At 43.0% G+C, this 72,089-nt stretch overlaps 1 protein-coding gene across 3 annotated transcripts; it reads right to left on the bottom strand.

Moving 5' to 3' along the window:
* Window positions 1-16,086: 16,086 nt before the first annotated feature.
* LOC139373180 (E3 ubiquitin-protein ligase Midline-1-like) lies at window positions 16,087-66,384 on the bottom strand. Of its 3 annotated transcripts, none has more exons than XM_071113353.1 (10): window positions 66,218-66,384; window positions 42,131-42,902; window positions 26,355-26,450; window positions 23,683-23,790; window positions 22,455-22,603; window positions 22,157-22,284; window positions 21,177-21,320; window positions 18,643-18,804; window positions 18,184-18,391; window positions 16,087-17,916 (listed from the first exon to the last, which is right to left on the bottom strand). In XM_071113353.1, exons 2-10 carry the CDS (start codon window positions 42,842-42,844, stop codon window positions 17,568-17,570), a joined length of 2,058 nt encoding a protein of 685 aa, XP_070969454.1. In that variant the 5' UTR covers window positions 42,845-42,902; window positions 66,218-66,384; the 3' UTR covers window positions 16,087-17,567. The 3 variants fall into 3 exon arrangements, with proteins under 3 accessions (XP_070969454.1, XP_070969453.1, XP_070969455.1); XM_071113352.1 differs by lacking the exon at window positions 66,218-66,384 and adding an exon at window positions 54,164-54,480; XM_071113354.1 differs by lacking the exons at window positions 26,355-26,450; window positions 66,218-66,384 and adding an exon at window positions 54,164-54,411.
* Between the last annotated feature and the right edge of the window lie 5,705 nt (window positions 66,385-72,089).

The following is a 72,089-nucleotide window of genomic DNA, read 5'->3' as shown; positions in this document are numbered from 1 at the left end:
CGGGCCATAGATTATCACTGGAGGCTTCGTACGTGGACCCGGAACAGGTCTCACCGGACTGAGGAGACGTACTGGAAGCCTTGTGCGGAGGGCTGCCACAACATGTCCTGGCTGGATACCCACTCCAGCTTGGTGAGTGCGGGGAGCTGGAACAGGCCTCACCGGGCTGTGCTGGCGAACTGGGGATACCGTACGTAGAGCTGGCGCAGGATATCCTGGACCGAAGAGACGCACCGGAGGCCAGGAGCGCTGAGCCGGCACAATCTGTCCTGGCTGAATGACCACTCTAGCACGGCAAGTGCGGGGAGCTGGAACAGAGCGCACCGGGCTATGAATGCGTACTGGAGACACCGTGCGCATCACTGCATGTGACCAGTCACACGCTCCCCACGGTAAGCACGGGGAGATGGCTCAGGTCTAAACCCTACCTCCGCCAATCTCCCCGTGTGCCCCGTCCCCCCAAAAAATGTCTGGGGCTGCCTCTAGTTTTTCCGTCGTTGCCTTGACTCCTCGTATCGTCGCCGTTCCTCTTTCGCTGCCTCCGCCTGCTTCCATGGCAGGGTCTTGTCCCCTGCCATTACCTCCTCCCAGGTCCAGGATGTCCTCCACTCCCTTTTCTCCCGGGCCCAGGATCCCTGCTCCTCCTGGCCATGCTGCTTGGTCCTTTTTTGGTGGGGTGTTCTGTAATGCTCGTCGTTATAAGGAAGAGTGGACCAAAGCACAGCGTGGAAAGTGTTCATGATCTTTACTGTCAAGAATCACTCAAACAATAATTACGAATACAAAAACGAAGGCAAACAGTTCCGTCAATCACAGATACTAAACGGAAAACAACACCCCGCAAAACCCAAACGGAAAATGACAACTTATATATGATCCCAAATCAGAGACAATGATAGACAGCTGCCTCTGATTGGGAACCACACTCGGCAAAAACAACAAAGAAATAGAAAACATAGATTCTCCCATCCGAGTCACACCCTGACCTAACCAAACATAGAGAATAAATAAGGATCTCTAAGGTCAGGGCGTGACAGTCAGCTAAACATCTCCACCCACCCTGCCCAAAAAAACAGCATACACGTAGTGAGGCTTACTTTGAAATAAAATACATTGTCTGTAGGAAATGGGTTGACCATGTCAAATACCAGTGGTGTAAAGTACTTAAATACTAAAAATACTTTAAAGCACTACTTAAGTAGTTTTTTTGGGTATCTGTACTAAACTATATATATTTTTGACAACTTTTACTTTTACTTCACTACATTCATAAAGAAAAGAATGTACTTTTTACTCCATACATTTTTCCCTGACACCCAATAGTACTCGTTACATTTTGAATGCTTAGCAGGACAGGAAAAAGGTCCTAGTCACACATAAAGAGAACATCCCTGGTCATCCCTACTGCCTCTGATCTGGCAGAGTCACTAAACACAAATACTTAGTTTGTAAATTAGTTTTGGAGTGTGCCCCTGGCTATCCTTATATTACAAAAACAAAACAATTGTGCCATCTGGTGTGCTTAATATAAGGAATGTTTAATGATTTTATACTTTTACTTTTGATACTTAAGTATATTTTAGCAATTTATATTTACTTTTGATACCTAAGTATATTTAAAACAAAATGCTTTTAGACTTTTACTCAAGTAGAATTTTACTGTGTGACTTTCACTTTTACTTCAGTAATTTTCTATCAAGGTATCTTTACTTTTACTCAAGTATGACTATTTGGTACTTTTCCCACCACTGTCAAATACTGATCTGAGATCTGAAGGGCGCCAGTCCTGGGGAGTGGAGCTGATTCATCTTTGCTCCAATTCAAATAGCGAACTCTTTCCTCAGAGGTTCCACTGCACATACATCACACACACAGTTCACAGATCTCACAGAGTGGCCCGAGTCACTGAAATCAACCCTGGTTGTGCCGCAGGGTCCTCTCTCTCCCTGCTGCTCCGACCCACATATTAAAGGAGCTCTGTTGACTTTGATGTCCAGTTCCAGACCTGTATTTGGTGTGTTTGAGAAGGGATACTGTAATGAGGGCTCGTCACAAGAAAATGTTTTCCTGGTTGAGGAAGAGAAAGCAAGTCACAAATAAATGAGAGAATTTTCCAAATAAAATGTGCAGAATCTTTCCACATTCAAACACGTGTGTGTGTGTGTGTGTGTGTGTGTGTCTTTGTGCTCATGTGTGTGTGTGTGCAGTGTCTTTGTGTCTCTTCTGGTACCCCTTCTGTTTGACTGCTTTTAAAAGGTGGATGTGTTCTTTATTCTGTCTTTGCTCATGCACTGGCCACAATCTGGGCATTCCAATTACTGAGGAAGTGCAAATCATCTCACAGTATATCTAACGATAACAAACAAATGAGCAAAATGGAGGAGTGACGGAGGAGGTTCAGAACCACGGACGGCACCACAAAATCCTGACTGCCGATTCTCAATGTTCAAGGCCCCTTTTCACAAAGAATCTCAGAGTAGGAGTGCAGGTCCTCTCTGTCTATATAACATCATTCATTATTATCTAAAAGGCCAAACTGATCCTAGAATACAGTCATTATGTTTCCTGATTATGTGTCATCACCTGTTTCAACAGAGTAAAGTCATGTCTCATGAGTTCTCCAGTACTTTCCATATACTCAAGGCATATTAGCCATCCTGAATATCTTATATCAAATGTATTTGAAATCGAGAGCCATTTACCATCAACAATTTCAACAGTCGTTCATCAACTGGTGTTCAAGACGTGGATACATATTGCAGCAACAGTTATCTTGTTCTCTGCAAAGTCCTGAAGAGTCACCGTATGAAGAGTCTCTTGCTTTTCCCAAAGTTACACATCAGTATAGAGTCTCGAATCCATAGAGGATTTCTCTCCCTAGGTTGTTTATAATTCATAATTCATCTGAAAGTTGCTCAACATCTTCATTTTGGGCCCTTCCTCCCTTACTTATTCCACCCTTCTCTCTCCTTATCCCTCAATCCCACTTTCTTTCTCTATTTCTATCGTAGAATCACATTTCTATTCCTGTTTTACACTCTGTCTCACTCTTCTCCCTCTCCTGCGTGTTTGACTGGGTCATATTTGCATTTTACAAATTGTACCGGTGTTTCTTTGCCACACACACACACACACACACACTTACATACACACATCCTCCATTGCCTGCGTCAGATGCCTCAGTCTCCCTTCTCACCTACACAGTGATCTTCTCACGTGGACTTCCCTTCCCTCCGCGGGCGGCCTACTTCCCGGTTCCCTCCAGTCATGCCTGACGTATTTAGTCTTGTGGAAATATTAGCCCATTCCCTGCTTTAACTGCCAAGGATTATTCTCCAACGATGTTCATTTTGTAATGAGAATTAACGTTACATTTTTGAAAGGACCCAAATCCCACTTTGCTATTTACATTTTTCTTTGAGTTAGTAGGCCTATTTGACTCTGAAGTGCGTGCCAAATTAAAACATGTCTCAAGAGGAAAGAGTCCTAAATAAAATACCTACGAAGAAAATGAAAGCTCTGAACTCTTGAGAGGTGTGTTGTGTTAGAGCAAGCTGTTCTGACAGGAAAACGGAGCAACTGTATCATGCTGATTGGCTAGACCCGGGGTTTTGGTACCACATAGGCAGTCCCCAGAAGACAGAAGAGGTGAGCACGTCCTCAACCCAATTAACACACATCATTTCCAAACAGCTTCTCTTCAAATACCACTACAGCTAATGCCCCCCCCCCCCCCCCCCCCCCATAGTTAAACAGAAAAGAACAGGATGTAGTAGTGCCAAGTTCTGGTGACGTTTGCCTGATAATGAATACCAATTATCTGGTGAGGAGGAGGACATGTGACGTCGAGTACCCACATGTTCAACTCCAATTTAAGACACTTTGCTACAGAGACTGAGTGCCGTAGTTATTTTTCTCAGTGTTGCCCATTTAAAAACAATTTGTGCCTATAATTACATAGAAAATGGATACTTTGCATTGAAAGTGCATAGAAACAGTCATGACAAAAACAATATAACATTATAGTCCTGGGTGGCGGTTGCACTTCCTCATTCCAGGTCATTTCAATACGCCGCTTGAAAATGCACAACCACAAACTATACTTTCACTTTCATATTAGACTCTCCTTGATGCTTTTAACTTTCTCCCCAAGCAAATGCTTCTCCCTTTCAGGTCATACCCAGACATAAAATAAGTGAATTTCACCATGCCACAGACAAATGGACAGATGGATATACTCTGCCAGGCTCCACATTCTACAGAGACTGAGATATACCAGCACCACACTGTGAGAGCCGGTGTGGGTTCTTTGTTAAATTTTCTCACTCACTCCCCTCTTTCTCTTTCAATTTTTTTCTCTCTTTTCTACTAGCTGGATGACCTACAGAGCTGGCAGGCTTTGAGCAAGAGGGAAGTCAATCCGGATTGGAACAGAGAGGATCCCGGGCATGGAGACAGCGGTGTGGTGTATAGAGCGGGGAGCGGGCGCCCATGTGCCGACTTTTTACTCCAGCGGGGGGTTGTCAGCACAGGTTGGCCCGACACAGGAGTCGATTTCAGAGGGTTGCTTTGGCAATGAGGTGGAAGAAACTCCGTTGTGAAGAAAGACAGCGAAAGTGACTTTGGGGCGTTGACAAGCTCAAGCAAAGTGTGGAGGAGGAGAAATCTGCCAGGGGTCTCAAGAGACATTTTATACTGACCTACTACCAGGACTAACAATATTTATAATCACCTTGGGAACTTAAGGTTGTTGTTTTTTTCCAGACGCAGTGTGCCAGAACAAAGTTATCTAACGAATGAGTTATAGTCTACCAGTCATGGGGGAATTTTAAAAAATGCATGGAAGTCCAGTCTTTTCTATTCCAGAAGGTTCAAATCAAAATTGTATTTGTAACATGCCTTACCGTGAAATGCTTACTTACAAGGCCTTAACTCACAAAGCAGTTCAAGAAATATAGTTAGGAAAATATTTGCTAAATAAACTGAAGTAAAAAAATCAAATAAGTAACACAATGAAATAACGATAACTAGGCTTCATACAAGGGGTACCGGTACCGAGTCAATATGCGGGGGTATAGGTTAGTCAAGGTAATTTGTACATGTTCAGAAGAGTGTATTGTCATTGGACATTAAAGAGAGAGGTTCCCCTGAACTGGAAAATTGCAAATAAGTGAAGAACATTCAAAGACACATGAAGAGAGCAGGAATGAAGATAGAAAGTCAAGGGTGTAGATGAGGAAGGAGGAATATCTTCACCCTGACAGGTTATTTCTTGTCTGATGAACCCTTATCCTCCTCCCCATGTCTTTGGCTGCCGAGGAGGAGGCTACTGTGAGAGCCAGAGAGAGGCAGTGATTCAGAAAGTGCTAAGTGATCTAAATGCCTGGGCTTATGTCACGGAGGGAGGAAGGATGAACGTGGCGGCGAGTAGTGTTTAATCGGGAGTTCACCTCTCACTCATAGAGACTCATGCGGTACACATCCACAGGTGTTGGGAGGTTGGGAGAGGCTTGTGTGTGTGTGTGTTGTCGCTCTTGATCTCAACCAGCTGTGAGGAATGGCGACGGCGTGGCCATCCTTGCTCATCAGATAAAATGAGGACCTGGCCTGGGCAGTGGAGGCTGCTGAGGGGAGGACGGCTCATAATACTGGCTGGAATGGAGTCAATGGAATGGTATCCAACACGTGATTGATACCATTCCATTTACTACATTCCAGGCGTTATTGCGAGCTGTCCTCCCCTCAGCAGCCTCCACTTGGCCTGGAGTTTGTCCTAATATTCTAGGATGGCTCTTATAACTGTGTTGTAAACTGTTGCGATGAAATCAAGTGACGTGCCTCACTAAACGTGGTATGTTATACATTTTTCTGCTATGACGTGGACTAAAATGTAGAAAAACTCAACCTTTTTGCATGGAATGTGCATTTTCCAACACACCACATCAAATAACAATGCCAGTTGAATGATCACTAGTCAACATTAATGCAGAAACGTTCTCAGTCTTCATCGTGGGTCTTCAAAGTCCCCGCACAAATTGTGTGGGGGCAGTTAACTTATAATTATGGGGACATCGCAGAAACATTTACACTGATAAAGTGTCACTCAACAAACGTGTGCGTGTGGGTGGTCAGGCTATTAGAACACAATAGTCTTCCCACCATCAGCACCACTCCTCCAGGCAACAATGCTATGTAGGTAGACGCTCCTCGAACCTTCAAGAGGAGAGGGACGGAGAGTCCTGAAAGTACTGGAAGAAGCACCATGCTGTGGTGATCAAACGACTCCCTCCAATCCTGGAGATCAGTACTTTAAGACTTCCTCAGGCTGTCACACAAACTGCTGACACGGACAAACGCCGCTCTGTCAGCTATTGTAGAGGAACGCGGACTTCCTCCTAGACAGACGTACAGCCGCCCGCCGCCGCTGCTGCTGCTGTTGTTACTGTTGGGCTGCACTCTCATTTGCAATAGAAAGAAGGAGTAAGAGATGCTTTTTTATTTCAGGACTCCATAATATTCCATGTTTCGTCCTACAGGCACTTTACATCCATTAAATGAAGTAGTTATCTTTCATGTGCGCACGCATGACCGTAAGTCGCTTTGGATAAAAGTGTCTGCTAAACGGCATGTATTATATTATATATTATGCTGGAAGAAAACTTTTATAAATATTCTTCCATTAGTGTGCTACAACCACTTGGTGAGATGAGGCCTGAGGAAGTGAATGTGTCACTGAATCCTTTCGGTATGTCTTATGCGCTGGTGGAACGGTTCACTTGTTCTGCCCTATAAAGTTGATCCTCCCTTCCGGGGTCTTCACACTCATCATATTTTCTAACCAGGTTCTCACACACCCACAACTAATCACCCATGCTCCGAAAACAAATATTAATATCTCATATCATTCTTTTGTTCTATTGAGTGAATAATGCATGCACCAGCTAAGTTCATTATCTTCAAGGGTGGCCTATTAATGTATGAATAAAATCAATGATAATGTGCCACATCTTTGCTTATGTATGTATGAGCATTATCTATGTATGAGCATGCTGAATGTCGTGAAAGTGCATGATGCATCAGGACTGGTACGATAAATAGGGTTATTTAAACAAGCAATTGAATGTTGGGGAAATGCACACGTTGGCTAGTATTGTAAGCACGTTGCCATGACTTTTACCTACAAAGCAATGGTATTGAATTGGAGGAGGAGGGACCGTGAGTGGTGTTTAGCACTTCTAAAGTCAAGGTAATGTTAGCGTCAGCGTAAAGCCTCAGACACCGAGGCTAAATGAAAAAACAGCAAACACACACCCGCTGTCAGAAAAAATGAAATGGCTGTTCAATACACTTCCTTTTATTATCTGTTTTTGCCATCAAGGTGTTGTTTACAAGACAGCTCCTTATTGTATTTCCTGATCTTATCCTTTGGCCCTATTTCATTTCCTCGTACAGCTTTTCATTTAGCCTTGCTGGGAGTGAACAGCAGCAACTCCTCTGCCAAGACCAGTCAGAGCCACGCGCTAAGCATCCCCCTAGCAAACTAACGCTCCCCCCCCCCCCCTCCCCCCCTCGACTGATAGCCAGAGGAATGGTTTCTCCAAGGAAATACAGGAGCTGCCAAATAATTCATTGAATTTGTAGTTCAATTGATCCCTTAGAGGCTGATGGTTGGTTGGTGCTGGAGGTTCGCGGAGGAAGAGGGGGAGGAGGGTAGAGAGCCAGGGTTAATATGAAAGGCCAGCTTTGGTCGTCAGGGGATTCTGGTGGAAAATAATACAGCAAAGTCTCAATGTGAATAGTTTCCACTCAATTCTGCTTCCTCCCATGCCAATCTGCTACCATAAAAAAAAGTTGGTAAGGGAGGAGAATGAGGGGTTTTATCGGGTGCTAAGGTTGAGACTAAAGGACTATAAATAGCCAGTTAAGCTTACAATTCCAGATTTAAGGGTTTAAAATTACTCACGGTGTCCTTCCCACCCCCCTTTCTTTCCATGGAATCCCACTGTGTGTGAGAGCGGGGAGGTGTTCCAATGAAAAATCATATGCTCATCACTTAATGGTAAGGAAAGGTGTTGGACCGAGAGGTGCACAGGAGCATGTCAGGGAGAATAATGCCTCACAGTGTTCGGCATGCGTCTCAATCGGAGTGCATCTTTGTCGAGGCTGAAAAGGTGGAGAGCCTATGTCTATGTTGCAGTGGTTCCTAGAAGTGGACCTTTTGTCATCCAACACGTTTGATCATTACAGAGATGAATGCTGGCCTTTGCCATGGTCTAGTGATCACTCTCCCGCTGTAATAGCTGCACAGTGGAGCGAGATTAATCCGGCCATCGATTTTGAACTGCTGGTCTCCGCTGCTCGACCTTTGGTCCAACCATTAGGTTTGCATTTGACAAAGAGTCCATGGGCCATTCACTTACCTTTGACAGAGCATCTAACAGGGGAGACTAACAAACTATTGATCCCTAATACCCCATCTGCATACTGTCGATTCATGGCACTGTTGTGATAAGCGCTTTCATCTGTTTCGATAACTTTTTATGTTCATTCAAAAATATCATTCAACTGTAGACAGAACTAAACACCTTCAGTGAGAATATACAGTAAGAGGAAGTCGAATCCCAATGGCATTTCACAGGATCTCAGCTTTAGATCCCCATGAATTATCCCCACCCCTAAAAAGAAAGTCTGAGATTAAAAGTGTTCAAACTCGTCCAGGCAGAGGGGTGGAGAGACGGACTCGGGGTGGAAATCGGCTTGCACCTCCCTTCCGTAGATTTGGCAGGACTACAAAGGGCTACCTGTGAGGCTCTGAAATCCCCTCTCTGTGCTCTAGAGTGTGAGTGGGCCACAGCTTACTCCAATTCTACAGGTTGATTGAAGGAGTGATGCCTTGAATCCCCCGTTGTGTTGCTGGCTGACTATTCCTACGAAGTGCTTTAAAGTATCCTCCTCAGGACCCTGGTGCTTCTTCCAGTACTTTCAGGACTCTCAGTCCCTCTCCTCTTGAAGGTTCGAGGAGGACCCTGTCAATCTACAGGTCCGACGTGGTGAGAAGAATATCAGAGACTATGGTAAAAAATGCATAATCTCACACACACACACATGCACAGTCACACAGAGGAACACACACCCAAACACACACACACAGACAGAAGCACACACACAGGCATGTGTAGACATCCACACACAAACTCAGAGAAACACACACACACACTGAATTTGTACACATACATAAACAGGCACACACACACGTTGTCACGGATAGCTAGGAGTGGTGGGTGTTGAGCCAATAATTAACAACAAATAAGTAACAGATGAAAACAATCAAGAGAAAACTAACAGAAAAGAAAAAGGGATTGGTGGCAGCTAGTAGACCGGTGACGATGACCGCCGAACGCCGCACCGAACAGGGAGAGGAGCCACCTTCGGTGGAAGTCGTGACTCACGAACACACACTCGTGTTTTGTTTTTTTTTACTTGTGTTTTAATCAGGTCAGGTTTTGCACCACCAGAAGGTAAAATCTTTCCTTTGTTCATTAGTCATTATTACTTAATGGACAACCTTTTACTGCACTCCTAAGACTCCAAATGATTGAATTCAAGTTTAGAAATGTAGTCTAGTTGTCTCTATCTACTGCTCAGTATCTGCAGAGCAGTTAGCCCAAGTTAGTGTACACCCCAATGATACAATGTATAGATAGTATCAATGCTATTTGTTTGCAGTCTTCTGTAGCGAATGAAGCTGGATTGCATTGCCATGCATCAGACTTAATTTAATTAAGGTGTGCAATGGAGAATCTCTCGACTGACGCTCGTCTCACTGGAGCCGTGCTGACCCATTAAAATCACAACGCCAAATGGATATTAAACTTAGCCGAACACTAACTGCCGGGAGTGAATGTGGACGTTCATCTCCTAAAAGACATGATTTCTTTCGCCTGCTGCCCCCAGGAAGTAGCAAACATGGAGGGTCGTGAATTTGGAACGGGTTGAGGGAGGCTTAGAGTAAAAACATGGTGGAAATGTATTTTCTGACAAAAATACACACCGTTCTCGGTTTGGAGCAAGGATGGGCGACATGGAAAGCGAACGTGACCAACCGAATGAGAATGAAGCATTGTTTTGCATGAGCTTTGTCTCTGCTGCCTCTGTTTGGTAGTGTCTCTGCACGGCAGTGTTGCAGAGGTAGAAATGAGGCCCCATGAGGCGCCAAGCCAGGTTTTCCCAGTCCACTAAGCATCCACTCGGGTTCATTCATGTGTCCACAGCACCCTCTGCTGTTCAGATGCAGAAATTGTATCATTCCCATTCACCTCACAACTCACCTGGTAAGAACATTTCTTTTAATCTTGCCTATCATCAAGAAGAGTTAAGGGATGTTATATCAAAGTGAATCAATATGCCGGGTTTGTTTTTTCAATTAGAAAATGTGCATTTTTTGTCCCCTGAAGAGAGATATTGATGCAAGTCATTCCTACTCAATGGCAAACTCCAGAAGAGAGAAATAATCTTCTTGATGTCAAAATCAAATGCAATTATGACAACCTTTGTCATGTATATGTCTGAAAAAGGGTCATATTTGCAGATTTCCCAGATGTATTTAAAGATATTGCTTTCACGCGTCATTGGGGTCACACTGCCTGCCCTCTGGGACATCTACAGCACCCGGTGTCACTGGAAGGCCAAGAAGATCATCAAGGACCTCAGTCACCTGAGCCACGGATGGTTCACCCTGCTACCATCTCGAAGTAGGAGACAGTACAGGTGCCTCCACCCAGTACCCTGCCCTGAACCTCAGTCACTGTTACCAGCCGGCGACCACCCAGTACTCTACCCTGCACCTTAGAGACTGCTGCCCTATATACTGTATATAGAGTCATTGAACACTGGTCACTTTAATAATGTTTACATACTGTTTTACCCACTTCATATCTATATACTGTATTCTAGTCAAGGCTCATCCTATATAACTACTGTCGTACACACATTTGCTATTCATATACTGTTCATACTGTCTATACACACCATTATTTAAGCAATAAGGCTTGATAAACTTTGATTGTCTTAAATTGTTTTGTATTAATCATTAGTTATTCGATGATAAATTGTCATATGGAAATGCTGGGTGACTGCTTATATATTTGGTCATGGTCAGGTGGCAATTCAGATCACAATCTGTAAAGTCTATGGGAATGACATCTGTGTGATGCTGTAGGAGACGCTAAGAGTGAAACGTATTTGTTTCAGTATGTTTTAAAGTACGCACACACACACACACACACACACAGACAGACAGACAGGCATGCAAGCAAGCAAGCACACTACCCCCCCCCCATCCCCACCCCCATCCCCACCCCCTTCACACACACAGATGCATCTAACCCTGAGCTGTCTTCCCTTCAACACAACAGGGGCAGCAAAATGCCATTTAAGTGTCACCTGGGAGAGTGCAACTTCCAAATCTCTCTCCAAGGGGACTCTGCTCAGGTTATCCATAAGCAATTAGCCTTGCGATGCGCCCCCCCGCCACATCCCACCCCCCTGTGCAAACACACCTCCGCTTGTCTGTTCAACCTACTGAGTCACAGCGTCTCACATCATCTCTCCGCTATCTTCCTTTTTTATAAGGCAGCGCCGCTTGAACCTGGGCTGACATAACTGAGGATCCTTTGCTTTTTCACCATTGGACACTGGTGTACCAAGCCTCCCCACCCCCCTTCCCCAGATAGCATAGGAACACGTCATAGCCATGGCAAAAAAAAACAAGTGAACAAATGAATTACGGGAAATGTGCTGTTAAACTGCTCAGACCTTGAGGGGGGAGGGATAAACTGTGGTGAGCCACTGCCATTGGAGCGTCAGCATCTATTTCACCCAGCCAGTGGGCTGTGCATGTCCTGTGTCTGGGAGTCAGTGTAAGGTAGAGCTTCTCTTCAGAATGTTAACGGTCGGATGGAAACTGGCTGCACACGTCCCTGAGTGACCTCGCCGTTCATTGTTGCTCGGCTGCCCTCACCATCTCAATTCCCATTGGATCTGCTCTTACTTTGTAGATTAGTGGAAGGGAAAGGTCAGGGAGAAGACTGAAACACCTAGGTAACGCGTTAGCGCTGATGCGGGGGACCTTTTAATTTACGGCTTTATCGTTTTCAGTCGCTCGGCTGCTCAAGCTGCTTTTTTTCAATAGCTTGAAAGCACAAAAGCCCTCGCAAATGTGGAGTGCAATAAATGATCATCACTTAATTAGCTGCTGCAGTGGTAAAAGGGGGGCCTGTCCAAGTTTGTTTCACCCTCGGTGAAGATTTTAGGATTGAGGGGTGCAAAAATAATTGGATTCTCTTGGCTGTCAGGATAAAATTGCTGACTATTATGAAAGGATGGAGAGACTGACTCACTAGCTGACTGACTAAATGTGGGAAAGAAAAAAAGAGAGAGAGAGAGCAAGACAGACAGAGAAAAGAGAGAGAGACAGACAGACAGACAGACAGACAGACAGACAGACAGAAAAGAGACAGACAGACAGACAGACAGACAGACAGACAGACAGACAGACAGACACAGACAGACAGACAGACAGACAGACAGACAGACAGACAGACAGACAGAGAGAGAGAGAGAGAAAAAGAGAGAGAAAAAGAGAGAGAAAAAGAGAGAGAAAAAGAGAGAGAAAAAGAGAGAGCAAGACAGACAGAGAAAAGAGAGAGAGAGAGAGAGCGAGAGAGAGAGAGAGAGAGAGAGAGAGAGAGAGAGAGAGAGAGAGAGAGAGAGAGAGAGAGAGAGAGAGAGAGAGAGAGAGAGAGAGAGAGAGAGAGAGAGAGAGAGAGAGAGAGAGACACACAGAGAGAGAGAGAGAGAGAGAGAGAGAGAGAGAGAGAGAGAGAGAGAGAGAGAGAGAGAGAGAGAGAGAGAGAGAGAGAGAGAGAGAGAGAGAGAGAGAGAGAGAGAGAGAGAGAGAGAGAGACAGTAAGACAGACAGGGAAAGAAACAGAGGCGAGACAGTCCATAGCTTTGCATTGAGCTGTGAGCTGCCTCTTAATTGAACTTGCCCAGTGGGGATGTAAGAGAGTGGTGCAGACAGATACAGGAGCTGTCAGAGCTGCCTCAACCAAATGGAGAGAGAGGGCTAGGAGAAAATATGATTTAAGGTGAAACGAGCGCATCATTTGTTATTCTGACCCAGCTCTCAGAGAGCTCCCCCGCTATTCTCAGTTATGATTAGGTCTGATGAAAGAACATCAGAACTATTAGGATGTTAGATTACAGACCTGATACCTTCCCAGTTCTGATTAGGCTTGATGGAGGGAACATAGGAGGATATCATATTTATACTAATAGTTGTGATTACAGACCTTCCCATCTTCACTTGAGACATGATGATCTCAAGAAATTGTATCCGCTGTGAAATTCTATCCTCTTTGACATGTTCTCTTAACTTTTTTGTCGGTGAATACTGGTGTAACTGGATACAGAGCATGCTCTGTCTGACTATGCTGGTACAAACCATATCAATCTGATGAAAAGTCTCCATGTGTTTTTACACGGTGAATTATGGGTGCATTATGTGTCATGTTAAAGTCAGGGTTGTCACGCTATGCCATTTGTTGTGCTTTGCAATCACGTATTGTGAACATTTAGGCCATCCGACCAGACCAGGAAAGAAGGAAGCAAGAATGATGCTTGTTTACAACTGACTCCAAAACTCCTCCCTTCTCATCTATCTATCCTAATAATCCTGTAATCCCAGGGCCCAGTTTTTCCAAAGTTACCCATCTGGATTTTGCCTATCGGATAGGATTAAATGCATAGACATAGAATGAATAGAATTGACAAACAATTTACTTGAATGGGGACTTCCATTCTATTAATTCTATTTCCATACATTTAATCCTATCTGATCGGCAAAGTCCAGGCAGATAACTTTAGAAAAACCTGGGCCCAGGGCAGTAGGACTAAAATCTTCCGATTGAATTGCTTCCCAGCCTTCATACGATCCATCAGCGGCACAGCGAATCAAACGGCAATTTAGTACACGGCAGGAAGCAAAACATTGCGTAAGAGGAACCGATAAGCTTTTCATTAGGATCCAACGTTGATTACTGGAACAGCTGTAGTCAGTGAATGAATAGGATCTTTTCTTTTGTGTGTTTTTGTTGTTTATGTTATAGTACTCCAAATTCACAGATGCTGTTTTGATAAAGTACAATCAGTACTGTCAGATCATTGTTGATAGCCGGACGCCTGTATCAGAGATATTAACCATAACCCATACTAAGAGCCGGACTACACAGATTCAACTCAGCATGCGTGGTCCTATTGTAATTATTCCTATTAAAATCACTACCCTGACCGTTAGGTCCAAAGGACGTTATGGATTATGGATGAAGTACTTTCTTTTCACATTATACTGGCCCCTGCTGGCCATTCCATGGAGTTGACTCGACTCGGCATCCACAGTTGATGTAATACTTTTTGTTTAAAGAAAAGAGTATCATGAGCCATAATGTGAAGTATAATTATGTGGACAACGTTTTTGGTTTCTTTTCCTTTTAATACGTGACCAGCAACTTGGGTTCCCTATTGAAATGTGTGTAGATGCCTGTTATACAGCGAAATAGTCACACGAAACCAGACAATATTTATCAAATTGAATGAAGGCAGTTGATATAGACATTTGTTTTTGTTATTTTTCCTATTTCCTTCTTATCGACTGTCCTTCACTTCCTGTGTCTGTAAATTGTGATTCTGGGCAGTTCCTTCACGGGTAGCTAAGATTCCTGGTGTGTTGGCCAAACATCCAGCCATGAGGGAAATGTCACAGCGCTCCTGCTCAGTCATGACCTCCACTGACCAGTAATTGATGTGCAGGGTCACTGTAAGTTCATGAACAACACACATGCACGCACACAGTCACATATGCATGCCCACATGTATGCACACACGCACGCGCACATGCATGCACGCATGCACGCATATACACTCACTCATGCACAACGTACGTATGTCATCACGCACACACCAAACACACAGCAAGTCCCTAAAGCTTTTTCTACCGGCGGACCAAAAGAGATGTCATTGAAAATCATGTCATCCTAACAGTTTCCTGGGCTGGTGCAAGAGCTGCGAGAATCACCGTACCATCCCACTGGGCACAGATCATTTCAACATCTATTTTTGATTTACATTTGGTTGAGTTGTCAACTAACATGAATTCAATGTGATATGTTGACGGCAGTTAGCCTTGCGCTTAAGAACATTGGGCCAGTAACCAAAAGGTTGCTTTTTTTGAATCCCCAAGTTGACGAGTTGAAGATTTTTTTTAAATCTGTCATCTAGCAAGGCACTTAACCATAGCTGCTCTGGATAAGAGTGTCTGCTAAATGATGCAAGTGTGAAATCAATCAAAGATTTCACCCTGTCATTGAATTCAGCTTAAGACTAAATTACATTGATAACTTTTTGGAAGTCCAATCAGTTTTCCATGTCATCACAGTTTTTAGTCAGTGGCGTACCATTTAAGGTCAAATACATACATGAAGGACTACACACACACACACACACCTTCCCAAACACTGTTGTTAAACATGTATGTTAGTTGTAAGAGGAAGGACCCCAGTCAGTTGTTTTCAGGTCTTTGTTTGACTGAGGCCCATATTGTTTTGTCTGGGGCCCATATTGTTTTGTCTGGGGCCCATATTGTTTTGTCTGAGGCCCTTATTGTTTTTTGGTAAAGCCCATATTGCCCGGTCACACCGTTGCTCTTGTGAACCAGTCAAAAGCCTATAGCGGACCAGGAAGAGGCCCTGTAGTCTACAGGAAGTTCTCAGGATAAATTCACCAGCTTGTAGGCTTAACTTAGACATAAATGGCTGGTTGGGTTGGTTTATGGTAGAAAGGCAAGGGTCTAGAAAGAGAAAAAAACGATATATTAGGCTACGTTGATGGTCAGAAACAGACATAGACCATGTGGTGTATTGCTAAAGTGATGTTTACGACAAAGTGAGTGTGTGTGTGTGTGTGTGTGTGTGTGTGTGTGTGTGTGTGTGTGTGTGTGCGCGTGAAATATACAGTACAGGAGGCAGTAAAAAAGTTAAAATGTATCTCATTTTATTGAACCTTTGACAATCGACAAATGCTACTTCATATTTGTACAGAGACACAAGCATTCCGATCCTCTTTCCTAAAATAGTGTCCACCGGATTCAAACATACATCTGAAATGAAACCGTTTTTGTGGCAACATTAAAGAGCAGATAATCGCTGCATCCAATACAAGGAAAGGATAATCCCAAACCAAACCCAAACCAAAGACACAAATTAATGAGTGAACCGATCCATTTTGTTCCTTTAAAAACAAAACGATTATCTGTAAAATATCCAGATGGTCCTTCTTTTGAAAGAAGACGAGTAAAAGAGAACATAATATGCTATGTACATCATGGAGTGCCTGTGTGTGGTGGAGAGACGTATCCTACAACATATGAGTTCATGGTCACTGGGTCATACAGTGGTCAAGCTGAGGTCAAGCTGTGGCTCGTGGTGGCATCGACCTTGGTGAAATAATGACTTTGTAAGTGAAATGAGAGTGATGATTGTATTAGTCTTGTCCTCACTGTACCTAACAGCAAAGTGGAAGTGTTTTTCAGTTCGGGTTTGTGACACCTGCTAAGTACAGAAGGAAGTGAGTATTCACTCAGGAGAGGACCAAGTAGTTTGCATTATTTCCATGGATGAAAACAAGATTTGGAATAGACCTGAGAGATACTCACTAACATGCATGGCTGAACTACAAAGGACCTATCCCATTGCAAAGAGGGACCTATCCCATTACAAAACATGACAAAAATTAAAAATGCAATGCTTGTCTAAAATGCAACAGTACTTTTACACTTGTGGGTTTAAGGTACTATAAGGAAGAAAGTAATTATGTTGTCACAAAATATGTATAATTTACACATTAATGTATTAGGACACAATACTTTTTCTAGATTAGAAAGTAACATCGATAAATTGCATCAAAATAATTTCCCTAGATTTATAAATGTCTCCTATGTCTGGTAAACTGACCATAAATAACGTATGAACAATGTGTAAATGTAAGGGAAGATGTGCATATTGAAATTTATCTAGGCTACTTTCTTACACTTCAATAATTAATATCTGCCATATAAGCACATGAAAATGGTAGTAAAAACATATAAATTCATGGCTACTTTAGTTCCATAATCATGAAGGTGGGAGTTGGGCAAAGCTATAATTCACAACTGTACAGCTACGTAGCTCTTTCCTTCTTTCCCATTGCAAAGAGCGGTCTGTGGTCAAACGGTCTGTGGTCAAACGGTCTGTGGTTGAAACGAGGGTGGTCTGTGCGATTGACGTTGGCCCAAGGGGTGGTCCAAAGTGCCTAAAATAAAATGAGGTGGTAGCATGACATTTTCTGTGATGATTCAAGTTTGCGGATGGCCTTTTCTAGTTCATAGTGGCCCAAAGTGCCTTGGAGGTGGCTTAATCTAACCTAACCCAACTTAGTCTGATTTGGCCCGGTGGAACTCTAGTTCCCAGGGGTTCTCAGTCCTGGGTTTCCAACCCTTCTAGGTGTTCGGGGATGGGCAGACCCGTGAGGACAGTCAGACACTTGTTCCACACATTGAAGACGGGACACACGGGCTGGGCGAAGGACACGTGGAACGTGTGCAGGTTCTGCGAGCCCACGGCGTCGTAGAAGGTAAGCGAGCCGGCGTCGTAGTCCAGCAGGACACCCACGCGGCGCAGGTGGGGCGAAGGCTCGATGGCCAGCTCCTTGCTGTTGTGACGCACCACCCACGAGTTGTTGCAGCGGCACAGGACCCAGGAGGCCGAGTTCTTGCCAATCCACTCGTGCTTGGGGGCCGACTTGTAGGCGATGCCCACCGCATACCTGCGGAGAAAGGAGTAAGAAGACACTGTTTGCCTGCCTCTAAAACCCAAACACTTCAACACTTGTGAACACTTACCAAGTGTTAAATACTCATAGTTATTACATGTGCATCGAATATTTCTCTGACTACATTGTGTAAATGTGCTTTTAAGTGACTTACAATGTGGCCTATATCTCTGTCATTCTACCCAGCCAGATCCAACAGGCCAAACACCATGTGGCTCAGAGCAAGACATTGGTCCATCATGTCTCCCAGGTCTAACTCACCATGTGCTTCCTCCAATCAGGGCCTCCCAGTAGTGGCGTCCGCTGTCGATGTAAACGTTGCCGACGACGCCGTAGCTACTCTGGCTGGTGAAGCGCTCCTGGCCGTGTCCCTTCTTCGATGCCGTCTCGTCGCGCTCCACCGTCAGGTTGTCATGGGAGACCTTCAGCTTCTTGTGGGCGGACTTGGGGTCCAGCTTGAAAGGTTGGCCTGGACGAAGAGGACGGAGAGAGACAACATGGTTAAGTTAGCAAGGGGCTAGGGTAGGATAGGCTACAGCAGCTGTATGTATGGTGTCCATATTAGGAGACCATCCCCGACATGTGATGCTGTCCTAATATGGACACCGTATTGAAACATAATATGGTGACCATATTAGGTAAGAATCACAAGATACTTCTCTAAAACTGCATGCTATAATTCCAAGTTTCCTTCAATCGTAATGAATGTGGAGCCCTTACTGTTGGTTTTGAGTGTCCCTGGCTCACTGCTGCGGGCACCTGCCTGGTTGATGGCTTTGACGATGAAGATGTACTTGGTGCCGCTCTGCAGGCCGTGGACGGTGTAGTGATTCTGCTTGATGTTAGGCACAATCATCCAGCTGTCTGCAGAGTTACACAGGCCTGGGAGGGAGAAACGGACTCACAGTTACAGTGTGGTCATGCATACACACTCAGCTATGCATCGGTGCGTATGGGGGAACACACAAATGTTTCCGTTTCCACACACGTAGTCACATGAACACACACAGAGTGGCTATAACAGACCCACAACGCAGACTGCACATGTACAGTACACATACTTTGTTGTTGAAGTATTGCGGCCTTGATAAACTTTGAAAAGCAAACATCTTCAATGAATTAGGTCACTCGTAACCTGCTGAATTCCAGGACGTAAGCAAAGTGAATTGTCACAGAATGAGGAGATGATTTGCTTTGCCTGCTGCAGAGACAGCCAATCCTCAGCCAATGTAAGTATCATACTTGGACCAAATATAAACATTCACCTAATTAAGTCCATATTTCCCCAACATATTGTATATTTGTATTCTTTAGTTTAGCGAACTCTTATCTATAGTTTGAGAGAGGTGTAGGTTTGAGTCTGTTTGTGTTAGGAGGGGAGGAAGTCGATTCATGTAATCCTAGGAGACCAGAGCTAAAGGATAGAGAGGAGTGGTCCAAATTCCATAATCAGTCACTTCCTCAATCAATTCTAAGGCCTTTTAATCATACTCAAGTGAGAGGGGAAGGATTCATGATCAGTGTGTTCAGACAATGCTTCTTGTCCAATATGACTTTGGCGTCGGAGGGTGCAGTAGATTTAAGGGGAATTGAGGGGTAATTTATCATACAAAGTCAATTCATTACGACAAATGCCAGTGATGTTCAAAAAGTCAGCCAGTATGCAACGCAGCATTATGCCATTTGCTGTGATTCATTTCTAATGATACAACACATTCCATATATATTGCCATTCACTCTACTCTGTTGTTTCATGTGGTTACTGTAGGTGTTAGGATGGAGGGGGGGGTCATTCATCTCTCAATGGCTGTGCTGTTCCATGTCCGTGGGACTGGCTGTGCTGTACATTGATATGCCTATACTAAGCCGTGCTGTGCCACATTGATGCCCGCAGGCTTAATTCTCTGCCAGAACAGCCATCGTGCTGAGTGCACAGTGTATTCTCCGTAAGCTTCACGCGACATCTGTTTGCCCTGCAATTAAATGACCCTGAGTGAGACCCTATGGGGCCAGTGTCTGCCGTCACCCCTTTTCCTCTGAAGTGTCATTTCAAAGATGTGACATTGTGACAACACCTCAGCCTCAGTCCAGAGCTTAGACCTGGTGATTGGATGTGAAACTAGGGCAGGAAGAAAACATAGCGTGTGCAGAGAATGAGGAGAGGAGGAATTGGAGAAAAACACGTGTCACTTTGGGTTTTAACGCCACCCCTCATGAAAAGTGCTGATGTTGGTAAAGGGCCTTCTCAATGGGGTTCCAAAGACAGCATCTGATACAATTGTTACGTTCAATTATCATTCTAGGGTGAACATGGTAGACTTCTATTATACATTTATGCTCATTCATTTTGTATATTGGTACCAGAAAGACATTCAAAAGGTCATTCTACTTGGGGGCACTGGAGTTTTCAACATGATTTAAGCGTGGAAGAAGCCAACTGCTCCAGTTCCAAATTGCAGCAACACTGATGCTGTATTGCAATATTAAAGCTATAGTTCTGGTATTTCTCAGTTTCTTCTCTTTGTTGTTGTTGCTAAAATGCTCACGTTTGCAGTGAAGAGAGGTGATCACAACATGAGACAAACCATATCCTATTTATTCTCATGACACCCTATAACCTTGTTTGCTAGCCGTCCGCTTTCATCAAACCACACACCGCTATATTTCCCATCCCCTGATCTCATTTTATATTGCTTGCCCAGCGAAGTATGCATGAGCGTGGCATTCAGGCGTGATCCGTGGGGGAGGAGGGCTCTGAGCACTGATTCGTGTTATGACTGTAATTCGCTCCGAGTCAGCTAGTCTCCCTCTCTCCATTCCACTCTGTCCCCTTTGACACTGCAATAACTCAAGCTGAGATCCTGAGATTTGAGATCACCCCATTGGCCCTAGTCGACAGGCTCGGAGAGAAGAAACACATGATTCGGTTTTGGTTCTTGAGTCCTCCAGCTGTTTGGCTTTACACCCGAATCATCACGGGGCTTTGAGTTGGAAAATACAAAAGTTATCATCAGGAGAGAGTTCTGTGAGCACAAAGCGTTCTCTCAAGGCGTTCTGTGCACTTACTAGCACCATTGGCTTGCCATGTGAAGATACCATTGTGTGTCTGGTGGTGTGCCTGGTATGCCAGAGGGTAGTTTAACTTACACCCTGATACACACTGACAACATTGGCTTGACCTATGAAGATAGTTGTGTGCTTGGAGGTGTTCCTGGTATGTGTGACTGCATTTTTGCCGACACTCAGATACTTACTGACAACGTTGGCTTGCCCTGTGAAGATAGCATACTGGAGCTCATAGGAAAGCACTGTGAACTCGTCGTCTGAGGTCCAGTGGACGGTGATGGTGTCGTACGATGCAGTGCAGAGCTCTTCTCTGATGCCCGGAGGACTCGGCGCTAGGGTAAGGAGAATGTTATGTTATGCGTGCTCTGGCATAATGATGAAATAACAGTGCTTCACCTTTTGAGCGTGCTGTTTTACCTCAAACAAAGTACCGTGGCTCTTAAAGGAGGACTGAAGGCTAGAGACTTATATTGATTGCCAAGCTTTTGTTTGCTAATGATAATTCGTAGCCCAGATTATATTTCAGAGGTTGACAGTTGAGCAGAGGCTGATGACATCTTTCGCTCTCCTCCCCTCCCCTCCCTAACCCTCCTCTCTCTCTTCTCTCATCTCTCTCTTCTCTCTTCTCTCCTTCCCTTTCGCTCTCTCTCTCCCCCCTCTCCCTCTCCTTCTCTCGCGCTCCCCCTCCGCCAGTGAGTGCACATCGATGACTCAGAGTGATTCACTTAGTGAGCCAGCCCTCAAGCGAAGCCCTCTGCCATCACAAAGACTAAACAACAATCTCTTCCACAAACTCATATAAATCTATTCATATGATGTATAATTATTTTGGGTACTGCAATAATATGCAATAACATGGACTATTTTGGCATTATGTAGATGTGGAACTTTTTAGACCACAGTTAGGTGGAGTGCATACAACCACATTTTTAGGTTATGGTTGTAGAGAGAGATGCCAACTCTTGCACTTGACAATAGAATATAGGGAGATATATTGCCAGTGCTTTGATATAGTTGACATCATGACATAAAGCAATATCATAATATAGGCAACAATATCACAGTATATCACGATATTGCCACATTATCACAATATACCGATATTGTATTAAATGATCACTATTGGCGCCCACCACTACTAGTAAATAGAGCTGATTGTACTCTGTACCTGTGAGGTAGTCCAGGCTCTCCAGCAGCTTCTTCTCCTTGGTGAAGTCCAGAGCGAACGTGTCAAACGTGTCCGTCAGGTTGATCTCTGGAATCAGGACCTGGGAGGAGGCCGTCGCCATGGAAACCCTACCACAAACACATAATCCCAGAGGGTTTAGTTCACAACTATCCCACTATGTTGCACATTTTCATAGGATGCCAGAGGTCGTGTTGATTGACTGTGAATTGTCAATGGTTAGTCAGAGCCGGTGTTTGTAGTGAATTTCTACCACACCCTCCGTGCTGGCCTTGCTCACCTTTCGGTGATACTCTTGGCTGTCTGGAGGAAGCGGGCGTGGTCTGTCTCCTTCAGGGTCTGGTCGGCCTGGGTGATGAGAGCAGAGGACCTCTCGATGCACTGCTTACAGTTGGAGATCTGCTGGGCTAGCTTCCTGATCCGGACCGCCTATAGAACAGATAGGACAGAGGGGGGTTAGAATGGGTTAAAGATGATTAACTGAATCCCATGTCAGGGATGGTAGAGATTTAGCCCAGATGGGGCTTTTTGGGATCGTATCCAGATGTTTTTGGCTTGTTGCTTTCTCTTCACCTAATGAGAGGTTAAGAGAGAGTGATTGAGGGCAGTGAAATGTGGTTGGTTGGATGTTGTATTTAGGTCAGAGACACTGCCCTCATCAACCTTTTCTGACACACTAAACTGAACAACTAATCTTTGGTTTCATTCGAATGTGTATATTTTTGTTGCAATTTTCTGGTATTTATATGAAACAACTTTTCACCCGTATCCTATATCTGGACAATGCCTGAGGTGTGGGAGCAGGAAAAAATACCAAATTGTCTCTCTATCGTCTCAGCGGCAACCGTCCAACATAAAGGATTTCTATTTAGGCAGGTTTTCATTTCCAGTCGAAAGGTCAGAGCTAAACTGCCTCTATGGCCCCTGATATTGCTACTTCTACTTTAAAGCCCTGCTCCTGACTCAAGTCCTGACACGAGACCAGGAAGGAACAAAGGAAGTCCCGTCATTTAGAGAAACTGCAGGAGTCTGGTTTCTGACTAACCCTGGACAGCTCTTGGTAATTCCAACGCCAACAGAAATTCAGTAAGGGAAATGAAGCAAGTAAAAGTAACACAAAGTGTGAAGTCATTTCCATTTCCTCTCTGACTACAAATAGTTAACTTTAAGCGAACTCCAACTCTGTCAGTCAGTAAAAATAATTGAGACATGCCCTGTAGGTTGGACATCTTGATAATTAAGCATGGTCCAATTCCCCTTGGTGACCTTGTTCAAATGTTCGCTTTGCATCGTAAATGAACAGATCGAGAGTGAACAGACGGTGGACTTTCCAACAGATCCAATGCAGACCCCGAACAGAAGGCGAGAGACATTTACCCTTCTGTTGTTTTACTATTACATCCCTTCCCAGGCCGTACGGTTCAGACTGCAGCTCAGTGAAAGTGCAGAGGATTGTGTGTGTTGGATGGGATTCCCCTTTCAGACCCATGGCCCCTCCTGGATCTTACCTTCCCCTCCTTGATTTTGGTCCCAATGATCTGCCTCCTTTGCTGGATGATGTCAATCAGGAGGTCGCATTCTTCCATCAGCTTTCCCTCCTGCCGCGATGCATTGACCTGATAAACACAAATGGAACATAATACATCTGTCTGATAATTCATAGCCTTAAGTAAGCTGTAATTACAAACCATTTACTGTTATACTTACCTAGAGTCAGACGAACTCATGGATACCATTTTTATGTCTGCATTATGAAGGAAGTTAGAGGTAGTTTCAAGAGCCAACGCTAACTAGTGTCAGCGCAATTACTGGAAGTCTACAGGAACGCTAGCGTATGGTTTGCGCTAACGCTAGTTAGCAGTGGCTCAGCATTGGCTTTCAAAACTACCTCTAACTTCTTTCATACTGCATGCAGAGACATAAAATTGGTATCCACAAGTTCTTCTGACTCTGGCTATGTCGAAAACCGGATCTCGCAGTATCCCATTAATGTTTTGTAATTGTCAAAATGTCCGACCTATCTCAAGGCCATGATTTATAAAAAAAAGTAGAAAAACAGATGAATTGCCAGAATCTTGCAGTATCCATTTAAAGCTCTAGTTCAACTAATGATAATTCAGATGTCAGTTGGTTTTGCATTGCAAATAATAGCCTACGGGTGAATGAATCAACATTGAGCCACAGTATTTTAATGTGTGTTTGTTTCTGGCTACTACAGAAGATAAAGAATGCCCTGTGCCTGTGTTTTGCTGAGTCTAACAGTGCTCAATTCTATGTAGCATTTGGATCAGTCTACAGATCTTGAAGGTTTGCGATTGTTGAGTGCATGCACACTCAGGTCCACTTTACTAGCCACAGGCCTTTGAAATAGATGCCTCTTTGGTGCCAGTTTTTATGTCCTGGTGAAACACAGATTTTCAACCGAAGTGAAAAGCAGAAAGGGGAGTTGTGAAAGAGGGATTGTTTGAGCGTTGCCAAGCCAACGAGGTGTGTTACGGTCACTCCCTGGTGTGGACAGGCTGTTTATGATATGAAAGGCACTCATTGAAACGCACACAGATCCGCCTTTTCAACGCCAGTAATTAGGTTCCTTCGCCCTGTGAGTGAGTTTCTCTACTGTACGTTCACAGGGTTTAGACGGGGGTCATGGGTGAGTGCCACCATCTCTCCCTCTAATCTGCCGTGGAATATTTGTGGATTGTAGGTCTAATGAACTCTCTATGTATTACAGTAGGATGTTCAGTGAGGACACACTGTGGGCTCAGCCTTTGGACATGGCAGGGGAGCGTGTGACGGACATAAAAGATGAGTCTTTGGCAGGAGCATAAGAGATTCATTTAACCCAAAGCAAAAGCGTTTCTGGGGAATTGCCCGTCAAAAGAGCTCAGAAACGTTTAACAGAAGGTGGAGGAGAGGCTGATTTGCTTTAGAAGGATTTCAAATATTCAGCGATCTCTCCAAAAAGTACACACGCATCATGTGTACTCTCTTTAAGTGCTGAGAAAGGGAGTCTTTCCGGTCCTTGCACATTTATGCACACTGATGATGACTATACAACAAAAAAAACTCTAACTGTAATCCTTGGGGTGGATATATCAAATTAAAATCTACAGCTTTAATGAAGTGGTTTCATGTGTTGCACAATAATTCTGCAGCTCATTCCACATTCCTCAATTATTCACGCAGATTACTTTTACAAAGTACACAGTTGATTCACTGAGCACAAGCTGCACGCACGCACGCACACACACACACACACACACACACACACACACACACACACACACACACACACACAAACACAGAATCGCTTTAGCCTATACACTCATTAGTTAATGGGTGGAAGTGTGTTTAAAAACCATGTACACGTTCGTTTCTGACCTACATCCACCATGAAAACGAGGTCAGATATTTCCCCTCTTTTTCTCTGATGCATTATTTAAATACATCCATTTTAAAAGGACCAGGTTTGTGGATTTTAAAAGGCTAAATGAAATGACCAAAGTGGACCTGCGGCCTGTCCTCAAATGTTACCACCCTTTTAGTGTACTGGTCACAGTGGCCATGGAGGCATATTACAATCTCTGCTTAGAGTATAAGTCATAAAGATTCAGGCCATGTCATTTTCATTTCCTAGCCCACCTTTCCACCATGGGGCTGTGACTCTTTCCTCTCGGGCGCTTCTAATTTGAATCATCACAGATCAAGAACAAGTGACTGTGGTCAGAAAGGCTTAATCCAGAAGAACCTTCATTAAAGAAGTGGCACAACCAATCGGTGGTCTCCGTATAGATACATTATAATACATGTTTATAATGTGTTGCTTGACAAGTCAATGATTAGTAGCCTATATCAGGAAAACATTGTGCATTTTGAAATTGTAGAACATGATTCTATGTACAAATTCAGATGAGCAAACTCAAGCGGAGACAGGAGCATCTGTTGCAACACAAACTACTTCATGATGACATGACAACATTAGCATAATCATGTCAGGGAAATCATCATTTGAAAAAAATCAATACAAAAATCTACAAAGTTTGTAGTTCTCTGAGGTGAATGACATACTGTACAGTTAGTTAATTGGGCTTGCATCACATGCACTACACTGACTACAGCATGCCTCTTGCACATGCACGCATCTATGAACTCATAGCATGGTCAGTGACAGAGCGCTCACCTCTACATGTTGACAGGTTTGGATCAACTTTCCCATCAACCCTTCCAACTCATTATTCCTCTTGACCAAATGACTCAGGTTGGAATCCAACGCTTGCTGCAAAAGAAAGAGGAAATTACTATTGAAGACAGAAGAGAAAACAACAGTTATTGTCCTTGTTTTTCTTATGAACAAGCCTGAAAATCAACCTACCATACTTTCAAGAGAAAATAAAACACAAAACCAAGCTGATCAAAAGGTGTCAGAGGTCCTACATTTCTGTTTTAGAGAGAGCAAAATCATAAAGCCAAAACGGAGAAGCATCTTCCTCCTCCTCCCTCTCTTCCTCCCTCTCCTCCTCCTCCTCCCTCCTTCCCCTTCCAAAATCTCATCCACAGTTGTCACATTCGCTTTTGGACAATTTGGACACGAACCTCCGGGCGCTGCCCCTGTCCCTCGTCCCGATACCGCCTCATCCCGGTCAGTCAGTCTCTGAGCAGGACTCACAGCCTAACACGACTGGCAGAGCCTGAGCCACTCCGGGGAAAAAAACGTCATGCATACCCCCCCCCCCCCCCCCGATCGGCAAATGAAGCATCAAAAGCTCCTCTGACAGCCCATCTACCTATCAAAGAGTCTTTATGTAAGCTGTTCTTCATGACGTTTTTTCCCCTTTTCCCCCTTCCTATTCTGCCGGGAAAAAAACCTGTCCTCTTTATTTCATCATTCTATCACATTATTGCCAAACCGACCATATTAAGCCACAATGTGATGTTCAGTAGGGATTAAATGGAGTTGCCCCATGGGTAAACAGCGTAAACTACAGACGAGCCAGGCAGGAGAATAAGGGTGGGGTGGGGGCTTACCAGTCTAATGGATGGCCTTAATACGATGATGACATACAAAAACAAAAACACATTAAGGACCATAGGGGATGGCATGATCAACGGGGGTGTAAAAATAACTGAACCCATGGAGGAAAACAGCAATACTACAAGGACTACTAGCGTGTATTCTTGCTTGAATGGACATATTGAATAGGCATCACTGGAAACCAAAACCGTAGTTCAGTCACCAACTAAGGGGTCAAACAGTATGCCCCATGTGACTCCCTCCATTATGTTCTCCTCAGCGTGTTAAATCTAATGGCCGATTGAAATTGACGTTAATACAATGGAATTTGTCCCCCACATTCCTGAGAAGATTAATTAAAATGTCCCTGTTGTAAATTTGTATTAGGGTCAGGAGAAATTACTCTTGATCTCATGTATTTATAGCCCATAGTCTCTACTCACTGAGTTTAAAATGGACACAAGCTCTGGGTTGAGGAGGATATTTAATATGTATTTTATTCGTATTCACCTAGTAGGAGGTCAGAATAAATCAGAGTATCAGAAGAAATGTGAAAGAAGCATCTGTTACATATCTTGAAACCATTGGACAATAAATAATGTATGACAATGTTGGGGTGATCCAAGCCTGTTGTCTGTAAATGTGTTGATAGAGTAAATGAGATTCCCTGAGAGATAAATCATGTGGATAAGACCTCTGTTGAAAGACATTTGGCTGTATGGAGTAAAGAAATGTCTATGGTGGTAAAAGGAAAGACTCATATTAGGCAGGAGACACATCTTCAGAGTTCGTTCTGTTAGGTGACCTAAACTGGGATATGCTTAACACCCCGGCAGTCCCACAATCTAAGCGAGATGCCCTCAATCTCACACAAATTATCAAGGAACCCACCAGGTACAACCAGAAATCCATAAACACGGGCACCCTAATAGATGTTATCCTAACCAACTTGCCCTCCAAATACACCTCTGCTATTTTCAATCAGGATCTCAGCGATCACTGCCTCATTGCCTGCGTTCGTTATGGGTCTGTGGTCGAACGACCACCCCTCATCACTGTCAAACGCTCCCTAAAACACTTCTGCGAGCAGGCCTTTCTAATTGACCTGGCCCAGGTATCCTGGAAGGATATTGACCTCATCCCATCAGTTGAGGATGACTTGTTGTTCTTTAAAAGTAATTTCCTCAGCATGCCCCTTTCAAAAAATGTAGAACTAAGAACAGATATAGCCCTTGGTTCACTCCAGACCTGACTGCCCTCGAACAGCACTAAAACATCTTGTGGCAGACTGCACTAGCATCAAATAATCCCCGCGATGTGCAACTTTTCAGGGAAGTCAGGAACCAATACACACAGTCAGTCAGGAAAGCAAAGCCTAGCTTTTTCAAACATAAATTTGCATCCTGTAGCCCTAACTACAAAACGTTTTGGGACACTGTAAAGTCCATGGAGAATAAGAGCACCTCCTCCCAGCTGCCCACTGCACTGAGGCTAGATAACACTGTCACCACCGATAAATCCACGATAATCGAGAATTTCAAGAAGCATTTCTCTACGACTGGCCATGCTTTCCTCCTGGCTACCCCAACCCCGGCCAACACCTCCGCACCCCACGCAGCTACTTGCCCAAGCCTCCCCAGCTTCTCCTTCACCCAAATCCAGATAGCAGATGTTCTGAAAGAGCTGCAAAACCTGGACCCGTACAAATCAGCTGGGCTAGACAATCTGGACCTTCTCTTTCTAAAATGATCCGCCGCCATTGTCGCAACCCCTATTACAAGTCTGTTCAACCTCTCTTTCGAATCGTCGCAGATCCCTAAAGATTGGAAAGCTGCCGCGGTCATCCCCCTCTTCAAAGGGGGTGACACTCTAAACCCAAACTGTTATAGACCTATGTCCATCCTGCCCTGCCTTTCTAAAGTCTTCAAAAGCCACTGACCATTTAGAATCTCACCGTACCTTCTCCACTGTGCAATCCGGTTTTCGAGCTGGTCATGGGTGCACCTCAGCCACGCTCAAGGTAATAAACAATATCATAACCGTCATCGATAAAAGACAGTACTGTGCAGCCGTCTTCATCAACCTGGCCAAGGCTTTCGACTCTGTCAATCACCGTATTATTTGAATTTTTTAAATTTTACAATTATTTATTACAAAAAAACGCAAGGAAGGGGTAACATTAAAGTATTACAACATGAAGGACAAACAAGACACTATCAAACATGTATCAGTCTTTCCGCAACAGAGCCATCCTTATGTGTGAGGGTGCGTGTGCATGATAGTGATATAAAATATGTCATAGTTTCCTTTTTCATGATCACAATCTTGTTAAACCCGAACCCTCCAAGATCCCCCCACAGTTCCCCAATAGCTGTCCCTCAACCATTCCAGACCTCCTAACAGTACTATTTCTAGGGTCAATTTTAGATCATTTTCAGCCATTCCTGAACCTGAGACCAGAAACAGGCTACCTGAGGACAATACCAAAATAAATGGTATATTGATTCTGTATCCTCACAACAAAATCTGCAGAGCTTTGATGATTTTATGCCCCAAATATTCAACATTTTGTTGGTGGCAAGAATTCTATATAATAATTTTAAGTCTTGAATCTTGCGTTGTTTTATATATCAACTCATACACCCTGTACCATGGAATCGGTACATCAAAAATCTCTTCCCAACTATTTTGCAATCTGTATGGCACAGTTGTCAACATCCTGTTCCTCAAATGAAACTGGTATACTATCCTATTTATGCTATTTTTATTCCTTTATTCCAGTTTTGATCCTTTGTATTGGGCAGACAGACCAGTTCCCTCCCTAGTTCCCTACCTACTCCAGCTGCCTCCCACCTCCTCCATTTTTGGGGCAATGCTGTAATCAATTGGTTGTACTCTTGGATTGAGCAGACCTTCCCGTACAATTCTGATATCTCCATGAAGGACATAACTCTACCATTACAATTTACAATATCATTTAAGAACAAAATACCCTTTTCAAACATCTTTCCCATAAATACAGGTATTTTATCAACCAGCACATTTGAGTTCAGCCATCATATTTGTTGTAATATTTGTTCTATCTTTTCAGGGGGATGAAATTGAATTTGTAGCCAGCTCTGCAATGCTTGTTTGAAAAAGACAGATACTTTCACAAAAGTATCATTTTCAATTAATCGAAAATGAGACATGGCAATCTGCACAAAGGCAAAAAGGCCATTTTTAAACAATGGATGAGCTTTTCTTATTAATCTACTTGAGAACGACTTAGGGTTCAAATAAAACTTTTTAATGAGTGATGCTTTTAGAGAGAGGTTTAGTGCTTTTATATTTAATAATCTCAACCCACCCAATTCATATTCATTATATAGATAGGCTCGTTTTATTTTGTCTGGTTTAGCGTCCCAGATAAAGCGAAATGGTTTTTGCACATATGATTTGAAAAACAAATCATCAGGAGTAGGCAGCGCCATAAGTAAGTGAGTAAACTGAGATATGACTAAGGAGTTAATCAGGGCAATTTTTCCATAAATAGACAGACCTTTCCATGGTTGCAGGATCTTGTCTATTTTTACAAGTTTCTTATTGAAATTCATTGTGCAGAGCTTATTTATATATTTTGTAATATGAATACCGAGTATGTCTACTTCACCATCAGCCCATTTTATAGGTAAGCTACAAGGTCATGTAAAAGTTGTATTTTTTAAGGATCCAAGACGTAATATTGTACACTTATCATATTTAGGTTTTAGTCCAGAGAGTACAGAAAAGTCATCGATGAGATATTGCAGGGATCTAGCTTGCGTCATCGGCATACATGGACACTGTTTTTAAGCCATGGATTTCTAATCACCGTATTCTTATCGGCAGACTCAACAGCCTTGGTTTCTCAAATGACTGCCTCGCCTGGTTCACCAACTACTTCTCAGACAGAGTTCAGTGTGTCAAATTGGAGGGCCTGTTGTCCGGACCTCTTGCAGTCTCTATGGGGTACCACAAGGTTCAATTCTCGGGCTGACACTTTTCTCTGTATACATCAACGATGTCGCTCTTGCTGCGGGTGATTCCCTGATCCACCTCTACGCAGACGACACCATTCTGTATACATCTGGCCCTTCTTTGGACACTGTGTTAACAAACCTCCAGACAAGCTTCAATGCCATACAACACTCCTTCCGTGGCCTCCAACTGCTCTTAAACGCTAGTAAAACCAAATGCATGCTTTCCAACCTGCAGCTGTACATAGCCCATCTGTACATAGCCCACCCAATCTACCTACCTCATCCCCATATTGTTTTTATTTACTTTTCTGCTCTTTTGCACACCAGTATTTCTACTTCCACATCACCATCTGCTCATCTATCACTCCAGTGTTAATTTGCTAAATTGCAATTACTTCTCAACTATGGCCTATTTATTGCCTTACCTCCTCACGCCATTTGCACACACTGTATATAGACGTTCTTTTTTTTCTATTGTGTTATTGACAGTACGCTTGTTTATTCCATGTGTAACTCTGTGCTGTTGTTTGTGTCGCACTGCTTTGCTTTATCTTGGCCAGGTCGCAGTTGTAAATGAGAACTTGTTCTCAACTAGCCTACCTGGTTAAATAAAGGTGAAATAAAATACAAATGAAAACATGGTTGAACTTAAACTCAATGCAATTGTCCTATTTATAGATATTTCAAATAGTTTGTTTTTAAAATGCAAATACAACAGATGGAATGCCTAAATCCTTAGTTTCTATTTTGAATGTTCTCACAGCAGGAGATAATGTAGTAGATGAAACGACAGCCTACTGTATCCATTTACCAAATACACTAGTTCTCTTCATTGCGGAATATCACTAGCCACATTTCAGTAGTTAACATTTCAAACTGGGAGAAATCCCTGGTCATTAGTGGCAGGGTCTATGGAAACTTTGGAGATTTAAATACAGTTCTCTAAAAACAAAGTGGGCTACTCCTGAGTGTGGTCAGATGACATTGAAGGCAGTTGCAGGGAGTTCTACAAAGGAAATACATTCCAAGGTCTTTCCTTCAACATCTTTATCTAATCAAGAGAAAGCTACCACTAACCAAGATTTCAATGGCTTCTTTCAACTTGACCTTCCAAGATCCCTGAAAAACGTTTACTGTTCAATATCTGATCATATCTATATTGGAGGAAGCACCAAAGGCATCTAAAACACTATTGTTTTGACACTACCATAGCATAAAGAGAGCTGAGGACAGGCAGGCTGTTTTTTTATCTTAATGCAATGGTCAACCTATAATGTATGTGTTTTGGAAATAACAAAATTGTTATATATTTGTAAGTATGAACCTTTTGGGGTGTCAATTTCTACTCCAATGTTTGCCTTTGTGAACGGCATGACTCAGGAGTATCAGGATCACAACTTTACCCTTTTCTCCTTCTCCCATAGTCAGAAGTGAGCATCCCACTAAAGCATCCCACTAAAGCATCCCCCTAAGATGTGTGAGTCCTAGGAGGCCTACCCTCTTCACACCCTGTACATCAGGTCCTGTACCTTTTATACTGTAAACAAGGTCACTGATAAAACATGGCGTGTGACATAACTTCTTCTGCATCCTCTATACGAGGGCAACTAGGCTGGTTGTTGTGCTTTGCCTGGCATGTAATTACCTGCAAGCATATACCTGGATTTGCTGGTCAGACACTGATTTGAAAAACGAATAAAAGTTAGCAGACAATGGTCCCCAAGAACTATCATGTCAGTGCCCATTCCACCATTATAACATAACACAATACCAAACATCTCTTAGCAACAGGCTTCTGTTCGGAATGACAACAAGAAACATATTTTATCCCTGTTTATCACTGACATTCAGTGATGTTAGACATAGTTAGCCTCAGGCAGTGATATCATGGGAGTAGACCGATTATCCTATACTGTTGCTACACCACTGTTTCTTTCCAGATAGGCAGGTGGGACGTTGTTTTCCTGCTCACTCTGTGTCCGGGTGTCCCTGAACAAGCAGTCTAATCCTCTGAAAAATGTCTACCGGGTCATCACACATCACAACTCCCTCTAGCGCTGTTGTTGCAGCCAGGTCACACCAGATCCACTTCAGTATTCAACGTTTGTCCAGGTTCCCAGGACGTCGGGAGATGCCTTGGATACGATCCACTGGGGGCAATGTGAGCACCTATTACCATCTAGTAGGCTCGCGGCTTGATAGGGCGTTGTGGATTAGGATAGAGGAAGGGCTTGAACCGCAAGCTACGGCTCCGAGGATCGAGGTTTGAATCCCAGTGCTAGGTACTCTTTTGCATTTGGTATGTTTTAACCCTATCCCAAACCTTAACCCTTACCTTAAACAGTCGGAATTAATGCCTAAACTTAACCATTACTTTTTTTCTATTTAATCCCTTTTAGACCCACAGTTGCAAAAATGCAACGCTACCTATATCGCATCATATAAAGGTCCTACACTAAAAAATAATGTCAAACACTATATGCATTTCCTTCGACCCATATTTATCTCTTAGTAGCATTTGTTGTGTGTCAGTATGATTCCTTTGGCATTAGTAGCCTCTGAAACATTAGAGACCTGTCCACTCGACTGAGACTACAATGGTCCCCTACAAAAGCATATGTTGGTGTCTTTGGCTATGCCGGATTAAGTGATATGACATGCTATTCTATAAAATCCTTTCTCCGTAATTAATATTACCTGATTGAGCTAATCATGTCAATGTAATTAACTAGAGAGTCGGGGCACCACAAAATAATATTTATAGAGCTGTTATTTTCCGAGTAAACTCTTAAAGACCTAGTAATATTATACATCAATAGCAGTCAATATTAATCATCACCTTAATTCAGTCTCATCTGAAAGTTGTAAATTCTTGGTTATCTTCACGAACCCTGGCTAACAAGTTGAATCAGCAATACCAAATTGGGTTTAATTATTTATTTACTAAATACCTGACTAATCACACAGAATTACATATACACAGAATGAATTATACCTTGATTACAAATTACGTCATAAAGGAAAACGTCCCTAGCGGGCGGAACAGATATGACAGCTGGTTACACAAAAGAAAAGGGGCTGGGTTTGAGTGAAAGAGCGGGAAGACTGAGGGACAAAGGGAGAAGCTGTGCCATCGTAAATACAGTATCTTATGCATTCTAAATTACCGCCCATTTGGAAAAGGAAAATGCAATAAATATTTATTCTGAGCTGCGCTTCGATTGGTTGGTGGTAGATGGAAGGCCGTGTTGCCAAACCGAGTCCTTTGTCCTTTGAAGAATGTCTCTGGTGGTCAATTGGATACGTTGTAGTAATGTCGTTTCGTTGTAGACGGGATACTCTGTCTGTTCTTTCCTAGCCCGTGTTTGCAGCTGCTGTTGCTAACTCAACGGCTAGGAGGTATCACTTCTGTAGTGAATAAGAGTTCAAAGTTCATACCAATCGCAACCAAAGCTCAAGCTGAGATTGGCTTAGTTCTGTAGTTGACATGTTAGTCCTTTTTTAATGCAGAGGCTGCAGACCTCACGTACTTGGAACAGGAGGTTACATTTTCGTCAAGGCTTTATATAGTGGAGCGAGAAGGGTGTGTTTGAAAAGTTTTATAACCAATGTCTCTTCACAGGGGCAGGCCGGTGAATGAGCAGAGCCCTAACCTTATGAAAACCCAAATCTCTCATTTGGAAGCTAAAATTACATTTCATCTCTTCACAATAATTTTATATTCAAACATTTAAATTGAACAACAATTCCATGTGACTCCGATAACTACAATGTGCAGACTTTCCACTGTAGAGTTTATGTCATCCTATCATTGATGAGAATGTCCCAGAGGACAACCGAACTGACATCATATTCATTAAGTACCACCGCATATGTTCAATTGGTCAGATTACCAGAATATAGTTTATTTCCCCACACCTTCTGATGTTCCCAGAATCTCTATGTTAACCAAGGGGTTTTCAAATGTCTCATCAGTAGGGTAGAGAGAGGAAAAAGGGGGGAAGAGGTATTTATGACTGTCATAAACCTACCCCCCAGGCCAACGTCATGACACCATCAATGCAAGTACATGACTTGAGCCATTTTTTGCTGTCTTCTCTAAGATGTAGTGATTATGTACTACTTATTTATCTGTGAGTGAGGTGAATATACATTATAGCGTTTTGGAATGAAACTCTTCATATGTTGATAGACAAGCAAGACATAGACAACCAAATAAGAATAATGTTGAAATTGCCTCTACATATGAACATAATACAAATGTATATCTTAAAAATAAAAAATAAAAGAACTATGAGGTCAAAAAACTGACATTGATGATCATTCATTTTATGGTAAAGAGGCAAGACAGGAGGTTATCTCTTCAAGTTAAAACAGGACAACCAAATATTACTAAATGTAAGTTAGCTGTTGTTCTTACATAGAAAATCCACAAAATAGTTGATCCTTTCAAAAATAATTTTTTTGATAGCAATTTTTTTTTTGTGGATAGATCAATTTGATGCATTTTGCTATTTCAGACAATATGACTTAATTTTAGATGCTCAATATCCGAAATGATTAACATCCTTGAAAAAGATGAACAATAATGACTGTATGAAATAAATAATAAAAATACTGAGCTAAACTGTATGCAAAAAAAGGGAAATTATGTTATTTTATACTAACCCAATTGCTCAGAGAAAGAGATGTTGTTTATAACAAGGAGTATTTTTTTCACTCAAAAAGCTAGGTGTCAAAATGACTGACTCCCCTAAAGATTCCTATATATAAAGTAATCATAGTTTAGTATTTGGTCCCATATTCCTAGCACGCAATGACTACTACAAGCTTGTGACGCTACAAATGTATTGGATGCATTTGCAGTTCATTTTGGTAGTGTTTCAGAAAATGTTATGCCCAAGGTCCTAAACGATATCATAACCGCAATCGATACGAGACATTACTGTGCAACTGTATTCATCGACCTGGCCAAGGCATTCGACTCTGTCAATCACCACATTCTTATCGGCAGACTAAACAGCCTTGGTTTCTCAAATCACTACCTCGCCTGGTTCACCAACTACTTCTCTGATAGAGTTCAGTGTGTCAAATCAGAGGGCCTGTTGTCTGGACCTCTGGCAGTCTCTATGGGGATGCCACAGGGCATCTTCTCTTCTCTGTATACATCAATGATGTCGCTCTTGCTGCTGGTGACTCTCTGATCCAACTCTACGCAGAAGACACCATTCTGTATACTTCTGGCCCTTCTTTGGACACTGTTAACTAACCTAAAGATGAACTTTAATGCCATGCAACTCTCCTTCCATTGCCTCCAACTGCTCATAAATGCAAATAAAACTAAATGCATGCTCTTCAACCGATCGCTGCCCGCACCTGCCGGCCTGTCCAGCATCACTACTCTTGGCGGTTCTGACTTAGAATATGTGGACAACTACAAATACCTAGGTGTCTGGTTAGACTGTAAACTCTCCTTCCAGACTCACATCAATCATCTCCAATCCAAAATTAAATCTAGAATCGGCTTCCTATTTCGCAACAATGCATCCTTCACTCATGCTGCCAAACATACCCTCGTAAAACTGACCATCCTACCGATCCTCGACTTCGGCGATGTCATTTACAAAATAGCCTCAAACACTCTACTCAACAAATTGGATGCAGTCTATCACAGTGCCATCCGTTATGTCACCAAAGCCCCATATACTACCCACCATTGCGACCTGTACGCTCTCGTTGGCTGGCCCTCGCTTCATACTCGTCACCAAACCCACTGGCTCCAGGTCATCTACAAGTCTCTGCTAGGTAAAGCCCCGCCTCATCTCAGCTCACTGGTCACCATATCAGCACCCACCCGTAGCACGCGCTCCAGCAGGTATATCTTACTAGTCACCCACAAAACCAATTGCTCCATTGGCCGCCTTTCCTTCCAGTTCTCTGCTAAAAATGACTGGAACGAACTGCAAAAATCACTGAAGCTGGAGACTCATACCTCCCTCACTAGCTTTAGGCACCAGCTGTCAGAGCAGCTCACAGATTACTACACCTGTACATAGCCCATCTGTAATATAGCCCATCCAACTACCTCATCACCATACTGTATTTATTTATTTATCTTGCTCCTTTGCACCCCAGTATCTCTACTTGCACATTCATCTTCTGCACATCAATCACTCCAGTGTTTAATTGGTTTATTGTAATTACTTCGCCACCATGGCCTATTTATTGCCTTACCTCCCTTATCTTACCTCATTTTCACACACTGTATATAGATTTTTTTCTACTGTATTGTTGACTGTATGCTTGTTTATTCCATGTGTAACTCTGTGTTGTTGTATGTGTCGAGCTGCTTTGCTTTATTCTTGGCCAGGTCGCAGTTGTAAATGAGAACTTGTTCTCAGCTAGCCTGCCTGGTTAAATAAAGGTGAAATAAAAGTAAAAAAAATTAAAAACAGAATTATATGGTAGTTAACGTTTTGTGTCATTTTTGAGTCACTTATATTGTAAATGAGAATAGAACATGTTTCTAAACAATTCTACATTAATGTGGATGCTAACATGATTACGGATAATCATGAATGAATCATCAATAATGATGAGTGAGAAAGTTACAGAGGGTCAAAGATCATACCACCAGGACCCACGGGACATGCACCAGCGCGTCACTGTTTTTGGTACATTTTTATGTGTATTTTATAGAATTTTACAGTTTCACAAATTCTTCCTACCTATCACAGTGGTACATTTTTGCAGCTTTTCATCAAAATTGTTCTACAAACTTGAAGTAAAAAAAAAATAATAACCCTAACCCATAATCAGAGGCTTATGCTTGGGTCTCACAGGGTTAACCATATCCCAAGCCTTAACACTTACCTTAACCAGTCAGAATTAATACCTAAACACAGCTGTCGAGTTTTGACGTTTGTCCCCCCTGTGCAAAAGTTGAATACTGAAGTGAGACCGTAAGATATTGTTGGTTGTTGAGCAGAGGATACAGAATGTTGTAACAGCCCTAGACTGTATATCAACTTCTCCGATATTGCCAATTCACATTCTGCTTTATAATTAATGTGTCTGTCTTGCTTGAGTATCTTGTCTCAGTATTAGTTTGTGTGCCATCTCGTTCTCCGCATCTTTACGTGTGTCAACCTTCTCGTCATCTCCCTCAGTTCTCCGTTTCTCCCGTTTCATTTTCCCAAGCTGTTTCTGTCTGATATAAACTCAGTGATTTTGTTTACGGAGAAAGGCAAGCAATTTTGAGCTATTTAGTGTCACTTAATGGACTCCAGGCCTTCATGTGTACACCATATGGGAAAGTTGCGGGATCCATGTGATTTTGTGCCATTAGTTTTGTTGACATCAAATGTATACAAAATAATTTATATCACTATACGTTCATGATAAACGTAACGTTTCTCCTGACACTACTCTGCCAGTTGTGCCAAATGCAACCCATAATGCTGCATAACATACTGTACATGATAACACTTGTCAATGCTTGTGTTGTCTGTTGTCAGTCCCTTGGCCTAGACCCTTGAGACACAAAGTCATCGGCATGGCCAGTCGTAGATGGAAGCAAGGCTGTAGGCAAAGGGTCATGACAGTGTAACAGTAGGACTCGATTACTCCAGGGCGTGGAGGAACAAGTTGTACTGGGGCTGAGTAAAAGTGATGAGTTGTGGCCAAGCCAGGAGCTGTGCCATTGGGGAGGGGAGGAAGACAGAGGACAGTCAAAGGTCTTTGCTTAGCTACTACAAGTTTATCATCATTCTGCATTGTTAGATCAGAGCTTCCTCTATGACCCAGATCCATGGATCTCTGATGATATTTTGAACCATTTCCTCTCTCTGTACGTTTCTGTGAAATGGTAATTTTATCTCCCAAAAGGAAAGGGTGTAGCCACAATGACCTAGCCCCCTCACAGAGGCCCACTGCCACCACTGAAAATATGGCAATCAAAGGACAGTAATTTCCCGTCAATCGTTAGGCAGCTCCGCCTAATAGTAGTACACGTTTAATGATCCTTAATGTTTTCTTTCATGAGCAAAGCTTAAAAATCAAATCAATACTGTATGAATTTTACATGGTGGGGTGCAAAGGGCCCCGGTAGTAGTGACCTACATCTGAGCTTCGTCTACCCTTACAAGGAGGGGCTACCTGGACTTAAGAAAAGCTCATGTTTGCATTCCGTTACTTAATTGTTACTGGAGTCAAATTGGAAAATATAAAGGATTCTCAACACTGAGAATATTACTCTGAAAACAAATTTTACTTCACTGGACATGCATCAGCAGGTTCTTCCTCTACAGTAGGTCGAAATGTGTTTATTTTACAATTGCAGTGCCTTCATGTGGTATTGCGTTGTCACTGCATCATGAATTATCTCCATGTTATAACCAAGAACCCCAAAGCCTCAGAGCAAGTCTATAATCATGCACCCAGGTACCCATTCTAGTTTTGCGGGGGCGGCATTTTTTTGGACACACCTAGGGCGGCAGAACGGTAACCGGTCCTTGCATTCTTACATGATTGTGAGTCCTCTGGTTTGCTCATGTGTGCAATGTGCAATTCCCTTTAAGCGCAGAAGATCCGTGAGAAATGCATGCATACCACCATGACAGTATTCAGTGTACAAATTGGGAGATTCACTGACCTTAATATGAATGCATCTGTCTGTCATAATGCACACATAATATAGAAGTGGGGCAGAAAGACACTGTAGTGTAGAATAAATGAAAAACTCAGTCAATGGTTCAAATCTCTGAAAAACAAAAAGCCAGTGCTGGATCTTGCCGGAATAGGATCCAGCACCTCTCAGTTTTGCAAGGATCCGGTAGCCTACCTCTCGTGGCACGACCATAGGATCTGGCACCTTTCAGTTTTGCCAGTATGCGGTATCCTACCGATTCTGGTATGAAACATTATTTACACCGTTCGCAATGTAAAAAATCAAATAAAAGAGACCTTTTTTTAGGGGGCAGATAATTGTAGCCTGGTAATTGCAAACGTTGCTGTGAAGAGAGAGAGAGAGAGAGAAGTACTCTTGAATCCCTCACAGAACTATAATGATATTCATTTTCTATGATCTCTCCCCATCTCTCTTGCTCTGACGGACATGAGCCTGCAACTATCGCCTCTCCAGCGTTGCACTTCGTCATTTACTTCCTTTTAGAATCATAGCCACGGAACGGGTGCTGGAGGTGCTGCAGCACCCCTGAGAAATTGTAATAAATACATTTGCCAACAAATAGAATTACTGCTGTCTGTCTGTTCAAAAATAAATGAAATAATTCAGAATACTACACTAGGAATACGTCTATTATTTAGCCACAGAAGATCAATAGCTTATTTAAAATAAATAGCATATGAGTGGATTGTGTGTAGCCCAATTACAAGGATTGGCCTCAGGAAAACTCTGCAAATCTGTCAGCGAATAGCATGCAGCCAAAACAGACCTTTCGCAATATTTAAAATACAATTGCAGGATTGTTTTGTTTTGTCAACTTCTAAATAGGCCTGTTGAGTAAACAGCATTGTTTACAAAGTAAAACAATAGAGAGATAGGCTGTTGACATCAGATCATTGTCCATGACCGGTGAGTGAGCTGTGGCTCATTGGGTGAGTCAGTGAAACTGGAAAGCTTTTTTAGGATTATAATTTCGTCCTCATATTGTACAATAAGGCTGTGATATTTTTTCCACTAATTGGTTTTGACCAATCACAACAGATATTTTTCAGAGCTGATCTGATTGGTCAAAGACCAATTAGTGGAAAAAAAAGATGTGATTGGTGTGTCTCCACAAGGTAGTTTTTTATTAATCTCAGATTATCAGTTTGTCTGTGTCAAAGTAGTCTGTAATAACTTGTGCGGTATTAAAAAATATTCTGCTAAAGTCCCCAGTCACTTAAAATGACATAGAATTGCAAGAAATGCTTTTATAAAAGCAAAAAAAAATCCCGGACCGGGGGCTACAAAAAAAGTCCCCATTTGTGCAACTTCTGCAAGTGCCTCTACTCTACTGCTCTACTAGGCAAATACGATGATGTGCATGCAATGCTATATTATAAAAACATTTTTTATAATGTATTCCGGTACCTCAGAGCCCCCCAGGTCACCCCCCTCTCGCACTCACTTTTTGTTTCAGAACCTCCCAATTTACCAATTAAGCACTGATAATAGTTACAATTTGGACTTCATGTGTTACTTCTGTAATCAGAACACTTTTCTAGACCCCTTAATTAACATACACACGAGAGATGGACCTGATTGCAAAAGATGCCAAACTGAAAATCAGTGATCACAAATCAAACTCCGGTCTTAATTTGTCCTGCAGAGATGGGGTAATACCCTGCCATCTCCCAGTGGGCCCTTCCTAACAGCCTCTAACACGACCTACCAGTCACACTCAATTAAACCAACCCCCACCAAACGGAGCGATTACCACTGTTTAACCTCAACCTTCTGTAGGCAGCCATCTTCCCCATCATTAATGAGCCCCTATTTTCACACTGCCTGCACAGGAGAGATGCAGAGAAACCCTCTTGGCATTTTGGGGGTACTTGTACTAATTGTATGATTAGGACGCTCCGCTAATGATGAAACAAAAAGATGATAACATCATTTTTGTTGGAAATATAGGCTACATAGTTAGTGAGCATTGTAGTGCACTCAAAGCAAAATACAGTAGCTGTATTTCTTCACCACAACATTGCACTTACAAAGCCTTACCTATGATTACGAGTACACAATAAGGCATCTCACTTTCTCACTCTTTTCACATCACACATATCTTTCCGCAGCTCTTCACCTCTGGCTTTTAATTCTTTACCCGATCACACAGATTATCCACAGCAGTTCTGATTCCTGCCCTCCTCAAAACAACATGTCCACCAGCAAAGAATAGCGACCAGGTTCATGCATACAATCAAAAAGTCATCCTTTACCTTGAGTTTCTCGTAGCGGTCGCTCAAGGCCGCCACCTGGTGGTCTCGGTGTCTTCCTACCAGTTTGCACAGAGAGCAGATAAGCTGTTCGTCGGTGACGCAATACATGTTCACTTTCTCCTCCTCGTGCTCCAGGCACTGTAGCCCCCGCAGGTGGCAGTCCGACATGGGCTCGATCAGACGGTGGCCCGTGAAGGGCTTCTTGTTGGGGTGCGTGGCACGCAGGCACTCGTCGCAGTATGACACCTCGCACGTCACACACGTCTTGACGGCATCCTGCGGCGGGTCCTGCTCGCAGAACTGGCACTGCACGTGGCTGGGCGGCGTCCCGGGGCTGGTCATGGCGGTGGAGGCGGGGATCAGGGCCAGGGCGAATCGCCCGGCGTCCTCGCTAGGGGAGTTGGGCCCGCTGTGGGGCAGCAGGGCCAGGGGGCCGGAGGAGGCGGCCCTCTGGACGCGGTCGATGATGTTCTGGAGGGTGACGTTGCGTTTCAGTCCTTCTAGGCCACGCTGCGGACTGAGAGAGATGACATAGCGGCAGGTAGGGCACTGGAATGCTCCGATAGACTGGACGGGCTCGTTGGAGGCGCAGTGGGATACCAGGATGCGATGGGCGCAGCCGAAGCACAGGCTGTGGGCACAGGGCAGGAGCAGTGGGTCCTCAAAGAGCTCGAGGCAGATTGGGCAAGTCAGCTCTGACTCCAGCGCTTCCATCCTCTCAAGCGGAACTCAGGCGCGGTGTCAGCGAAATCCAGGGTAACTGCTCAGCTATCTGGAGAGGTGGACAGAAAGAGTTTGGGGTGAAATGAACCGTTCACATAAATACACGTGAATGATTATCTGAAGTTGACTGATCATTTCCATTGTCATCCGATTCCGTACTTCAATGAAAATGAATTCAACAAAAACGTGGAGAGTTGACCTGTCAGAGCTTGTAGTGTTTACAATATCCACAGTATATGGGTGATGCTAAAAAAGTTGAGGTCATAGAAATAACAAAGCAAAAGTCTCTTCTGTTATTTTATGTTTCCTTTATTTATGTGTCTTAATTGTCTAACGTTAATAAACAGAGGACAGGAGTACAATTTATGTTAAGCGTCTGTCTCGGTAACGGCAAGCTGTAACACACTGACTGACGGTGACCCAGAACCATTGGCAAAACCAATTAAGGAGGGATGTTTTTTACTTCTACCTGAAAACCTGGTTACACAACTCAATACATTTGGCAATATACATTTGTATATCATTTTTTGTAGGCCTCTAGGTGGGTTATCTAATCCCCAATTGATGCTGAATGCAGATAATCACTCATCAGAACAGAGAACTGAAATGTGCTCCCCCACAATGCCGTTGAGACAGGTCAACTAAACACACATGCCATTGTCTGAGGTGGCGGGTGCCAATACTCTCCCTATGCCATGCCCTTCTCTCAGTCCTGCGGCAGTGAAAATGTACCCTCGGACTTCAGGTTGGCCGAGTACAGCAAGGGGCAAATGATTTTCAATAAACTGATGCTGAGCAGAGCACAGGAAACGGGACCTGTCTACCAGGAAATGTAATGATTTTACAGCTACCCAAAACCATTATGTGATTTTACTTGACCATGGTAATGCTGACCTGATGTAATTGAAGGGTTCAATTTGAACCCTTCTTCAAAGTCTAATGTCAATAACCCTTCAACGTTAGAGAATAATCCTTCCTCTAATAAAGCCGTTTTTCCAGGGATGTCCCCGAGTGCAGAATTTTCAACAGATGTCACTGTTTCCTGTACTTGTGTGTCCAGCGAATACGGTACTCTTACATCTCTCTGACCTAGTTCCAAGTGGGACTAGACTGCTAAGCAACGCCACTCCCCTACCCCTCTGGAACTGTGACAGACACAAAGTCTTCTCATTTAGTATGGAATCATTGCTGAATTCCTTTGATAGGGGACAGTGAGTTCGCTGAATGTCAACTGCAGAATGCGTCAACCTTCCGCTATCGGACAGAAGCTGTAGTGACCAAACACATTCACTGTTAAGGATCATACAATGTGTAATAACTAGTAGGTTTTAAACACGTACACCAAACTTGCCTACAATGATTGAGCTGATACAGAACTGACTAAATCAAGGGTAGCACGCGCCGTAGTAACAATGACTTGGCTATCGCAGAGACAACTGCAGTGACCCAATCGTTTCCCTGAACTCAGGCGACGAGATCGGTCCCTTGACTTCGGTGTACGCCATTAAAGTATGCGACGGCGTGTCAAAGTGTCGGCCCTCAACCTACTAACACCAGGTAAACCGCGAAACCGCTGAATATATTCCCCTGGTAAAAGTCCAAAGCAAGTAAGAACTTTAACAAATGCAATGCTAGTCACTTTACTAATGAATACATATTTTACGTTACTCATCTCATATGTATTCTATTCTACTCTACCGTATCTTAGTCTATGCCACTCTGACATTGCTTGTCTATGTATTTATATATTCCTAATTCCATTCCTTTAGTTCGATTTGTGTGTATATGTTGTGAAACTGTTAGGTATTACTTGTTAGATATTACTGCACTAGAAACACAAGCACTTCTCTACACCCGCAATAACATCTGCTGAACACGTGTACGTGACCAATACAATTAGATTTGATTTGAAGTGGAGCCCCCGTCAGTCTTTGCCATGGTTTTTTCCCTTCCTTAGCACGCTGATCCCCTCTTAGCCTACCCACTCAGTAACCACCGATGGCTCTCGCTCCCGTGCAGGAGGACGATGCTACAGAAGCTGAAGAGCCCGAATAAGAAACACAGGCAGCAGGGAGCTCAGAGGACAGAGCCCAGAGCATGGAGACACAGTGGGGTGGAACACCGGTCCACAGCAGGCATCGCTCTGCTGTCTGCTTATCCCTTATCCTCCTCATGCACACACTGAATACACGGAGTCGTCTAGTGTAGCTGCCGACCAGGGTTCCACAGGAGCCACAGAGGCACAACAGGGAAGGACAGAGTTGTCTGGGCAATTCCAGGAAAGTTAGCGAGAGAGAGCGGTTCACTAGAGCGGTTAGCTCTGTGGACAGAACCCACTTCACACAAACAAAAAGTGACACTGCAATCTGTCGGACCTCACAGTGGAGGTGCGGGAGGGATGGAGGGAGAGAAGAGAAGAGAGGGGCAGAGAGGGGGTGAGGGAGAGGGTATTGTCTTCTCTCTCCCTTCTGCTCATTTATAGCTGTGGTCCAATGAGAAATCGGGCAGGGATAGGTGTCAGAAGAATAACTAATGTAACACGTGTCATTAAAATACGGTGTGAATTTCAGATCTGAGGAAAGCACATTGTGTACGCTGAGGAGTACACGTACAGATATGTAAAACAATATTTGCGTAAACTTCTATGACATGTAATGGGTTTAGACACGAGTCTTGGACTCTTCTTCCTATTGACCTCAATGAAAAATAGACTGTGATGACCTTCCCAAAGGGCCTAACAAGGGTTAGTAGTTGAACTGAGTCTGAACCTTTAAGATCAATAAAATACTGTGTGGAGTTATGTTAGTGTGCTGATATGCCTGATAGAGTCACAAGTAGAATTACAATACTCTCCATTTAGTAACGTTCAAGGCATTAACACTTTCTGTTGTAACTAAAATGGTGCTTCAGGCAGGTTTTGGTTGAGCAAGTTAAATGTTGCTGGTTTGGCAATTGCAGCCAGGTTGGGACAGGTACAAAGAATGGAGACTCACACGGACAGCCAGCTTGGCCATAGCCAGACTGAAATATGACCAATGAAGAAGAGGCTACACTATCTTCATACCGAGTTGAAACCTAACCGTTTGATTTACCATTAAGGCAACTTTATCACTTTCAGCTAAATTTGCCTTAACTGTGAGTAAGTTATATGGTCCTAAGTAACATTTAGAGCAACCTTTTTTTAAATTATGAGGGGGGGGGGGGGAGAATACATGTAGAATACATGGTGCAATTTTGAAATGTTGTTGTGCATCAGCAGTTTTTCTCCTGTTATGTCAGTAACTCAATGCGCCTTGTCAGCTAACTATTAAGATTTACAATAGTAGAATACATGGTGCAATTTTGAAATTTGGTTGTGCATCAGCAGTTTCTCTCTTGTTATGTCAGTCACTTGTCAGCTAACAATTTTTTGATTGATAAGTTAGTCTAGCCAGCTATCTAAACGTGTAGTTATCTTGGCCGAATACTGACGCAGGGCATGTGCCCAGGGGCCCTGACCTCCAGGGGTCCCCCTTTGATTTTGTTTTGCACTCTCACTCTAATATCATATTTACATGGCATAATGTGTAGAATTGCAGCTGTAAAACTGCAAACATTTAAAAAAGATATATATATATAAATATATATATATACATATACACATCTCTTCCCCATGGCAAAATTTGAAGAATTGCATGAAATGTGTTATGGAATTGCAACATATTCTTTCTGCTCCATGGCGTAATGTGTATAGTTGCATGAAATTAGCTGCAAAACTGCAAAAAATATATACAGTGCCTTGCGAAAGTATTCGGCCCCCTTGAACTTTGCGACCTTTTGACACATTTCAGGCTTCAAACATAAAGATATAAAACTGTATTTTTTTGTGAAGAATCAACAACAAGTGGGACACAATCATGAAGTGGAACGACATTTATTGGATATTTCAAACTTTTTTAACAAATAAAAAACTGAAAAATTGGGCGTGCAAAATTATTCAGCCCCCTTAAGTTAATACTTTGTAGCGCCACCTTTTGCTGCAATTACAGCTGTAAGTCGCTTGGGGTATGTCTCTATCAGTTTTGCACATCGAGAGACTGACATTTTTTTCCATTCCTCCTTGCAAAACAGCTCGAGCTCAGTGAGGTTGGATGGAGAGCATTTGTGAACAGCAGTTTTCAGTTCTTTCCACAGATTCTCGATTGGATTCAGGTCTGGACTTTGACTTGGCCATTCTAACACTTGGATATGTTTATTTTTGAACCATTCCATTGTAGATTTTGCTTTATGTTTTGGATCATTGTCTTGTTGGAAGACAAATCTCCGTCCCAGTCTCAGGTCTTTTGCAGACTCCATCAGGTTTTCTTCCAGAATGGTCCTGTATTTGGCTCCATCCATCTTCCCATCAATTTTAACCATCTTCCCTGTCCCTGCTGAAGAAAAGCAGGCCCAAACCATGATGCTGCCACCACCATGTTTGACAGTGGGGATGGTGTGTTCAATGTGATGAGCTGTGTTGCTTTTACGCCAAACATAACGTTTTGCATTGTTGCCAAAAAGTTCAATTTTGGTTTCATCTGACCAGAGCACCTTCTTCCACATGTTTGGTGTGTCTCCCAGGTGGCTTGTGGCAAACTTTAAATTACACTTTTTATGGATATCTTTAAGAAATGGCTTTCTTCTTGCCACTCTTCCATAAAGGCCAGATTTGTGCAATATACGACTGATTGTTGTCCTATGGACAGAGTCTCCCACCTCAGCTGTAGATCTCTGCAGTTCATCCAGAGTGATCATGGGCCTCTTGGCTGCATCTCTGATCAGTCTTCTCCTTGTATGAGCTGAAAGTTTAGAGGGACGGCCAGGTCTTGGTAGATTTTCAGTGGTCTGATACTCCTTCCATTTCAATGTTATCGCTTGCACAGTGCTTCTTGGGATGTTTAAAGCTTGGGAAATCTTTTTGTATCCAAATCCGGCTTTAAACTTCTTCACAACAGTATCTCGGACCTGCCTGGTGTGTTCCTTGTTCTTCATGATGCTCTCTGCGCTTTTGACGGACCTCTGAGACTATCACAGTGCAGGTGCATTTATACGGAGACTTGATTACACACAGGTGGATTGTATTTATCATCATCAGTCATTTAGGTCAACATTGGATCATTCAGAGATCCTCACTGAACTTCTGGAGAGAGTTTGCTGCACTGAAAGTAAAGGAGCTGAATAATTTTGCACGCCCAATTTTTCAGTTTTTGATTTGTTAAAAAAGTTTGAAATATCCAATAAATGTCGTTCCACTTCATGATTGTGTCCCACTTGTTGTTGATTCTTCACAAAAAAATACAGTTTTATATCTTTATGTTTGAAGCCTGAAATGTGGCAAAAGGTCGCAAAGTTCAAGGGGGCCGAATACTTTCGCAAGGCACTGTTTCTCTTCCCCATGGCAAAATTTGCAGAATTGCATGCAATTTGTTATGAAATGGCAACGTATTCTTTCTGCCCCATGGCATAATGTGTGAAATTGCAGAAAAATTGCTTAAAAAAAACAACATTTTCTCTATGCCCATGGCAAACGTGTAATATTGCAGGAAATTACCTTCAAAACCCCCCAAATTATCTCTGCTTTCAAGAGGGGGAGGCACTGAAATATTTTGCTCAGTTAAGGCCATCAAAAGGTGGCAAGTTTTCATGAGCTTGGGTCCCAGGATAACATTGAATTTCTCATTTGGGTCCCAGGCTGCAAAAGTTGAACAACCCCTGATTTAGAGCACTGTGCATATCCCATTCGGTCTCTCTGGATATCTTGTCTGTGTGTGGAGGTACTGGTTGTATCTTTAATTCAACTCGGTTACTAGAGGTTGTGGCTTTTTCACTATCTTTGATCTGTAACAATTGAAACAGATCATTTTTCTCTCCGGTTTCTAAAAACAGTCACTTCATGAAGAGTGGATGAGAGATGAAAGAGCGAGACAATACGCAGTATAAGGGTGCAAAGAGCAGGTGCTCTGAGACAAAAAAAAAGGAAAGTATTTGATTGAAGATTGGTTAACGCCTTCAAGCTACAGTATATTGAAATTGGATGTAAAAATAGCCCTTATGCTCTCATAATAAGCTTGTGTCTTCTACTGAATGTGTGTAGCTGGGGTAGCCAAACAAAACACCCCTTATTCAATAATATGTGGTGAGAGATTCCCTTTCAGTTCGGTACAATGGGACGATCGAAAAAGGGAGATCCCATACAGTGGATGCCATTTTATAATCCCACGCTTGTTGTCCCAGAACAGCTGAAACGTAAAATGGAATAAACAAATAAATAAATGAACCAGCAGAAAGCTGCTGTAACAAAATGGAGGGGAACATTGTCCATCCGGTGGCTTGACGTGAGCGACTGTGGCATCCCACGGAACGCAACGCTCAAAGTAGGTCAAAGGCATTGACCTAGCTAATGTAATCAGTGTGTGGATGCGCATGCACTTTCATTTCCAAATGAACCGAGATGGGTGAAAAACAAGAGGAGATGCACAATGTGTTTTTTGGGCAAGAGATTGAGCCATTTATAGGTAGTGTAAATACAAACATGTCTTGTCCACATCTCGCCCAACTTTTGGGGATTAGATGTGAGACACATACTTCAAATAGCAGGGTTTCTTTTACCATTGTTTATGGGGACATTTTTTTTGCATTATTTTGGGGTTGAAAAAAAGGGACCAAAAAAATACAAATGAATAACTAGAGTTTTATAATCCTTATACGGTATATAATAAGAATGTAAGCTCACATGTCCATAGTTCATATATCAGGACATAATCTATAGTTTCCAAACCAGGGACAAAAATTGAAAAAAACTGTTCTAGCTACCTAGGACTTTTGAAAAAAAAGCATCCTGACGCTAGATTAACTCCCCCCCCCCCCCCCCCCCCTTTTACAATGTACCTGAAGTTATAGATGTTTTTTTGTGTATGAAATTGACACCACCCTTTGAACCATAGAATAACATTTGTTGCATGGTCTTCATGCCCTTGATGTCAGCTTTTATTGTCAATATGTACTGTAGGCATATTTTCAATGTCATTGTTGAGAGTGTGAAAATATCCACTACTAAATGGCTATTGGACCCCCTGGTCTTGGCATAAAAACAGATTTGTCACAGCTACAGTTCCATAGCCCCTCCACTGTTATGACACCAGTTCTAATATAGAGTGTATTGTTACCCAGTGTCTCTCTCCCCTTCTCCCCGTGACCGTTGCATGCAGTGCCCCCCTAATCACCTCTAATGACCATCCCAGACCGTACGTCAGACTCATTAGTGTTAGCATTTAGCCCCCCCACCCCCTCACTTTTGGCCTGCCTGTCTTTGTTTCGACCTTAGACATCCTGCCTGTTTATCCATAATCCGCTCCTGCCACTGTGTCTGTGACCAGTCAGAGACTTTCATGTTGAGGATCGGGTCAGTCACGACTAATGGGATTGGACGCTGTATTTGAGGCTAGGGTGTGAGCCACGCGATTAGGGGGGGGACCCGGAACCTTGAACTGGCACATCTGACTCAGGGGGGTCTCTCTGGCTATGATCCTCATCTCACTCCCCCCTCCTGACTGACCCAGACATGGAATAATAATAAAAACATTTATTTAAAAAAAAAATTGTGTTAGGGACAGATTGGGGAAGAATGTGTTTAATGTATAATAGTGTTTAGAAGGCTGACAGGCCCCGATGGAAAGGTTTCCATGACGCGTGTGTGTGTGTGCGTGCAAGCATGCATATGTGTGTGTGCGTTGCCTGCATGCTTACGTGTGAGTGCATGTTTGCACAGCAAGTCAGCATAAAAAATGGCTATCCTGTGAAGTAGTGACCCGCGACATACGCCTAATTTCCTGAATTGAGTCCCATGTGAGGTTATGAGTTTGTGTAGAAAGTGGGAGTCTGTCCAGTTTACGATGGAGACATCTTATATGACCTGTGTGATGTGAACATTACATAACTCCTTCATCTATAATGCACCATACTGTATAGGGTCGTTCCCCTCTACCTCGCTCCAGATGACGAGAGAGAGATCTAGGCAAGCAACAATGCAAGTGTGTGTGCATGTTTTCATGTTTTCAGTGTCTGCCTTTCAGAACAGACTGAGACTGTTGATGTGATTTTGTGATACTCTTCAAGGCCCAGTTTTTGTTTCCACAGACATGGCTAAGTGTCAGTCAGTGACAGGGGAGGAGAGAGGGGTCAGGGGTGACATATGCCACTCCACTCATCAGCCAATTCTGGCAGAGCAGAACTTTACCTGGCGTCTGTGGAATGTTATATGGAGCTAGGAAGCTTACGGTACTGAGTTTAACAGTCTTAGAGGTCAGAGGTGGGAATGTAATAAAGGTGTGTGTGTGTGTGTGTGTGTGTGTGTGTGTGTGTGGGTGCACTCTTTTGTGTGAGTGTGTGCCTACACCTGTGTGTGTGCGGCCGCGCCTGTGTGTGTGTGTGCATGTGCGTGTTCGTGTGTGTGCCTGTGTGCATGTGTCCTTCCGTGTGTTTGTGTGGTTGTGCGCCTATTTGTGTGTGCGCCTGTGTGTGTGTGTGTGTGTGTGTTTGTGTGTGTGTGTGTGTGTGTGTGTGTGTGTGTGTGTGTGTGTGTGTGTGCGTGTGTGCGTGCGTGCGTGCGTGCGTGTGTGTGGTGGTCTTATCTCTGACACACATCGTCAAGTCATACTGATACCCATTTTTACCAGCAGAAGATGTCGCTATAGACTGCAGACACGTGGGATTGGGGAGCCCTCGTCCTGACATGTCAGTAAGACCACGGGTCATTGGTTGCTCCATCAGTCACACTCCAAGAAGCTGACCCCAGGTTACCCTTGGCATGCTTGAACTGACCTGGTAAACAGTCATATAAGGTCATAACAGCATACATAACACCTTACACATGGATCAATTGAGAAGCTCTATGAAGCCACTATGGGAGGTGTTTAAGCAGCCTATGTGTGAGTGATTTCTGTTTATGTTTCACACTTCAAATTCACACCTTTTCTGTAGTAAAAGACATAAGCTGACACACACCCCGAAAATGTTTTGTAGAAGTGCTGAGTAACGGAGAGTAAACTATAAAAAGAAAGAAAGTTGCACACTAATTATGCTCCCAAATATGTGATGGGTGTAGCAACCAACGTTTTAGCACGCAGTGCCTTCTTCTTCGGTGTTTTCTGTGCAATGTACCATACACAAGCCTGTCTATTATCTTGCCTTGTTTTAATACTGTTGTTTGTCCATTCTTGTGATATGAATGTGAGAACTCCGTGTAATTCTTCAATTTACACACAAAAATGACCATCAAGGTGACTTTGTAAGACGTTTCAAAAAAGAACGCTCTCTGGTGGCAACAATGCAGACGTGCAGAAAGACACATCGTTATACATTTGAGAATCTGCTTCGCTGGATCTTGAGAGAGACGGCTCTCATCATCCCACATTCCATAATTTCCCCCAAAATGGCAACCGTCACACTTTTCCTATTTCAATTGTTCTCGCTCTACTTTGCCGAATGACTATGGCTGATCGCTGGAGACTGAAAAACTGCATTCCGGTCCACACGACTTCCTTGATCGAAGAGGCAGAGCCAACATCCCAAACAAGTCTCTCATTGTCAAAGGCTCAGTGCAGAAGTTACCATGGAAATATTGTTCATGCATCTATTGGACCAAATAATCAAAGAACGCATAAGCATTGGCGCAGAAGAGAAAAAAAAAACTGTGTGTGGCTCATTTCCTGCCGGTAGATACCCAGATTGCAATTAGCAAACAGCACAACCGTACTAAACTGAAAACTACAAACGCCTCTGCCACTACAAACGCAAAGATAACAGCTAAGTCACCACCCATCTAATTACCTTATATCAACAAGACACACAACATGACCAGAAGTGCATCAAAGACACAGGAAAGCAGAGACAAACAGACAATGCTGTTGTTGCTATATTTATGCCCAGTGACAAACACAGAGCAAGTCACAGTGACTCATTCCCACAGTCTGTCATGTCCTGTGGCAGGTCAAAGTGGCCCCACGAGAGCTTATCAGACTAAGGTCCTCAAGCACTCGTCTCCACTGACCAAGTCGACTGTGGACCGCTTTATAACAGGTTAACAAAGCATCAACCATATCATGAAATCACAGCTCTCCCTTCATTATCAAAGACAATAAATGCAAAGCCTGATCCAAGATATGTTTTTGCTGTCCGTCACCTCATATGGTCATTGTCATGCCAAACATGAACAAATAGATCTGGAACCAGGGCAGAGAAGGTTAGAGGGGCATCTCTGTGCCTTTGACCCACAGTACTGTGCTTAGGGACAGGAGTCCTCAGCAGAGCGTTGTCAAACGCGTGCTTGGCTGGAGAGGACATGTCGCTGAATGGGCAGATGTGACCTCTGCTTCCCAACCTACTCTGTGTGATTAGTATCACACCATGTTGACGGCAGTATGCTGAGTGGATTTGGAGGAACTCAGAAATAACATAGCATAAACAAACACAAGTGCACATGTGTGTACACACACATACAGGTACACACACACACACACACACACACACACGCCATCCTTCCAATTGCCACCCCACCCATGCCCCGCCCCCCTCCCCCCATAGTCAGTGTGTCAAATTCTCTTCAATAAAAAGCCTAACAGTTCAGGTTTCTCACACCACACTAACTTTGTGAACACCCCATCGATATCTCTCACCCACTCATGTAAAGTCTGCCAAGAGGACAAAAGCTCGTCTGCGTCCCACAATTAGGTCGCATGAAAACGATTGTGGAAGCGAACAGAGGCATCACTCCCTGCGCTGATACAATCACGTCAAGCACCCTTAGGAGTCCCACTGTATTCCAGCTTTCAAAAAGATTTAACATATCACAGCCCCCTTCATCTGAATATGCAAGGCGCTATAACAACTACTTATGTTATAACCCCAGACAGAAAACCTGTTCTAGTCTCATAAACACAATAACACTGTTTCTGAAGTAAAGTGTATCACACTCTACAATTCTACAAATGATCGATAGGTTATATTGATACAGTAGAATATTCACTAAATGAACTACCTCTCACAAGCATATGGTGGTAGTCCCATCTGGAAAAGTTGCCTATTTAACCTCATGGTCATACGATCATTAGGTCTGTAACTGTAATCCCAGTTATTGATGATTAGAACTCGTCTCTCTCTGTGATACCATCATCACTAGATGTAACGAGCTTTGGAGAGGACTCCTGATGAGCCCTGCTTTAAGTAACCAGAGACCCCACATCCTCAGGGACCACACAACAACATTTCCACACAATCAATCACAGTCCTCCTTACCTGCCACATGGTTAAAATCCCATTGTCCATAAGCAGAGTGAAATAAGAGAGGAAGAAGAAATGAGAGAGCTGAACTGAGCTGCTGAACCGTCAGGTCAGTAGAGGCCCTTCATTCTCCATTACAACAGATCAGCTGCAGCAGTAGTAGCCCAGCAATACTCCAGTCCGACTGGGGGAACTTTGTGTCAGTGTGCGTCTGTCTCTGGCTGTCACATCGCCTCTCGTGGCATATTTCCTCGCACCCTAAAGCCGCTCCTCTCCCAAGCCCAGTGAGAGCACGCAGGCAGGAGGAGGGAATCTAGCTCACCGCTCCTCCTCCCCTTCCCCCTCCCCTCCACTCTGTATTCAAATAGCTTAGTGGGCGGCTCTGCTTTAGATGAGCCAATCGGGAGGTACTGTAGCTAGAGCAGGGACAGCCCACGCTGTGCAGTCAGTTGGCACAGTACAGTATGCCTATTGTGGGATTATGGCAGCTGAAATTGAAATGTGTCAATCACCAATCCTGGTTTATAATCTTCTCTCCCGTTGCAATCTTGTCAAAGCTCTCCGTCTCGCTTCGTCTCTCTCTTGGTATCTCTCTTGGTATCTCACTCCCGCACTATCTCTTTCTCTTTCTTTCTCTTTCTATGTCTCTCTCTCTCTCTCAAACACACACACACACATACATACACACATATACACACACACACACACACACACTTGCAAAAGTTAATTGTAGCATGCTGTTTTCTCTCCCCAAACGAAAGAAGGTTAGATTAAAGATTCTGGCCCCAGTCATTTACTTCTGGAGACAAGTAGGGCGTTCGTTCTCCCTCAACTTCTGCATTATATTGAGTGACTCACTGACCTTATCTTGAGTCACATTCCCCATAGTCACTTGAAAAGTTCAAATCTGCCACCTCTCTTCTAGAATCTGTGCATTTCAAAGCAAACGTGTTTGGAAGAAGAATGTAATACGCTTGTATTCATCAGAAAGAGTTGAAGTTTAAGACAAGCCCTAGGCTGAAATCAATGACTCAGGGCGCTTGGCTAGTTAAGCACCCTGACCGTGGCAGTGATTCTGGCTCTTATTTTTAGAGTTGGAAGCGGATGAGTAAGGCAGAGTTTAAAAAATATTACTTTTGAGAAAGACAAGTAAATCCATTTCCATCTAAGGTTCATTTTAGACAAGAGTTGAGCTTTTAACTGAAAAAGCAAAGTTATAGTATCATCCCAAAATACGCTTTTATATCAGCTAAGCACAGTTGATGAAACATGATGTATAGTCTGCAGAAATGCAACAAAAAATAATATTGTAAATTTTAAGACGAAGACTATGTAGCAGGTTTGAGCAGGAGAGAGGTTTCTCTAGCTTTGGGAAAAACACTACGCCAGAATAGCCTCAGTAAATAAGTGCTCATCTCCAGAGTAAGATGATATCCTCCGTTTCCCTTAGAGTAAAAAGAAAATCAAATAAAAGCCTCGTTCTCTTTGCAACCTTTTGAGAGCTGCTGCTGCTTTGGGATGTGCTGTTAGGTGGAGAGGCCTCTTCAGAAAGCACATGAATACCCACAGCACAGACTCTTTCTTTAATTAAGCCCACAATAGACCTCCAGTCACAGAGCCTGGCTGGAAAGCCCCCGGCTCGGCTGTAATAACACAATGCATGCCACTCAGCACACAGGCGGAGCTCAGCGTTCTTCAGCCTCCTCAGTGTTCAAGAGACTCTTATACGAGTCAAGAAGGTCATTTATAACAAGGTTGAGCCTTGCGTCCTCCAATGTAAAGGATTTGATGTGTTATTTATTTGATTGATACTGTGCTTCTATTATTTTCTCTGTTCTTCCTGGAAGGACCGCCATCGAATTAGTACGTGGAAGTAATATCATCAACCTACACAATGTCTGTGGAATCATTAGTGCAAAGTCAGAGTGTGCGAAGTAAAAATGCCAGCTCTTTCATCCGGTTGTGGATGATTACTGTGGTTGAAACTGACATAAATTATTAGCACAGGCTGTTATATGGGGTTTCTCTACCTTTCTTTCTAGGATGTGTTTTGGGAGCCTTGGTTTTAACGTGGTGGAATGCTTGGAATGTTCAGGAGATTGCCTCCTTTCTCTAAGTGAGCCCATTAAAGGGATAAGCCTGACCAGGGCTGTTACCAGATTATTTAGAGGGCACTGCCGCTATGGATAACACACACACACACTCCCTTCTTATCAACATCTCCCATCTTCCTCCCTGGTCGTAACATCTTTACCACTCACATCTATCTCGACTCCCTCCTGCAATGAACTGGTATGGTCTGACAGGGGAGCTCCTACACATGTTAGTGGTAGTTTAATAAAGCTGAGTGGAAATCTAAAGCTCTCTGCATAGCTTTGTTGACAAAGCACTCACAGAAAAGGGAGGGCACTTTAATAAAAGTACACGTCTGCCTCGGGGGGGGGGGGGGGGGGGGGGGGGGGGGGGGCATCACGCTCTAAGGCGTCATGGCCTCCAGGCAAATCCCAAACACATTTCTTCACTTGGTGACCTTTGCCCCTTTAACTGAGTTCAGATGGGCCTTTAAGGAGTTTTTTTTAAAACTCTTTGTGGTGATATATACGGCCAGTGTTTGCATTTGGCTTCTCAGCACAGGCACCTAGAAAAATATTTTCGATCTAATCACCAAGTTCCACAGGTATGCCTGGCTGCGTGGTTCAACAAGACACCGAGAGAAAGGACATGTCTCAGCTGAAAGGACCAGACATTCTCTTTTAGCTGTGCCATGTTGTTCAGGGACTTCCTATGAGTCGGCTCTGGTTGCTAGGCAAAAACTAATAATTGGACACAAACTGAATGAAATGACCGCTCAGGGACGAATGAAGAGGTCAGTAATGACTGTAACCAGTGAATACTGCATTCTCCTTTCTGCCAGGGGACACAAGCCAGTGAGATAGCCTACAAGGGCTGAATGGAAATACACAACATCAATATCTTTTGCATCATGAATTGTGTGTTTTCGTCTTTATGGTTCAGTAGACATCCTGATGCAGAATCAAATCCGGTATTGAACAGTGAAAACAGTTTGCGGCGATGCTGGAAGTGTTGGCAAACACACACACAAAAGCCCCTCGTCCGGCACTGAACTCGTTCTCTGTCACACAGGGGAAATCCAGTTCACACACACGCATGTGCACAGACACATATGGGTACAAGCAGGCATGCGCGCACGCGCACGCACACACACGCACACACACACACACGCGCGCACGCACGCACACACACACACCCACACACACAACACTGGCATGTCACAAAACATCAACATTTTATCACAGTGGGAACGGTATTACAAAGAGGCCTTAAACTGTCAAACGCGTCCACTCCACTCTCGTCCTCAACCCACCCATCACTGACACCAGCTAGGCTCCGGCAAGGAACTAACATATTGAGTGAAATAAGGTTTTGGACCCTGTGATGGTGCGATGTGCTATAATCCTCTACGTTCTCAATCTAGTGGCATAAATACTGTATATGTTTAATGTATTTACTATGACCAACTCGCATGGATTACAGCGGAACTGTGATGTGCCAAACCCATCCCGATAGCCAGCTAATCCTTTTTTTTGAAACCCATATCGTATGTAGGCACTATTTGTCGAGTGCCCATGTAAGCTGTGACGCTTGAAGTTATTAGAGATGAAACGGTTAAAGACAGAAATGATATCTAATGAACGCATCACTCATATCCAGTGTGGGGGAGTGAGCACTGGGGGTTTGTTCAGCCAATCTGAACGTATACAATATACAACACGGTTTATAATAATTTAGAACAAACGACTTGACGGAAACAACTCGAAAGAATAAGTCAAAGAGGATGAATATGGATGGGAGAAGACTAAGTTCCCAGGCGGGCTACCACCTGTACCACCTGCCCTTGCTAGCAACGTCACACTAAAAATATCCAGGTGTATAAAAATGCAAGTTTATGAATAAGTCATGAATACGTCAGTCACTCTAACCTCGCCGTTCCCCTAACAGTAGAGCTAGAAGTAGTGCACTGTGTAATGTGACGGCCCGTTAGGGATAGACGTGATTTATCTCTCCTTCAAAACAGAGAGCAAGAGGTCTATACCCTCGGCTCGCTCAGAACTGGAATATCCCACTTCGCTCTTCGCTAATACGAAAGTTATGCATCATCTTTAGGCATCAAAGACAGAGAGATGGGAGAGAAATGCTTAATGGGGCTAAGAGAAGAAGGCATAGGAACATTCATCAGAGCCATGCATTTTACATGAGCGGACACGGGCTAGCTATGACAGAGGAATTAAAAATGGTGACGAGCGGCCATTAGGTCGCGTGATCCATTGATACGCCCTCGAGCCAGGCTATAGTCGTGGATCCTATCAAAATCTCGAATGACTAATTTTCCTTAAATTCTCCATTCACCTTCCAAAATTTCCGAATAGGGTACAAACTAAACAAAACGTTCTAAGGATCTCAATGGGAAGTCAAACAATGGGTTTATTTCACCTGAAATAGTTTAAACCATGAACAGTTAAGTCTGAAAGGTCTAATGCAGCCGTTTTTATCTCAATATCAAATCATTTCTGAGTAACAATTAAGTACCTTACTGTGATATTTCTCATTAAAATGGTCAAAAAGAAACAAAAATAGCTTCTTAGCAAAGAGCAATTTCTCAAGCAATAATTTAGCTGGGACTGTCTGGGAGTGGAAAACTGAAAACTAGCTGTTTTCTGGCAGAGGTTTCGAACTCCCTTTTATTGATCTATACTCTTGGGGAAAAAAATGTGTTATCTAGAACCTATAAGGGTTTTTCGGCTGCCCCCATAGGATAACCCTTTGAAAAACCCAGGTATAACCCTTTTGAGTTCCATGTACAACCCTTTCCAAAAGGGTTCTACATGGAACCCAAAAGAGTTCTACTTGGAACCAAAAAGGGTTCTCCGATGGGGACAGAGTGTGTAAACTTCCTCAGAGTGTGTAAACTAATTTACGCCTGGTGATGTCACCAGGCAGGCCAAAACTCAATTCCACCAAAACAGGCTGAATTTTCAGGGGGTCTTTCAAACAGCTCTTACACTAAAAGGGCATTATCATAATTTTCATAATTTCACAGTATTATTCCAACCTCATAGTGTGGAAATATATATAAAACGCAGGATAATCATGTTTTCGACTACACTGGGACTACAGATTCTGACTCAGACTAAAGGCAAACTAAGCGCCTTATCTCTATTCTTTTTACATCGAAAACCTAAATTAATAAACCACCGACGGCATAGCCTTTGTCCAGCAAACGTTGCATTGTAGGCCTCTATCTAGACAGAATGTGATGTTTTGTTCTTAAAACACATTACCGAATTTATCATAGGCCACATGCTGATTTCACATTAATTCCCTTGGCACACCGTGACTTTGTTGTCTCACAACTTGTTATCCGCTAACGAAGAAAGACGCTTTCTGATTGGTGGTGATGCAATGCAACCTTGACACTTCCTCTCAGCGTGTGCTCATGCATGGGATGGGTATATCAAATGAGTCCAAATGGATTGTGTGGATGGAAAACAACATTGAGGGGTTGCTGCATCGAACTGTGGAGACAACAGAGCGTTTCCATAGTCGATAGGGTGGAGCGAGAAGCGGGAAAGCATGATCAAGTCAGCACAGTGTCACCCTCCCTGGACTAGATGTTTGTAAACACATTACATTCAGTTGCTCTTGTGACGTTTAAACCATAAGTGTTATATTTTGTAATACTTTGCATCAAGTTGATCTTCTACCTGTGTACTAATGCTGAAACACTGTGTGCGTTGACATCATGTTAACAATGTTGTTACTAGTGTAATTGCGATGTTACTAAATGTGTATAAGAGCAGCCTAATGTATAGTGTTACCTGAATTTCATAAATATACCCTGTTAACATAACCCGTCCCATATGAATTCTAAATGGATTCCGTTAGGTTAATTGACCATTTATATGACATTTAACTTTGATGATATATATACTTTCTTATATAACCAATGTGCCAGGACTGCCCACCAAAGCACTTGCATTTAATAATACTGTCCCCTTGAGCCCGTTTTAGTGGAGATTAGGGGAAATTGATAACAAAATGACATTTCCCCAGGACCAATAGTGGCCTTTCTGTATTAATGAGCTTAAACACGGCGTAGCTGTGTGTGTACACACCTTGCATGTCAATGTATTGTTATGGTCTCCCTCCATAGACTGGGTCAAATGGGTCCACAAACACAATGGATAATTACAAAGCACAGCAGATTGTCTGCAGCAAAAAGCATGTAGAAGGCTACCTAAGACGATGTTTCAGTGCTCGAGTTCTGGTAGTTTCACCACAGTGACAACATGAAATAGGGAAATACGTTGATTATCTGCTTTCCTTTTAAGTCAACGTGTGTTTTCTAAAGGCTAGGAGACAATCAATACTGTTCTTTCTGTACTCGCTTCTCTCCTCTTTTATCCTGGGCTATCGTCTAGCCTAGCTTGAAAAGAAAATCTACTGCTCTGTTGTGTAAATGCAGTGCCATTGACTGAAAACGTCATCGAATATCCAGTTAACGCCGACAGCTGTGTACACAGACTCCATCAGCGCCTTTTGTCAATGCAACTAAAATCATGTTGGCACAACGCTTAAAATCAACCAGTTCAAATCAAGTGTGCACTTGAGAAACAATAAACCTACATTATGGCGTTAGGCCCTTGTAAATCAACTCAGAAACTCATATTAGGCTAATACGGGTACTTTCTGAGGTCAATGACTTGCCCTGGGTCTAAGTCAAGATATTCAAGCCAAAATATATTTGCAGTTATCAGTTACTGCTCGAAGATCTCTCTCGGGTTGTTTCTGCTCTATATTGACGGTGTCAACCGTGTTATAGTCAACAAACCTCCACAGCAGCTTCCTATCATGTCCCTGTATGCCCAAAGTCTGACATCGCACTAACACTTTCATTAGATAGTGATGTGAAACTGGCCTCAGGGTAAAGTCATTGACCATTTTATTTGTGGCAGGGTCATAGCTGGTTTAATAGACATGACATTGAATCTAAAGACAAGTTTGCACAACACCATCCCAGGGGTAAGCATACTACGACTGTATGTCCTCTGCTACTGTCCTCCAGCATAGAGCTGGAAAAGGGTGGCCACTGAACCTTTCCCAAGCCAACACACTTTAATGAGTAGGTGCGGAATAGAATAGAACTAAATATCCACCCTCCACCACAGTAAATTGGATTCGCTTGGTTTTCTCAAGCCTGTCTTTGCCAAGAGGTACGTTCCAATGTCATGTCTGGTCACACGGAACACAAACCACCCTTCACACAGTCCAGTAACCCCACAGCGTAGAAAAGAAAGACCCTCACAAACAAACCACTTTAGTTCTATTGACAACTCCAGCATTCTTGACTCAAGTGGGAAACTGTGTGATGTGGAAGAGCCAGAGAATGTCTGCCAGACACTAGAAGTCACAGCAGGGGGAAAGGATAGATTTTCAGCAGGAATTTTGGGAGACTGTCTGGCCATGAATAGATCTGAGACACAAGGCCTTGCTTGGAAATGGTGGTGTTTCTACCATGGCAACAAGGGAGTTGGTTTATTAAAATTGGACCACAGTAATTAGCCTAAAGACGGACTGTGCTGATGTGAACTCTCCTTTGCCTTGTTGACCACTGCGGACCATTGTGGTATCTTCCCTTGTAGGCTTTGACTAACAACATATAGCAGTCTATGTAAAGGAATATCTGTATCATTCATATAACTAATAGGTCAGCTTGGGTACAGAGGTTAAATGTCACCATTTTGACATTTTAATGAGACCATGTTGTCATCCTTATAGGACACATCACTGCACTATCCTCCTCTGTAAACTGGTAATCTCTGTATACCCGTCGCAAGACCCACTGGTTGATGCTTATTTCTGATCCTTCTTAGGCTTCACTCCCCCCTATCTGAGATATCTACTGCAGCCCTCATCCTCCACATACAACACCCGTTCTGCCAGTCACATTCTGTTAAAGGTCCCCAAAGCACACACATCCCTGGGTCGCTCCTCTTTTCAGTTCGCTGCAGGACAGTTTTATCTCTCTTCATTCAAAGACTCAGTCATGGACACTCTTACTCACAGTAGTGGCTGCTTTGTGTGATGTGTTGTTGTCTCTACCTTCTTGACCTTTGTGCTGTTGACTGTGCCCAATATGTTTAAACGATGTTTTGTGCTGCTACCATGTTGTTTTGCTACCGTGTTGTTGTTATGTTGTGTTGCTACCATGCTGTGTCGTCATGGGTTTGCTGCCTTGCTATGCTGTTGTCTCAGGTCTCTCGTTATGTAGTGTTGTGTTGTCTCTCTTGTTGTGATGTGTGTTTTGTCCTGTATTTATATTGTATTTATTTATTCATTTATTTTAATCCCAGGCCCCCGTCCCCGCAGAAGGCCTTTTGCCTTTTGGTAGGCCGTCATTGTAAATAAGAACTTATTCTTAACTGACTTGCCTAGTTAAATAAAGGTTAAATAAAGGATAGATAAAGGATAGATATCAGGATAGATAAAGTAAATAAATACATTTGTACTGAAACTGATCCCACCAAAGTAATATGAACACATTATCCATTGTGTTTTTACTGTTTGGGGGGTGGCCATGACTTTCTGATGGAGTTTATTTGACAAGTATACAAAGACAAAGACTTGGTATAACAGCATCACTTTCTCTGTGTTTCTATGTCAACAGTCTCAGCAGTGTGACCAACCACAGCTCTGTTCCAGGCCTCAGGTCCAGAACTGTCACTCCCTGACTTTGTCACGACTGCCTCAACTCTGCGTGTCAACTAGAATCATGGATTTTCTGAAAGCGAGGGGCAAACTGAAGTTATTCAAATCTATAAATACAAATGTAGAATTTTAATTTGAGTCAATTTGCTACAGTAGGAAACTACTCCTACAGCAACAGGAAATGTGAATTATCATGTAGATTATAATTTATGGACGTTTTTGTAGGGGTTGATACATTTGTCATTAGGGCAAATCAAGTTTGACATTTTAAAGTGGAAATTGGGAACTTTAGAGGCCTTTTTTTTACCTTGAATACACTACAAGTGTAGGAAAATTGCAGGAAAACTCTCAGCAACACAACAGTGATCAAATGAAGATCCTACTTCTCCAGTATATGTCTGAGCTCAAGCAGTCCCATTTCACAGTTTCTCTCAGAGGACAAACATTAGCTCGAGGTCAACTGAGAAGTCTGACTAAGAAAGTACATATTTTCACAAGTAAACAGAGTTCCTGACAGCTATCCTACCTTTCATTGGTTTCCCAAGAGCATATTACCTTCCTGACCTCGAAGTGTTAAGAAATATTTCAGAATGTATCTTATCACTCCCTTGGGACTAGCTGATGGTGTTATATGTTTAGATGAGGGGGTGGAAGGAGGAACCAGGCCCCTGCACCAATACACTTATCTTGTCATCCAATATTTATGTTAGTACACAATCTGCCATGCTATAACAATGGACCCAGGGCAGAACCGTGTGAAAAGTAGAAAGAAGCCACACATAAAAACAACCAACAATGAATATTAAAACTTAGGTCGCAGCCACCAATTCGGACTCTGTTTATTTGATGTGCACTCTGTAAACATACTGTACCAAGCATGTGTATTATTGATGTTTAGAAACTGGGTGGTTCGAGCCCTGAATGCTGATTGGCTGACAGCCGTGGTATATCAGACCATATACCACAGGTATGACAAAACATTTATTTTTACTGCTGTAATTACATTGATAACCCATTTATAATAGCAATAAGGCACCTCAGGGGTTTCTGGTATATGGCCAGTATACGACGGCTAAGGGCTGTATCCAGGCACTCCACGTTGCATCGCACATAAGAACAGCTATTAGCTGTGGTTTATTGGCCATATACCACACCCTCTCGGGCCTTATTGCTTAAATGTATGTACACTATGTGGATTATTCATCAGTCGTCCTGACTGAAACTCACTTCAAGTGTCCTTGAGTTGCACTGAATCGAAATACCCCTATAAAAGCATCCTACGTGACAACCAAGTGGAAAAGGGTCACGGGGACATTTATGATTCATTTGTAGTTCTATGTGGAATTTACAATTAGGCCTTGATGAATACAGTATCCTGTGGGTTTCAAAGTGCTTCAGCCCTCAAGGAAAAATCCACCCAAAACCACTCATTCCTATAATTTATAGTGTTAAATAACACTAACACATTTTTTCTTTATAATACAGTTGGTGGTAATGTAAAAATTGTGGAAATTTGTTGCAGCTCAAGTTGACTACAAAACCCACAATACAATACTCTCTCTATGTGCTGGCCTGCAAACATAGCTGCACACAATAATAACAAAATCAATATCAACACGTGAGTAGCTAGTTAGCTTTAAAATCGCCTAAACAAACTGGAGTCAATTTAGGAGTCTACAATCTCACCATGTTCAATCTGCAAATCGATGTGCCTCGCAGAGTGGAGTCTGACATCCACAACGGAACCATGCAAGGCACCCTGGACTGAAGAGGCAGACAAATAGGAGAAATTAGGTGGACCTCCTGTTCAATTACACATTTCTCAAGGTAGGAATATCGCAAAAATATGACCAATGGCTCATTCTAGAGAAGGCAACCTCCCAAGTTATTACATCTGCAAATATTGAAATCTGACATGTATGATAGATGTTTTCACAATCTAAAAGTCTTATTCCTATTAACTTGAGTGTAGTGAGAGCAGCTTTATCGCAGTGCTACATCTTACCGGCAGGATTTTTTCCTGCTTGAACAGCAATAGCTTAGATATACATGAAAACATGAAATGACCCCGGGAATTGATAGGTCATTGCTCAGAGATGCACAAAAACAATATAACATTCAAAATGGGTAAATCTTTCATCTATAATTGACCAAAAAAGACAGTAAATAGGGTCAGAATTGTGTTCCTTTGTTGCTGGGTAGCGTATGGGTTAAGAGCTTTAGGCCAGTAACCAAAAGATTGCTGGTTCGAGTCCCCAAGCTGAATAGGTGAACAATCTGTTGATGTGCCCTTGAGCAAGGAACTTAACCCTAATTGCTCCTGTAAGTTGCTCTTGATAAGATTGTCTGCTAAATGACTTAAATGTAATGCAAATGTTAACTACCAACATCCAAAAATGTAAGACTAAATTTATCCCAGGTCAGTTGCAGGTGTTCAGAAAAAGCGTCCTGCAGATGAGTGCAAAATGAAAACCATTTTTCCTTGAGTGCAGTTGAAGGCACTGCCCTCTAATGTACCCTGTACATTATTGTATTAGATTGTTATACAATTCAGCAGTGAGCATGTCATTCAAGTGATATTTACGCAAACCCTGATTCTGGCAAACCTCCAAAGACAAATCCCTTGAAAAAAGGCACAAAATATGATTGCTCCAAGGGTATTTGCCCTTTTCAGAGTCCTTCTGGCAGCTGACTGTGAGAATACAAAATAGGCCAAAGCCTTATTCCAAAGACTTGGGACATTATATTGGACATCAGTCAGTCAAGACTGGAATTATGGTTCCAAGAAGAATTAATCTGAAAAAATGGATCTTTGTTTCAACATGGAAAGCAACTGCTTCCTGTTTCAGCCACCGTATAATGTTCTCAATAACTGTACTGCAAAATCAGCAATGTAATAGGTTTATGTATTATTGAATCTATGGTATTTGTGGTCTCCAATATATACAGCCCAATCAGTCATTTCAAAGTTGTTTTTGGACATACATTTGCATATAGTTACCTCAAAGGGTTTGTACTTTTGATTACTTTGACTTACTGAATCTGAATCAATTTGAAGTAAATCTGCTGGAAGTCTATCCCAGTCCAAGTCAGACCCGAAGAGTGGAAGCCACAGACAGAATAACAACAATGTACACGTGCAGACAACGTACACGTGCACCCATGCCCAAGCACATGGAGCCCCCGAAACACACCTCCCCATGTGTGACCAAGCTTAGTGCCTCAGCATCTTCCACTAACATACAGCCCACAAGGATGGCCCTGAACAAATTAAGTACTTACATTCAAGACTCTTTCGTAATCCTCCAACCGAGAACAGACAAGCATAGGATGACCAACCTGGGAAAACAGTGAAGCACGGCACGATATATAGAGAGAGAGAAAGAGAGAGAGAGAGCGAGAGAGAGAGAGAGAGAGATGGAGCCACGTATCCAACGGGCACTCAAAACACAACATGAGTAATCAAGCCTCCACAGTGAGTCTTTCCCTCTGTTGTTCTCCCCCTCCTCTCCTTGTCCTTCCCCCTTTCCCTTGACTCATACTTGTCGAGATGCTCAGGAGAGCGTGAAGCAGGCTGGAGAGACCAGTGCTTTGAGTGCTTTATCATGTGGTTTGGACCTCTCATTCCCATTATGCGGAACGTTGAGCTGCCTGCTCCCCCCCCCCCCCCCACCACCTTCCCTCTTCCCACTGTCCCATTCGTTGACTTCAGAATGGGACACAAAAGAGCGGGAAACCTCAGGGGGGAGATGCTACTGATTGTGTTGACACTTAGCAGACTTGGCACCAACGGTTTGTCCCACTATCGCTATCACTCTTTCTCATAGACATGGAGGAGACAGTGCATCCAGCTCTTTCCTACATGGGCTTGATCCCTTTTAAATCCCTTGTTAACTCTGAACATTTATCATGTGCTTCTTATAAACCTACTTATACAACTACTCTTAACTGTGAAATGTTCTAATGAACAGGTAAACCTTCTTAAAATATATGTTTGTGTAAAGTGTAAACTTGACTATACCTGACTATGAAGTGTAAACTACCTCAATGCAGGTGTAAACTCCCTGTATCATGGGGTATTCCAGACAGTCCTTGAAGGCAGAGGGATCAGCTGGGGTTTTCTTTCCATACAAACACACAGCAGTCTCCCTTGTTGTTCCCGATGATAATCAAGCTCTCTGTAGCGTCGCCCATTGACTTGGAAAACATGCTATTGGCTCTGGGTATATTTTTTGCAACAGATTGCAGGATTTTTGAATTACAAGTATGAGGCGCGCTCCGCCCCAACATGCCTGCAGTTTGGTTGACAATGGGGGTTCAATATTATCGACCAGAGCTTCAAATTAATGTCCTGTAGTTCTGGAGCGAGATCCAAAACGACCGCTTTAGACATCTGGGGAAAGCAATAATATTTTGTACCCCCTGATGACACAGGCTGGGGATTTGAATTACCCATAGCGGTGCCAGCAGTGCAAACCTCTTACAAGATCAGGAGCATAGGCAAGCTGCAACTAGACAGCCCAATTTCCCTAAAGGCTAGGCAGGACGTGGAACTGATTTTGCTAGTATCCCTCCACCCACACGTGCAGACACATGAGAGATAATCCAACAATGTGTTCAGTTAGATTGCAATTGGTTTAATCTTATCCCAACAAAGCTAACAGAATAGGCCCACCCAACGTAAAACGGTTGTTTTCATAATAGGTTTTAGACAGTAGGGATGCAACATGGAATCTGATAGCTGGATCGGTTGAGAAGTACTCTAGTGGCTAGCTAGACAAAGACGACTCACTAAGTTTACCATCGGGACAGTGATTGTATTGCTCTAATGCTAAACAAGCAGCATAAGCGAGCTCTGGTTAGAGCAAAGAGATTATTGAATATAGCTGGACAAAAGGTCTTCAAAGAGACTAAACCAAGATCAGTTATGGTTAAACTGGGGGGAATGGAGGTTCACCACCTATAGATCAGTTATGGTTAAACTGGGGGGAATGGAGGTTCACCACCTATAGATCAGTTATGGTTAAACTGGGGGGAATGGAGGTTCACCACCTATAGATTAGTTATGGTTAAACTGGGGGGAATGGAGGTTCACCACCTATAGATCAGTTATGGTTAAACTGGGGGGAATGGAGGTTCACCACCTATATAGATCAGTTATGGTTAAACTGGGGGGAATGGAGGTTCACCACCTATAGATCAGTTATGGTTAAACTGGGGGGAATGGAGGTTCACCACTTATAGATCAGTTATGGTTAAACTGGGGGGAATGGAGGTTCACCACCTATGGATTTACTGGCATTAAACAGTGAGAGTGGAATCCTAAATGATGTAACTGCTCGTGAAGTTCTTAAACTAAGTAAATTAAGTAACAGCAAAGGACAAGATTGTACACATATACTAGGGTCGCTAATCTCAGAGTGGTGGGCAGGGGCAAAGGGACATTTAGGTCGTCAATCCTTATCTGCAAAGCCTTTTAAAGCTAGTATCAACAAAGTGCTGTTCTTATCTGTGTGACAGCAGAAGTAGAATAAGTCCTGCTGAGACTGAGCCTGTGCTAACATGGACACAGTGCGGCAGTCATCTCCCGGGCAGAGGAATGATGGTCCCTCAGAGCTACTTCAGTAATACATAGTGGCGCCAAAAACACAAAACCCAGGGCCACCCAGTAAAGAGCCAGAGCAAAAGCAAAAGAGCCAGGACTAAACTCTGAAGAGAGAATAGCATCCCTCCAGTGAATTGCAGTAGTTTGTATACAAGTGGATGTGACAGGTTCACTGTAATACAGCTTGCTTTGGTACAGGTCAGTGGTGGGGTGAAGAATGACTCTCCAGCACAAATCTCAGGGTCAAGTCTGTGTCAGAGGAATGGATAGGGGAAAGTGTCCATGGGCAATGCTGTTACCTACAAGCCATTGAACAAAGACTGCCTGATCATGACATTAATGCTTTGTGTCACAGTATACATGATGCGATTTCTGCATGTGGAGCAACACAAGCCTTCATAACTGTGGACCATCTTCACCATCCTCCGCTCCATCCTCCTCAATCCCAGAGGCTCTTATGTAATGTGGGTCCGAATCAAAGATGGAGACGGCTTGTATAGGACAATACACAAATCCATCCAGCTAAACACTGTCCCCGAGGGTGTATCTGTATTAACAGGGCAACAATAGAATGGGATTTGAAATAATTCAGACAATATTTTCCCCTAGACTACATACATTTTATTCCATAAATTGGTGAATTATTTGCTGTATTACTTTGTTGGCTTGGAAAGAATAGGTCATATTTCTTAATGAGTATTGTGTCGGTCACTAAAATGATTGCTAGATAGTAGATAGTAGATGGTAGAGTTGTGACGCAGTAGCCAGGAAACTGCTAGTGTGATCGTTAACTACGGTATTGCAAGTTAACTGGAAAGATACTTAGCAATTTAGCGGAATATTGAAAGAGAATTGAGGAGACACCAATGCCTTGATACAACATACATCTCAAGACCATAGAACAATGCTGACCAACAGCCGTTCACCAATGTCAGCGACCATGAACTGTGCAGTGAGATACTCTACAGTACATCCCAACACAGCTATGTGCCAAGACGGAAGCCAGCATTGAACTCTGTCAGTCTCTGCCCATTTAGTCAGTGCAGCATGCAGGCTCTAAAGTACTTCTGGAGCTTCTGTCATATGTAGGACTGCTTCTCCTCCGAGCCTCCTAGCCCGCCAGGCAATGCCTCCGGGCTTCAGTGTGGGCGAGGGTGGGGAAGACCACTTACCGCCTCATGCCACTGCGACTCTCAGAAACCTTCCATCCCCTTGACCCCCGGTCGGCCTTGTAATTAGAGTAGGCCAAGTCAGCTGCGAGGCAAGGAGCAACCATGGGAAGTGACCTGGAAAAATTATTCATTTTTCTCAGCTGCCCCTGAGTGGTTCGGAGGGCGGGGGAGGGGGGCGGGGTTGGATGAGATCGATGTGTTAGCCTTATAGCCTCCATTAAGCCGGGGTAGGCCTTCATTGTAAATAAGAATTTGATCTTAACTGACTTGCCTATTTAAATAAAGGTTAACTAAAAAAATACAAAATAAAAAGCCTACATTTCCTCTTGAGGGAAATGTTGCAAATGTGGTGTCACGTACAGGATGTGAACTAAACCAATAAGCACGGCAGTGACCCTCAGAAGGCGACGGTACGTACATCACAATGGCTGCAGATTGTGCTCTGAACTTTACTGTGTTGTTCCAGACAGAAGTATATATTAACATTTTATCTACACATTCAGAAGACCCTCCAGGACCCTGAAGCGTCCTCGGAGCATAGTTTCACTTGGATTCAGTTTGGAGCTATGTCTCGCTCACTGTGTTCTTCAAGCGATTTCTCGCTATTTGCTTCTTTGGGGGGCATGCTAATTTTAATTACATTCACTGCCTGTTCCAGAAGGCCAAGAACAAAACCAACACAATTAATGAGTGATTCATTTTGGTCTTTGTTCCTCCACAGTTAAGCCAGCTCAGTACTCCCCCAAGCCCAAAACGATTAGCTTTTTTTTGTTTTACTCAAATCCGCCTCTGTAATTTTTATTTGCTAAGTATGAAGTAAATATCTCCTTCACAAGTTCACAAACTCTTAAAGTTTAAGCTCTGAGCAAAGAGAATTTGTATGCAAGAGATTGAGTGTAAACACTAATGTCTTCTTGGACTCTGAAATGCTGTCATAGTGATACTGTGTCTCTTCCAGGACAGCTCACCGCACAGTTGGATTTCTCAGAATTATTTTTGACTGAATAGATTGCAGATGGCCTCCATCTCCCATGTGCCACTTCACTGCATATTGGGGTTAATTAGCTAGTGAGTGCAATGATCTGGAGAAGAGAAACCATCAGACGTGTGGATGGATGTAGAGAGTACTGGGTCCTATTCATGAAAACACATTTTACTTTTTGGACACATTCAGGTAGACTGTCCCTGTTTCCATCCATTTTTCTTCTGTTTGGTTTCTAATTAACATGACCCTGCTTGGTGACCTTCATATGAGCAAATAGATAATAGTCCACCCTGGGGATAACATATATAATAAGTGTGTAGCTACAGGCATTAGTGAAAACTAGGTTATGACTGTATATTTCCATCATACTAATTCATTTATGGGACGATCATGGCGAAGGACACAGATTGAACCGAGAATACTAAGGTATGTTATGTTGTTTTATATTATACTGCAAATTGCAACGTTTGACAGGCGTCGCTTTTTGTAATGTATTATGTAGTGGAGCTGCATAAGTGTTGCTCTCCACTTTCTGGAGAATCAAGTTTTGAAATCAGTGAATTTAGAGAGATATCGCTAAAGAGATGGAGAAAACACCTGTCTCCGGATTACATCTTCAAACTAAGGGCAACCGTGGTATGGCATTCCTGACAGGGAGGGAGACGTGTCCATCATGCATGATGATGTATACAGGTAAGATAGTCTAGCGTTGTCTAGCTACATTTTCAAATATTACACATTTCTAATTTTGACAGAAACAGGTTTCGTTTCAAGCAAAAGTGTACTGTTAGCTAGCTAGCTAATGGCTGGCTCCCTAGCTGACGTTATTATTTGTCTCCCCGAGCTGTTTGCATTTCTAGTTAGAGCCTAATGTTAGCTAGCTAACATTGAACCTGGTTGGTTAGCTCCAAGCACTGTGCATTGTTGGCACGTTGTTCATTGTTGTTTAACTAGCTAGCGTTAGCTGGCTGGCTCGTTAGCTAACGTTACGTGTGTACAACACCCGTTGAATGTGGCCGGTGTCAGTAAACGACTGCAAAAAAGCGTAATGAAATTGTTGCCAGTAGAGATGGTTAGGCTGTTTTCATGTTATCCATAGGTAAACAAATCATCGGGCAGAGCATCAAGTGTGCACTCCGAGAGCAACATGAGATGGGTGTGGATAAAGCTTAAGAGGGTGTGAACGATGATGAATGGGTGTAGACAAAGTAGAGCCCTTCACTAGACTCCAAAGCATTCAAAATCAATTTTCTCAAAAGTGAATTTACAAGTTGATAAACTTTCAAAGCAGAATTACTTTCCCATATTTTCTCAAATGTAGCATATGATATACCATTTTGTAGCTCTGATTCTCTACTTGTATCCAATGTAAAAAACACCATTTCACATTTT

Source organism: Oncorhynchus clarkii, chromosome 18, assembly GCF_045791955.1.
Source record: "Oncorhynchus clarkii lewisi isolate Uvic-CL-2024 chromosome 18, UVic_Ocla_1.0, whole genome shotgun sequence".
In the NCBI taxonomy this organism is placed as follows: domain Eukaryota; kingdom Metazoa; phylum Chordata; class Actinopteri; order Salmoniformes; family Salmonidae; genus Oncorhynchus; species Oncorhynchus clarkii.
The sequence above is the reverse complement of the archived record's forward strand: the minus strand, read 5'-3'. Positions and strand labels throughout refer to the sequence as shown.

Bases quoted from the DNA above. Each gene is read 5' to 3' on its own strand.
- LOC139373180 (XM_071113353.1), bottom strand. From the start codon at position 42,844: ATGGAAGCGCTGGAGTCAGAGCTGACTTGCCCAATCTGCCTCGAGCTC. The intron at 18,805-21,176 runs GTAAGTATCTGA...TCTCCCTCCCAG, and splicing joins AGGGCAAGCCAACGTTGTCA to GCCTGTGTAACTCTGCAGAC. The intron at 18,392-18,642 runs GTAAGGGCTCCA...CTCTTCGTCCAG, and splicing joins AGGGACACTCAAAACCAACA to GCCAACCTTTCAAGCTGGAC.